The sequence below is a fragment of the Hesperophylax consimilis genome, chromosome 7 (genome assembly GCF_061612785.1).
Source record: "Hesperophylax consimilis isolate HC1 chromosome 7, BYU_Hcon_1.0, whole genome shotgun sequence".
Taxonomy (NCBI): Eukaryota; Metazoa; Arthropoda; class Insecta; order Trichoptera; family Limnephilidae; genus Hesperophylax; species Hesperophylax consimilis.
In genome coordinates this window covers 34801192-34873280 of record NC_142842.1, presented here as the reverse complement: position 1 = coordinate 34873280, position 72089 = coordinate 34801192, and the positions used below count along the sequence as shown (strand labels likewise).

The window sequence follows — 72089 nt, the reverse complement described above, 5'->3', positions numbered from 1 at the left end:
AAGTGATGCACATACCTTGTTACAAATCTCATATGTGACAATTTGAAACAGAAAATTTAAAAAAAAGATAAGTTCGCATTTATTACATGAACCCAGGTTCTTCGCCTTCACAGTATATATATTTTTATTTTTCAAATTTTCGTTTAAAATCGCTATTATCATCTTCAATAATGAAATATTACCTAATATTTTAATCCGTAGATAGGTATCTCATATCTTCAGAATACTTGGGTATTGCTCAGTTCCCTCTCACCTTTCTAAAATCCACGTGATGGTCTCCCCAGATTGTACTTTCTGTGATCCAGAATTCTAGAAGTGGAAACTTTTGGTTGACACCTCTAAACAAATATCCTGTCTTCTATCAAGCCTTATCTAAAATTCCCTCTTCTCCGTTCAACATCTCATCTCTTCTAAGTCGGAACTATACTCTTACTTCCACATAATTATGAAGTTCGTCCAATAAAATAAAATTAATAAATTTACCTCTCGTCTCTCCGTGAATTGAAATAACAGCCTGCACGAAAAAAAATAGTATTGTGGATTTATTAAAAAAACTATTCTCTTACCAGCTTTCACCATTAAAAATGTTCTAGACCCACACGGAGAAAACTTACTGATATTAAATATTTTATAATTAATTAAGAATCGCTTCAAATTATTCATAATCCGGTTAAAAACGGGACTGGAGACTCTCACCGAATGAAATGATAGGTTTCCTGATAAACATTTGGTAAAAGAGGAATATATTATCACGATGTTGGAACACGTGTTCATAAAAATCATAATATTTTCGCATTTCGTCACTATATATTATCAAGGCACGGAGTGGGTGCATGAACACGTATTCCGATATATTAGGAATGTACTCAAATTTAAACAGGAAACGGACTGCAATCCCGTTTTTAACCAGATTACGAATAATTTGACCAGATTTTCAAATAAAATATTTTAGATCAGTAAGTTTTCTCGGATCATTACAGAAGTAAAATTTGTTGATTTTTTTAAAAATAGGTCACGTGTAAAAGCAATCATTGATATTTATTTATGAAATATGTTATTATAGCCTTCTTGTAACTAAATTGTGTGCAGTTGAATACTTCTACCATTTCTGAGAAAGTATTGCCATGCTGCATGCAATCTAGGTATAAGCGGGTATCTAAATGACTCAGTCGTGATATTATTGAAGCAATTAAATAGAATTTTTGGCATGTTAGTTCATATTTAGAGTTTTTTGTGCATATTATTTGTATGCATATTTCGTCGTTTTGATTTAATAATATAGAGAATATTATCCTATGTCTACTCATAATTGACAGAGTTTGACGCAGGGTAAAAGTTAGGGTTCAAGCAGTGGAACGGTTATAAAATAACGATAATGAGATAGTTGGGAAATGCTGGAATGCAACAAGTAGGTAGGTACCTACCTACTTATTCAAGTGGCCGTGGTAGTTCCAGCCAGTTCCAGTTCCAGTTGCAGCCACATGGAGCACATGCCCATCAGGTCGGGAGATCGTGATGACTTCCACCAGGACCGGGGAAACCCGATACTCCAGCTCTGCGCAACCAAAACAACATCACCAGTACAATCATACCTACGCTAATGCCCATAGCGCCTCACGTAATTAATACCTACCTATCTAGTATACATGGTGTTCGGAAACTAGCGAAACTCGATGAATCTCCATCATATTTGGAGTTGATTTTGTAGTATAACTTTATTTGATTTAAGCTTTCGTTTCCGTGTAAATCGTACCCGAAGTTGAAATTTTTGAAATCAAATTTCAAAAAGTCTGTTGCTACGGGCTTATTGTCTTAAAATATGTCGAAGCATTGACAATCCAAAAGATTTTTCGAGGTTCTCTATAAATAATAATAATAATATTTGGATGATTTGTATAGCGCCATTTTTGTGTAAAATCACCTCAAGGGCGACCTCAAGGGTCTATTTATATTTTATCTAAGGGTCATTATGTCATACCAAATGCCAAAAAGGTAAAAAAATAATGCTTATGAATATTATACAGATTTGAAATCGCGAATTTTTTATTGTTATCATTAAGAATCGCAATATTGTAATAACCAAAAATTTGAAAAATCGTATATTATATTATCACTACCAAGCAGATTTTTTTTCGCTCACTTAGAGTAGTGAACACATGGTTTAATATTATTTTTTAATATTTTCTAAATGCCTTAAACTGTTATGTTAGGCAGGTTAGGTTAAATAGATGTGGGCAAGTATAACGCGAATGTGAATGGAAGAAGTCGGAGACGCCTGAAAAAGACAAGGCACGATCAATTGCACTAAATAAGGTTGTTAGAATATAATTCAATAGTGTGGTCTCCGTACTGTCAAATTCATATAAGAAATTTCGAATTGTTCACATCCCTATTCAACACATAAACTACACATACTTACTTAAAACGCTTAAGGCGATGCACTACGTAGTAACGCAAAATCATGTGTTTTTGGTTTGAAAATTTGGTCGCCTAATGTTTCAGATGCCTTTATTAAATACTGCGAGTAGAATACTTCTTGGCCTTTGAAATAATCGAGTATTTTTTACATAAGTCTTTTTATAAGCTCAGAAAAAATAATGTCTAAGGCCTATGGAAACTACTTTAAAGTTCAAAATCTCCTACTTACGAACCCATTTTCGGTTATGATTTTATTGTATAATGTGGCAAGTTAAGTTATTTATAAAATGATCGGAAAAAAATTAAATATTTATGCCTGAACATCCACAAAATAAAATAAATGTCACTTTTTGGCCATGTTTTTTTCTTGCATAAATCAAAACAGGCGGATGGTGTTGAGCGGGAATTTAAACCTTATCGCCATCTATGTAAGGGATTTTATTGATAACGGCTCGATTTAAAATATTACACGACGTAGTGCATCGCCTTAACATACATATCATTCATTATTCATTCCAAACTGTTGTGAACTCCTGTATCTCATCAACTTTAGTACCAAACTGAGCAACCAGGCAAATTATGTTATTCTACAATAATAATTCCGGGTCTAACTACCGCATACGCGCACCTATATCTCGCCTTCATACACTTCAATATAAATTCACCTCCAATATCGACATATTTAATATATGTTTATCATTATATAAGACATACCTGAATCATGTTTTTATGTAGCATTATTATTTGGGTGTATCGCGTAGAAGTGATTAGATTTTTTTCATTTACTTGTTATTGTAAATTACGTATACTAAACCTGTTCTATAAATTTACACTATTTTTTTGTCATCTGCACTTTTAAAACTAGTCTATTTATTTTTTTGTCTTTTCTTATATTATGGTCATCTAAATAAAAAAATATATGTAAAATGTTCATTTTTTTAAATTTTTGGTTATTTATTTTGTTATTGTTGTTTTAAAAATAAAAGCCATCTGCTGTTACTGTATTATGCAAGTATATCATGAAAAATATTTATCATGTAAAAACCTATCAGGACGTTTAAATTAATAAATAAATAAATTCTTGAGTCGGGCCATGTCAAGAGTCGGAATATGAAGGTACACGAAGAAAAATAGGTACGACCATTTCCTAATAAACTATTAGTCATTCAGAATATATCTGAACACGCGTTCAACGCAGGTGGCCTTGTCCGAATAAATGTAATAGACGAGATGCGAAGATATAATTACTTTGAAGAACACGTGTTCCGAATTTCTCATAACATATTCGTGCTTTTCCGATGTTTGTTACGAAATTTCTCAAATCATTCGTTATTGGCAGTCCCGTTTTTAACAGGAAAACGAAAAAAATTTACCAGTTTTTTTAATAAGGTAACAATGTAGTTGGTAGTTTTCTCCGTGTATGTATTAGACGATGAATGAAACAGGGAGTCTGTGCTAAGATCAAGTTGGTCCATCCTCTCTGCCTACCCCTGCAGAGGAACGGCTTGATGGGTAGCTTATTAGTTAGTTAGACATTATAAAATAAGTTAGAAGTAACAGACGCGGGGCTTGTTTTCTACGAAATTTCGTCTTCACAACAGATATTTTTATAAAAGGTTAGGCAGTACCTATTAAATCTAATGATGATAATGCGTTTACTTCCAATGTTTTTAATTCAAATTAATTTAAAATCCAATTGAGGTATGTACTGGGGTATGAGGCAGAAGGTAGTGGGGAGGAGAAGGAGATGGGGAAGAAGAAGGTGGAGGATTACCTGGCTATTCAGAGATGGTCACTAAACACGGCTAAATCCATTTCAAGCAACGTTTCAATTCTGAATAAAAATAAAGTAATAAAATAAAGTAAAGTAAATAAATAAAATAAATAAATCAAATAAAGTCTTGCACCAGGACGATACTGAGAGTATATTCCACTCTAAACATGCCGCAAGTATACAATGTATGTATTATTTCAAATAAATAAATTCATCAAATAAAATTTACTTGCGCATGCCGAGATTTGAACCGTTTGAATTACCAAGGCGCTGATAATACCTAACACCTAACACATCGCCCTTGAGATTATTTTTCATAAAAACGGCCCTGCACAAACATACAAATCATCCGAATATTATTGACTAGGCGTCTATTGGTTTTGACAAGGGGCGCAAAAACGTTTACTAGCGCCAGTTGCCGATTGGCTCAGGGCCGGCCCTGTATATAGGTACCATGTCCCAGAAAAGAAGAAGAAAAGCAGTCTTAACTATTTAAGTAAAAATATGAACTCTGAACTATCGTCCTTGTTAGATAAAGTACAACGAATTCGTTCAAAGTATCAATCACATTTATAATAAATTATCTTGCTACTTGAATCTTTACATCAATAATAAGAAAATAATTACTAAAATAATAGCTAGCAGGCTTCCAAAAATGATAAATACAATCGTAACACCTTTCATATTTAAAAAAATCAGTCATTTTAAATACATGTAGGATTACGAAAGATTTTTTTAAATATTTATATTGAGGGATCAGTAGGATTTATAGGTCCAATTAGGAGTTCTACCAAGCCGAACCCTCTGATATGAAAATATCTGGAGTCGGTGAATTATTTTAACATTTGATCTCTGGTGATTTGACGTGTTGTTTTGTATTATTTTGTATTTATTATGCTTATATAATGAACTTGCGTAATGTGGATTTTTTTTAAAGCTAGGCACATGCCCGTGTTATGGTGGTCGATTTTCTATACATTAACATAAAGAATGTGAGAGAATATAAAAGAATATGAAATAACATATTATTAAAGAATATTCAAGAACATAACATAATGTAAATGACCATATAGTAATAAAAGGAAGTATGGAAGAATACAGTAGAATATTAAAATAGTGTGAAAGTATAGAACATAAATAACGTGAAAATAGTATGAAAGTATAGAACATAAATAACGTGAAAATAGTATGAAAGTATAGAACATAAATAACGTGAAAATAGTATGAAAGTATAGAACATAAATAACGTGAAAATAGTATGAAAGTAGAACATAAAAAAATTTAAATGACTATATAGTAATATAAGGAAGTATGGAAGAATACAGTAGAATATAAAAATAGTATGAAAGTATAGAACATTAATAACGTTTGTTATAATAGCATAATATTTTTTAGTTGTTGTAAGTAAAGTGTTTACATTTTTAGATACATAATACAATAGTATATTGAGGAAATCTGTAATTGGTTTCTCAGTTAGGTAAATTGACTAGATGATCATTTGTAGAAAAGTGTGTGGAAGGGTTTATTTTTCCCTGTGGGGAAGATTTAACCCGGACATAAAGTCGGAAAATTTAAAATTTACTTTACACAATAATGTAGTTAAACACAAACTAACGCTTCTATGGAAGAGTAATATTCAAATCTCTTAATATGTAAATACAATTTTATTTGTAATAACTTTATTTCTTCAATAAAAATTCAGCATAATTCATAAAAATAATAATTTCCATGTAAAACTTCGAACGAAATAAATAAAACGAGAAAATTGATTAATTGAAATCAGTCACTTGTGACGCCATGAGCCAAATGCTGACTGATACTTGTTAACTGTGCGGGAAGTCCTAATGTTTTTTACTGAGAACTGACCGATATCTAATCTGGTGCAATTCCTGGCTAATGCGGCGTGAAGGGAAAATTGCAACCAAATGCGAGATGCAGCACGGGCAAGTAGCTACAGCGCTCTATATTATGTGTGCATTGTATGCTATATTGTCCAGCGTCACGTGCGACCACATGTGCTATTGATGAAGCTTTGCATGCCAACATTACTGTATTAGTTAACACTAGATTGGCCGAAGAACTTAACGTTTTTTAAACATGCTGCTTCCGTTTTTGATGGGGGTAAGAAATGCCGGTAGAGGAACCATTGATGGCAGATTATCATGATAATAATTTATTTTAGAACTAGTGGACCCCGCAATGCGTGGCTATTGCTAATGTGTTCCTCGGGCGTCCCCGATTTCTACCACCATTCACTACTGTACACCACAATGTTACTGTTAAAAAACTACATTACATTCGACTCCGTATCTCATTATATATATAGTATTCCTCGGGCGTTCCCGACTTCTACCACCATTCACTACTGTACACCACAATGTTACTGTTAAAAAACTACATTACATTCGACTCCGTATCTCATTATATATATAGTATTCCTCGGGCGTCCCCGATTTCTACCACCATTCACTACTGTACACCACAATGTTACTGTTAAAAAACTACATTACATTCGACTCCGTATCTCATTATATATATAGTATTCCTCGGGCGTTCCCGACTTCTACCACCATTCACTACTGTACACCACAATGTTACTGTTAAAAAACTACATTACATTCGACTCCGTATCTCATTATATATATAGTATTCCTCGGGCGTCCCCGATTTCTACCACCATTCACTACTGTACACCACAATGTTACTGTTAAAAAACTACATTACATTCGACTCCGTATCTCATTATATATATAGTATTCCTCGGGCGTTCCCGACTTCTACCACCATTCACTACTGTACACCACAATGTTACTGTTAAAAAACTACATTACATTCGACTCCGTATCTCATTATATATATAGTATTCCTCGGGCGTTCCCGACTTCTACCACCATTCACTACTGTACACCACAATGTTACTGTTAAAAAACTACATTACATTCGACTCCGTATCTCATTATATATATAGTATTCCTCGGGCGTTCCCGACTTCTTCTAATATTTAAGTCACTCTCTAAACACTCCTGGCACTAATAAGAACATACTTTGAAATTACTGCTTTTCGAATTTTGCGAGCACAAACATAAGCAGGCTTAGGGTTGCCATATTCGGTCAGGGTCTCGTCGGGACGTTTCAGGATGGAGCAAATAAAAATTTCGTAAAACTTAAACAATTTCTTTATTTTATAATAAGTAAGTAAATATGTTTGTTTTATAGGTTACTTTAATTGGTACTAGCAGAAGTACTTGGCTGGCCATACTTTTCAGAAGATTTCGCTTTTCTCAACAATTCTGGGTACCTCTTAACATAATTGTAGAACTCTGTACAAGTCATGTTATAATTGACTTGACACTGTAAAATCGACTCCACAGTCTCTGTGAGCAGGCGATTTCGTTCATGAGTCCACTGGGCCGACATTAATGAAAAAACTCTTTCTACTGTGGCGTTGTGAGCAGGAATAGAAAATAAATACTCGCATAATTTCTAAAGAAGGCATTTTCTTTCCGGATTTTCAGTTTCTTTGAAAAAGTAAAGCCACTTCTCTGCAACCGAATCGATCGAATTCCATTCTTCCGAACCAAGCTTAGCCTCTAGAAAGCTCTTAAGATAATTATGTTGCTCAAAGAGATTATCGCTGAAAGTCTTTACACCATTACTATTCAGGTATAAAATAGTGTTTTCGATTTTCCCCATTCTGGGATTTCAGATAGTGTCATCCAATCGAACACTTCATATTTATAAAACGAAACAGACCACTTTTTCAGATACTCGGAAGCTGTATTATAAAATGCTACAGCTTCCTCTTCAAATCTTGGAATCAAAACTGTTGTTTCATTGCATTGCGTAATTTCAATCGGGACATTTAAGGCTTTTGTCGGGACGTCGGGACAGATTTTTTTTTTTTTTTTTTATTATTTTTTTAGTTAGTTACATTTTTTATATTATAATTTTACTGGTCTTCCATTAAAAGCCTTAGCTTGTGGATGGAAGAAGAGTTAACATTTCACATATTATGTACAAATAAAGTCACGTGTACAGTTAATACAATGCAGTACAGTTAATACATTTCATATAATTATAATTACTATTTACTATAATCATGTATTTCAATATATATGTATGTGTAGGTAATATAGAAACATGGCAATCAGACCCGTTAACTAAAATATGTAAACATATATGTATTCAGTAAGAAGAAAAACAAGTAAGATTTTTAGTGTGACATTCTCTAAAATACTTTTTGATGGAGTTCAACAATTGAATTTTGTTCCTAATGCTTCTGATTTCTATTGGTAGGTTATTGAAAAAGAATTTTCCTTGGTGAGTATAATGGTGTTGTGCAAAAGAAGTGTTTAATTTGGGGCACACAAATACATGTTTAAGTCTAGTACGATTTTCAGTTATAAATGCGTATTTATCTTTTTCTTTTATAATTTGTATAATTGAATTTTTTATAAATAAGTTTTTAAATGTTGGAACTTTGAATTCTTCGAATATGCTGTCAGTTGGGAAGTCTGGAGGTTTTTTTGGTATAATTTTTATTATTAGTTTTTGAACAATTTCTATGGGGGTCAGATTAGTTTTGTAAGCTGCTCCCCAACTGATAATGGCATACTGAAGAATAGACTGTACTAATGCGTAGTATATTGAGTATAGGTTTTTCGTTGATAAAAAGTTTCGTATCCGTAAGAATATATGAATTAACTTCCTAACTCTTTTTATTGTATGGTCGATGTGATCTTTCCATTTTAGGTTTTTATCTATGATTATTCCAAGATATGTAATTTTATCCGCTATTTTCAGAAGTGAACATTTTTGTTGGCAGTGATTAGTATCGTGTTGTGCGAGAGAATAATTATGTAAGAATATTTGAAGATTTGGAGGTACAATGTTAGTGTTAATTTCGAAAGGAATGACATATGTTTTATCACTATTTAACGACAAGAGGTTATTGTCAAACCATATTTTTAGATTATTTATGTCTTCTGTAGCTTTTAGATTAATTTTTTCCCAAGTTTTTTCTTTTATTATAAGGACTGTATCATCAGCGTAAGAGATAATTTGGCCATGCAATGGTTGAATAAATATGTCGTTTACATACAAAATGAACAATATTGGTCCAAGCACGGTGCCCTGTGGGATACCAAAATTTGATGTTTCTCGGTCGCTAGTTTGGTCATTTATTTTAACAAATTGTGCACGATTGTTCAAATAACTTTCTATCCATTGGACGGCTTTATCATTGATGTTATTTAATTTCAGTTTAGATAGCTCAATAAAGGTGACAGTCCCGATATATCGGGACGGATGGCAACCCTAAGCAGGCTGCATTTTAATATACTAAGAAGAAAAACATGATATAGGGGGAAGCGAAGAGTCGTTCAGGAATGAGACGCACAATTGAGCTAACTCTTTTTGGTGAGCCGTATTCGTACGACTCCCGGTAAAACGTACCACGGCTCAATTAAACGGTTACTGTTATTACACTTATTATATACTCATAGTCGTGAACGGCCTCTGACAGTCCGACATCTGGACTTGGGCATATGTACAAGGCGGCGTACCGATATCAAGAGTCGTGCGATCATTCAGACGCTTGCGCTGGGAGCCGCATCGGGCGGCGTATTTCCTTATCCGTATATAGGAGGCTGTACTAGAGATTAGAAAGAGAATTAGCGTAACAAACCCGTGCGTGTTACAAGGCAGTACTACCGTGCTGCCTCCTATTGCACACGGAAAGGGGAATACGCTATCGGGCGAGGGCAGTATTCTCACTGCTCTTATGTGCTGAGCTCACGGTTCCCTTTTAATTGAACTGTCGTTCAATTGAGTCGACTCTTTGAGCTGTACAAAAATATTGAGCTGGTACCGTAAATCCCACTCATAATAAAATGAGTCGTGACCTATCGGTACACAGAAGAGTCTTCCTACCAAAAGGCTGTAGTACGTATGAATTGAGACAAGCATTCCCAAGAACTCTTCCTACTCCCATCGTTTTTGTATAAATGCCGACTTAGCTAGCAAAGGATTAAATCTACGACATTTTAGTACGAACCTCACGCTTTGAACCGTAAGTCATCCTGCAAGCAGTAGTACCAGTCGTTGAAGTTGCCGAATCCAGCTGAACGCAAACATAATATCACAACAAGAAACAACTAATTAGTTCGGGGAGATGGTAAAAACTGCATTAAAGTTCATTTTTTCTCAATCAATGTGAAATTAGAAGGTAATACGGGTAAATTATTTAAATAATCCTAACTAAGAAACCCATTTTTTCCATGTCCATGACTTTTGCGTGCGCCCAGCGGAATTCGAAAGGTTTTCAGTCCTCTGGATTTGAAGCCATAAGGAAATATGTGTTGAATGATTCTTGTAAACATTTGTGTCATTGCACAAAAATCCAGTAAGTTAATGAATTCTCCTAATTAAAATGTAGTAATATTCTGCATATCCAATGCTTGGCGATCAAAGGTTGCGGTAGATAAATCAGCTTGGCACACATGCATGAAGATTGATTGCAGCTGGGATGACGGACGGTCTGCCGATGCGCTGGGCGGGTCAGCCGTCACAGCCGTCAGCCACCAGCCATCAGCCATCGGCAATCAGCCATCGGACTTTAGACAAGTACTAATACAGGCCCGTAATACAACTGGGGGTTTTATAACACAGGGCTCTGAAATTCGGAGGTGTCCCGATGTTCAAAATAATGAAAATCAAAAACGTTGTGAATTTGAAGATTGTCTCGAATGGTTGAAAAATAAGGTGCACTCAAATATTTACAAACTTCCTATAACTGCAACAATTTGTTGTGGCTGAATGTGTTTTTCTGACGTGATTATTGTAAACTTCGTTAAAAGACGAACACAAGAAATGAGGTGTGAGTACGCTTCGTGATCCAAAGGTCTGACCTACAGAACTGTATATCATCATCATTATCGCTCTGGTGTAAGACCACCATTCAGAATTGAAACGTTGCTCCAAATGGCTTTAGCCGTGTTTAGTGACTAGATCTGAATAGCCAGGTACTTCCCCACCTTCCTCTTTCCCTTCCCCACTTACCTTCAGCCTCACAACATCCCCCAATTGGGGATGCCATAGTCTCACTGGCTCCAGACGGGAGCAGTTGGGACTCTTGTGAGGTATTCACTATAAAAAAAAATTCAAATTATTGGTAATCCAGTTAAAAATGGGATAGCAATATATGATGTGAAAATAAGTATTTCCATATTTGTATTAGGAATTTACTTTTAAGTTTATCTGGAAACGGCCTGCAATCCCATTTTTAACCGGATTACCAATAATTTGAAGATATTCTTAACAAATGAGCAAAACTCATTTTTATCCGTGCAGAATGTGAATAACTCGTTAAATTTAAAAGTTAATATTCAAGTCCTGTGAAAGCTTTTTTCATGTTCTGTTACTATCCAAGTGTTGTGGATCATTGATAAAATAATAACGGTACTTGAATAAAACTATCACAAAACATTAATTTGATGAATGTCCTAAGAGATACATTAAGCGTGCTAAATGGGCTAGCACCAAAGGTTATGCGACATGGGTTTCCATTCAAATCTACATGGAATGCATTTCTAGTGTACGTTATCTAATCAGTGGTAAAAATATAGTTCCTGAACAACATTTGCTCATTTCTAAGCTAACGAAAAACCACTTAATCACAATCAATTGAGTCTAAAATAAATAAAAAATTATAACTCGTTTATACTTTTTTTATACAATTTTTTATTATGTTTATTTTTTTGTAACATACTGGGTTACGAATAAAATTAGAATATTTAAACTCTCCCATTCACCAAACCAGTTAGCCCACAAGAAGAAAAATGACCATTGCTGATTTATTAAAATCCCTTTAAAAACTGGATTGCAGGCCGTTTCCTATACTTTTAGTACCATCCTAATAACATCGGAACACGCGTTTATACACCGCATTTGTCCTGATAATATATGATGACGAAATGTCAAAATATTAGAATTTTTATGAATACGTGTTCCGACATCGCGATAACACGTTTGTGTTTTACTAAAAGTTTATTAGGAAACCTATCAATTCATTCGTTAAAGGTCTGCAATCCCGTTTTTAACCGGATGTCGAAAAATTTTAAGATATGTTTTCTCCGTGCACCAACGAGGGTTATCTCAGTGCTCCTTATTTTTTTTTTGCTAAATGCGGCCCTGGACATCGACCACTGACGAGAACTTAGTCATTTCGCTGCGAACAATGAAGAGATACGCCAATAGAAGTGTATTTTGAGCGTGTCAGTGTGACCATTAGGGTATTTTTTTCTCATCTGGTGAATTTGATCAAACATTTACTTACTGAATTGAAAATCAATAGCATTGGCCTTCGCCTAGGTGTTGAAAGGTCTTATGTAAATTGGCAACATCCGTTTTCTTTCAAATCTTTATATACCACACTTCTGGGGATTTTCTGCTCAGTGCCTGCGGTCATGGCTAAAGGACCGCCGCTAACTTGACTCAATAGATAAATTAATGTTTTTAAGATAAGGTTTTTTATGCTTAGCACAAAGGATAGCAAAATATTATAAGAAATAATTAGTCGACTGAAATATCCATAAAAATTTCCCGTCGGCGGCATTTATTTTTACTCGGGAAATATTTTCAATTTGAATGGATATTTCAGGCGTCTAATTATTGCTTATAATAATAATATTTGTGTTATTTTTTTTTCATGAGCATTCAACATTTTGACTTTCCACGGCCACGCTGAGTACACGGAGAAAAATTAGTATTATTAATTTATTAAGAATCTCTTCAAATTATTGGTAATCCGGTTAAAAACGGGATTTCAGGCCATTTCCTGATTAACTTATACCGGAACACGTGCTCATGCACCTGCATTTGCCTTTATAGTATATAATGACGAAATGCGAAAAAATTACGTTTTTTATGAACACGTGTTTCGAAATCGTGGTAATATATTGTATTTTACTAAAAGTTTATTAGGAAACCGATTAATTCATTCGTGAAGAATCTGCAATCCCGTTTTTAACCGGATTACTAATATTTTGAAAGATTCTTAATAAATTAGAAACACTCATTTGTCTCCATGTTGAGAATAAATATTATTATTTATGTAATAATACAGTTTTCGTAATAATTGTGACATTAAAAAATAAATATATTTTTCATTCTCTTTGGGATCAGTTGAGAAAGACACTAAAAATAATTGAAATGGCGTAATAATTTTATTAAAAAATATTTTTTTATTTGCACAACATAACGCAATATAAACAATTCTTACACTATTATTTACATTCGTTGGTAATTATATACAAACTAACATAAATACGAATACATTTAACTGATGAGGATTAGAAAAAAACTATCAACTAATTTTCTTACGAACAAAATAATTCTTATTTATAACATTTTTGTATGTTGGTTTGCTTGGGTCTAATATTAAAAATAGCACTGAAGTTTTCAACTATTTTAAAATATATTTTAATAGTCAATTTTTACGTCACGTAAGATTACAATTCATATTCTATCACACCCCGATGAACGAGGTGAGGGACATGTTTTTTCAGATCTAGTCACATTCACAGTCACAGAAAATTCCTTGTCTACATAAATACTTATCTGCGCTGACATTGATTTTTGACAGTAAAAAAATAAAACTACTGTAATATTTAAGGCCCAATGTGTTTACTCCTAAATTCAGGTAGGTCATTATTGTATTTTTTAATTCTACGTACTAACATCTTGTTTATCTATAATACACAATACTTACAATAATACACAATGCTAAAATGTCTTATTAGCTGTTTATTGTTTTGTTTTTTAGATTAGTTATTAAATATTTTTATTTATTATTTCATGTTTTGGATGACCTTAACCATGTGGGTAAGTTCAATATTTGTTAATACTAATTTTATAAATGTGGTTCATTCAAAAACTTTTCTGACAAGACAACGCAGATAATATTCATTTGGTGCTTGCTATGATTGTGAAGAATATTGATTTATTAAATAATATATCTATTTGAATTTCACTTTTGCTTCCTTTAATGAATTAATTCAAATCTTGGAAATTGAAATTAACCCACTCCCCGGCATCCGATCAAGCTGAAACTCGGCAAATGTACTCGTTGTCGATGACATTGAATTCTGTCAACTTTTGGTAGCAATCATGTTCACACACGTGGACAGATACGCATTTACGCATACGCTGAACTCGGATGACATTACAGCAGTTAATATACGAAATAAATGTAAAACCGCTAATTTGATTAAAAAAATAGCCGCTTACTGTATGTTTAGTACGTTCCAATTGAAGGTTTGCAGGTATTGAACACTACCATAAAACTTAATTTTATTAAGTAAATATTTCTCACTAGTTAATTAATACTTTGTAAATTGTTAAGTTCTGTAGGAATTCCATTGACATAACAATGAAACCCAATACTTATTTACACTGAAGAGAAAAAAAACTATGGAAATGTGTGTACAGTAATATTGAAAAATGGCTTACGTCACACATCTACCGGTTATCTTTTCATAGTTTAGTAAGTAAACTATATAGTTACAATAATTTCTAATACTTTGGTAATATTATGAAAAGCGATAAATACAAAATTACTAAATTGAAGATAAGAGAGATATGTTGATGGAAAGCGTAGCAGACTACGAACTGCCTGGTACCTGTACCGGTACCAGTGCAGTTCCGCAGCCTACACGCAGAAACATGAATATTGCTAATTTATTAAGAAAATCTTCAAATTATTGGTACTCCGGTTAAAAACGGGATTGCAGGCCCTTAAAGAATGAATCAATGAGTTTCTTTTAGTACGAAAATTTTAGTAGTAAATTACGAATATATTATAACGATGCCGGAACACGCATTTCGTCATTATATATTATTATTACTAAGGCAAATGCAGGAGCATGAACAAACTAAAAATTTACTAAAAGTTTATCAGAAAAGTGCCTGCAATCCTGCTTTTAACCGCAATGCCAATAATTTGGAGAGATTTTCAATAAATTAGCAATTTACTCATATTCTCCGTGAATATGAAGTACCTACGTTGATTTGAAATTAGCCACATCCGTTTGAATGTAACCCGAAAATCTTTATTATTTTAATTTCCTAAAATAACTACATCTATTTAGAATAAAATTCTTTTAATTTTTAACATTCGTATTTTATTTAAGGAGCGTAATCTAAAACTCAGCGCAATTACTTCAGTCTGAAAAATGTATTATAAATTTTGTGAAAAATATCATAAATATTGTGTCTTGGCCAAATTGCTGACAACGAATGATTTATGTAAATGACAGTTGACAAATTATTTTTTTCTGGCAGAAACTTCAATCTGTTTGACGAATCACCAAGAAACCGCTTTCTAGAGAAAACATACAGCAGATATACTTTTGTTTGAGACAACCGTAATATTTAGATTTGCAGGTGACCAGACAGTTAACATAACCTAACCAACTATTTTTCGTGAACCTAAAAAGCGCTGCATCGGGAATAATTTGAAAACATCCTTAATTTTTTTAATGGCGTATGAATTTCCTTGTTTCATCAATTTCCCAAAATATTGTAAACCGTTGTAACTGCAAACAACACAAAAATAAAATAATAATACTTCATTTTTTCAATCTGTATACAGAGCTTTTCAAAAGTTTGTCATACAAGATGGCTGCCAGGCGATTTCCTATCACCCTAGATTTGGTTTCAATGCCATTCATACAAAATCAAAGTAATGCTCTGTCCAGTGTATCGATTTATTAATCCAGGCCGCTCGAAATCGACGTCGAATGTACATACATTGGTCGACGTTCTTATTTTTGAGACTCGTCGAAGATACATACTTACATACACCAAATGTCAAAAGTCATTCCACTCGAACAAGTGGGTCGAACCACTCGTTGTTCGAGTGGAATGACTTCGTCGAGAAACCAGGCCCTGGGCTTTTTAGTTCCAAAACTATTTTTACCTCCAGAAGATATGTTTGTATCCAAAATATCTAGTTAGAGGCGTGACGCCCGCATCTGTTTGACAATGTGGAGCTACATATAAAGGGAATCCAAAAAAGTATTCACATTGATTTATTTTAAATTCGATAATTATCATTAGATTAGGTTTTAACAATGAATTTAGATATTTTTTCTATAGTGCCTACCTACAAATTATTATTTGTAAATAAAATTTAACTGTAAATTAATAATTAACTGACTATAAAATGAAATATAAAGTCATATTTAGTCGTGTCCGTTATTTGAAGGTATTTTACGATAACCCCAAGGCGAAATAATTAATAGCTGTCATACTTCCAATAACGACACCTTTAATGAAAGACATCGCAATGTGTTTTAATAATATTGTTTCCAAAAAATATTTACTCTGAGTTCAATAAAACACAACAAGACAATAAATACAATATTCTAATGAATTGGTTTGGAGTTCAGAATCATGATTAGATGAACAGCCCCTAACAATGTTTTCCTTACAGATTAAAACTCAAAGACTAATTCTAAATGAATACAGTATTGCGGGGCTTTGCAACAATTATACATATCCTTGCCACGGAGACGAGGAGGACGGCGTCTGAGACTGCAGACACTGGTAGGCGGGCAGACACTGAGGAAGGCATTGCGGTAGGGGAGGAAACCAAATGCCGGTGGGCGGCTGCAGGTCGTGGTACCTGTTTCCGTCGTCTCCTTCTGCCGCCCTGGCCCTCTCGCCCAGCCAGCCCTGGTGGTAGTCCTCCCCACCCACCCCGGCCCCCTGTTGGTACTTGTATAGGTAGTTTTGATGGTGCTGATGCGGGTAGTGCGGTACTTGGTGCTCCACGGAAAGATACTGGTCTAACTCTTGATCATCCACACAGTCAATGGAAGGTTCCATTGACTGTGTGGCGTCAATTCGAGAAAAGTCTATGTTGCTATTTTGGTGCTGTTGTTGAGGGTGAGAGTGGTGGTGGTCTTGCAGGTTGACTGGGGGTGTGGGGGTGTCCAGAGAGGATCTGGGAGGGCTTGATAATGGCGAAGAAGCCCCGCAGCTGCGAGAGTCCTCAGTCTTCAAACCCTGCTCCTCCAGCTTAGGGTGGCGTGGGTGGGACGGGCTGCCGCCCACGCGGGGTTGTTTGCGGCGGCGGGGCTGGTATTTGTAGTCTGGGTGCTCCCGCTTGTGGATCACGCGGAGCCTCTCGGCCTCCTCGATGAAGGGGCGCTTGTCGTTCTCGCTGAGTTCTCTGAAACAAAATATGTCTGTAAGTTTCATGTTTTGTACCATGCGCCCTCTGCTGACAAACAACACAAGTTATACCATATCTGCCAAAAGCACTCCTGTCCCGATGCGACCTGTACACCAGGGGCACAGATTTATTAGAACACATGAAGATATTATGCATAGAGAAATCATTCAAATTCTAACCTAAAGGAATTAAATAATAACATATGCATACATATCGGACAGTCACGGAAGATAGAACGAAAATACCAAAATTCCAAATTATTTTATATCCTGGCAGCTAAGATCCTGTTTGGTACATTTTATTAAAATTTAATACTCTCTACTTATACTTTATACTTTCCATGAACAAAATAGAAATCCTTTAAAAGCGCGTTTATAGTTACTACGACAATGGCGAGGCATCACCGCAAAAAATTATGAGTTTTCGTAGTAATTATAAAAGCGCCCCTTTCATGTCTAGAGTAACCTTGTCAACCTTATGTGTGTTTTGAGAGAAAATTACTACCTACTCCAAATGTATTTCATTGAGTAATAATTCTAATACGGAATAATATCAGTTAAGATTGCTAGTATATAAATTTATTAGTTAGATGTTGCAGGTAAGTAACGTGTAAATAATGTATCTATATGATATAGGTTCAGCTGTGTTATCGAGACCTATTGTTAAGATTAGAGCACGTGTTCATGCTACATTAGGGAGACGTTCTCCCCTAAGAAAGACTAGGATAAAATGAGGATTCCTGAAATGTTCCCAAACTTTTTTTTTTTTTAAATGGCATTTTTCGTGTAGGTACTTGAATCTACCTAGCACCGAATAATACAGTTATTAAAGTCTTTTTTTTTAAACAATTGATAGAGGCCCGAGCTCCCTAACATGGTCAACAATTTATGGTTTATTGAATACCAAAATGTGTTTTGATTATTATTCAATCATTCAATATTATCTAAGTTGTAGCCATTAGAAAATATATTTTGCAGCAAAATGTTAGCAAGCTTTTTGGTACCTTCTCTCCGAAATACGAAAAGTATTATTATTACATAGGTTATAAAATATGTTATTATATGTAAATAGCAACAAGAAATAAATATGTAGTAACCTAATCGTACTTATTTATTTAAGGCAGATGAATGCGTTTTTTATGAAATATCTTATGCTATATAGGCAATAATTATTAGGCTGAAACACAAATATTAATTGAAATATCTTCCGGGAAAAATATTTTTTCTCCAATAGATGATGATATAACATATGTAGACGCCATCTAGTGAGAAATTAAATATTTAACAATAACTTTCCTACAAACATAAAGTTGGTTGTTTTCAGGAGGGAATAAAAATAAAGGAAAAAAGATAAACAAATCAAGAAAGCAATAATAGTTGAATGAAATACTAGTATTTATCGAATTATTTGGCCGACGTAGCACAGTGGTCCCGTGCACCTGACCGGCAATCAGAAGGAACGGGTTCAATTCCCGTCGGCAGCATTTTTTTTCACGGAAGGTTTTTTCAATTAATATTTGTGTTACAGGCGAATAATTATTGCTTACATTAATTTGTTATCCTTTGTGCCTTGCACAAAACCTTGTCATGTAAAACATAAATATTAATGAAATAAAACAATATTTTTTGTTTAAAACCACGAATTTTTTTATTAATTTATAACCGACCGGTTTCGCTTCACTCGAGCATGTCAGGGTACAAAATTAAACTGATGTGCTCGAGTGAAGCGAAACCGGTCGGTCTTAAAATTAATAAAAAAATTCGTGGTTTTAAACAAAAAATATTGTTTTATTTCATTAAAATGTTAAACCACAAAGTGATTGCTTTCTACGAAAACATAAATATTAATCTTCTGCAACAATCCAATCAAAAATAAATCGTGTCCCCAGAATTAACTGAATGTGTTAATTATTTTTATTAAATGTTAGGTTATTTGTTTATTTTAAATATTATATAGACAACAGACAGAGGGTTAACAATAAAAAACAATACAAAGAAATAGCAAAAAAATGAATCCGTAAAAAATAAAGTATTTTTTACATATACATATACAATATTTTTAATAGATGTATTTAAAGATATATACACACTACACATATATATTTTTTGGTTTGACTGAGGATTGAACCTTTCTCCCCAGGAACTGACTAAAATGAGTTAACTGCGCTATCAAGTTTTTACACATTTAATTAATTTATTTGATTAATTAATTTATTTTTATTAAAATACGCTTTTTTCAACGTATTGCTTTACAATATTAAGACAAATTATTTGTTTGTGCCCGTACATACGCAATATGAATATGAATAAACAGTTTTGTCCGTAAAAAACTCAATTCTTTCAACTTATACCGATGATTCAATAGAATATTGGATTGAATCATCGGTACAATATTGTATTTGTAAGCCTTATTCGAAAGAATTGAGTTTTTAAACAAACAAAACTATTTATTCATATTCATATTGCCTATGCACTGGCGCAAACAAATAATTTGTCTTAATATTGTAAAGTAATACATTGGGAAAGGCGTATTTTAACAAAAATAAATTAATTAACGCCATCTATGAACGCGTAGAATATAACGATTGTCGCTTTTAACATTAAACCAAATCCTAATTGTACTGAGATTTATTTCGTATATTAACTGCTGTAAATTATAATATCATCAAATTTCAGAGAAATCCGTGTGTGGGTGAGGTAAAATCTAGTCAAATTTTTGTTTTCCTATTAAAAACGGGACTGCAGGCCTTAAACGAATGAATTGGCAGATTTCCTCACAAAATATCAGTTAAACGCGAATGTGTGGTACGTATACTTTTGCGGACCGAAACACGAACCGAGCCAAGAATTACTAGAAAGGAACGAAGCAACTGCAAGTGGCGTTTCGCTCCATTTGCAATAGCTTCGTTCCTTTTCCATAAGTTGAGGTTCAGTTCAAGTTAATATTGTAGAATTTCATCTTATATGTATTATAAAAAGAACACCTGCATGAATACGTGTTCCGATATATTCTGAATAAACTCATATTTTATTATGAAATGGATTACATCACGTTTTCTTTGGGATTTCAATAAATCAGCAATATTTTTTTTTTCCGTGTATACAAGAAAAGTTTGGGGAACTTCTTATGTCAGTGATCTGCAATTGATAAGTGACAAATAGGATAGTTTATCTTCCACAAGAGCTCCCTTGTACCCAGGTGCCAGGATTTCCTCAAACTACGTATTTCAGGAAATCTAGATACCATTGAGGCATATTAGGTACATAGCAAAGAGATAATAGGTAGTTAGGGGCATATTAGGTACATAGCAAAGAGATAATAAGTAGATAGACACATTATCGGAATCTTCCGTGTGAGACTAAATTATTTTAAACAAAAAGAAATGCTTTAAAATATGTCAAGTATTCCAAAAATATAGCATTTTGAAAAAAACGTCACCGTAGCGCCAGTATCCGTTTTCCTTGTTTCAAAGACCCAATCCTGTCTGATTACGTCTAAAGGGGATCTAAATGATAATCTAGTCTCCTTCAACGGAAGCAATCTTCCGAACAGGCCTTCCATTGATATGCTTGGTATGACTATAAGTGACCAGCTCAGGTATGGGGGCTCCATCGAAGCCAGAGTAAAGCTGGCCTCTCAGAAGCTGGGCGTACTGTACAGGGCCCGCAGATACTTTAATAGTACACAACTGCTGACCCTGTACAAATCGCAAGTGCACCCTACTGTCGAATTTGGCAGCCATCTCTGGTCCGGAGCCCATAAATACCTGAAAAAACCCTTGACTCTGTGCAAAAACGGGCGGTCCGTTTGATAGATTCCCCAATCTTAACAAACGGACTGCAATCTTTAGAGCACAGGCGTCAGGTAGGTATGCTGTCCTTGTTCTATCGGTATTAAAATGGATGATGCTCTGAGGAACTAGCGTCATTGATCCCTTCGGCACCGGTGCGTAGTCGGGATACACGCCAAACGCGCGCCCAACATTTGTATACGGTTGACATTTGTCACATGAGAACGGGTCGCTTCTACGATTCGTTCTTAAGTTCAACAGCTCGGCTGTGGAACGAACTGCCGGCCTCTGTGTTTCCTCCCTCCTACAACATGGGACTCTTCAAGACCCATGTTCACTCCTTCCTCTCCACAAAAAGACCCTCCACACAGCATCCCCAAAGATGACATAGGCCCTGAGGGAAATTATTTTCTTCAGGGTCTCCTGTGTGGAGTTAATATTAAAAAAAGGTGTGCTTCTAATACATAGTTATGATTATAATAAATATTTAGTGGGTACCCAATCGTTTACATATGAAAAAATGTTTGCATGAAGGCAAGTAATAATTATAGCCCTGGCATAGCTAAATTATTTATTAAAATGTGGTTGGTTTACATTTTATGGGATTCTAGGCTGATCAGTATGGGATAGCCACCATCTACAAGACATAAACCAAATCCTAATTAGACGGTACCGAGATTTATTTCGTATTAACCACTGTATTTTTTTTCTTAGAAATGCTTGTGCGTCACGAGCGCCACCAAAAGTTTACAGAATGCATTTTCATTGACAACGAGTCTATCTGCGGGGTTCAGGTCGTTCGGAAGTCGGGAAGTGGGTAATTTCCCCTTCCGAGATTCATACATTTATTCATACAATCAAGAAAACAAAATCGAGATTCAAATACATGTAATGTAAGATTGAAGAATAAGATAATACTAATAATTCTAAAAGAAACATGAAACAGAATAAGACACAGAAATAAAAAGATAACGTTACTACTAGGAATCAAACCCAAGATGTATTTAAATATTTATATTTATCGAGCAACATTTACTTGCACAAATTTCATATATTGCTGATGTCAGTTTTTACAAACCTTTTTAATTTAAATTTACAAAAATATATATATATATTCTGTGCATGAGAGAAACGGCTTTGTGGCATTTGTCATATTAAGTTATTGAGTAAATTATTATGTATTTATAATACTAAGACCGGTCGGTGGCCGAGTTGACATCGCGCATGGGTCCCACCCAGACGTAGTGTGTTCAATTCCTCGACTGGCTTAGTCCTCCATCACAACACAAGCAACATTTTCAGCTTACTGTGGTGGTAGTAGGAGATTTTCAAATATTGTCAGGTTATTCGTAACCCAGGAATGTTTGTCTTTCTTTAAAAAAAAAAAAATTTAAGTAACGTTTCAAGTGTTTTATTGCAAACAAATAAATATGGATTTTTTATTCTTACAATCAAACTGATAGCTCAGTTTTGTAAGATTTGAGTAAAATATAATTTCGTACATAAAACCACCGACAAACATATTAAAAAAAACACAATACTTAAATTTGGATTTGAAGCCATAATACTTAACCAAATTGAATAAGATTTTTTTAAATCAAAAGGAAAATATCTAGAACGGACATTTAATGTTTTATTTCTAAAATGTTTAATTTTTTTATGTAATCAAAGATTCCGATTTTTCATGATTTTAGCGGCAACTTTCGCATTTTTTGTGAGTTAATAGTAAACACTAAAAAATGAACTTGCCTTTTATGTAAATACAATAAAATATAAAATAAAAAAAATATATGTTTCATTTATGTACTACAAATTAAAATTAATCATTTGAAATTTAAATTTAAGCCCATTAAATTGTTTTTTGTTTTTGTTTAAATCATATTTTGTTTGTATTTTAAATTTCATTATATAGACAAAGCAGGAAAGTAAAAATTTTATTTTTAATAATTAAGTATCCTTAACTTACAAATAGTTGCCAAAGAAGCCTCTGAAATAATAAAAAAACTTTAGAAGCCTATATAGCATACGTATATATCCGATCAAAAAAAATTATTCAAATTTATCCACAATACTGTTGACAACGACTACCTTCTGGAAAAATGTTCATTTCTACTGTCCAATTCGAAACACTCGGCCGAACAAACTATTCCACATTCAAAAACAAACTACACACAACATTCATTTTTCAGAAGGACATGCACAAAATCCAATAATATATTTTCAAGCGCCGATATTTTCCATTTGTCCTTATTTCAGTTTACTAAATGCATATTGGAGAAATTTAAATCAAATTGTTGATTACGTACCCTCTCCCCCTGGTGTGTGTAAATTTATAAGATTTCTCTGTTATTTTCACTAAGATGTTTTTATGTTTTTCTGTTTATTTTTTTTTTTTTTCTGTATGTAACATGAAATTTATGTGGAAACTTCTCTAGTTAATGCAACATGTAAAATATAATTGTTTATATAAAATGGAATAAACTGTTTATTTCCTTAATAAACTAAAATAAAATAGCACTAAAACAATTATTCAGTGTGGTTGGGTATTTTGACCACAAATCCAAATTTAAGTTTTGTATGAAAAAAGACGCGTACCCTTCCATCTAATTACTTTTAATTCATTATTTAAAAAAATCAAAATAAGTACCAATATGATTAAGAGAATACTCAAACGATATCAAATTTCATTCCAGAGCGGATGGACAAAGAAAGGATTGCGAAGAGAAAATATTATAATACAACTAAAAATTATATCGAAATATTTTCGCTGCTTATTTATACGAAATGAGTGAGTTAAAAAATATTCAAATAATGAATCATATGTTATTATAAAAACGTTGTAGTAAATTAATATTTTGAGTTCACAAGTAGCGTAATAATGACATAAAGATAAAACTAAATTCCTCGTAAATAAGATATTATTGTGAATGGGTCACTTCGTCTTCCGGTTAACAGTGCGATTTTATCTCTGGTCTGATTAATTATTGAAGCATTTTATTAATAATAAAATTGCTAGGAATATATTTTTCAGAAAAAAACAATATTCAACTGTCTTATTAATTTCTGAGGAGATGTTTGAATTGATAAATTATTTATGATATTTTTTTATTGAAAATGCACAATGGAAAGCTTTGAATATTTAAGAAACAAGTTGAAAGGTCAACATATTGATGAGTGACCACCATGAATTACTCGTTTCTTGATGATAACAGTGATGGCATAATTATTAAAAGTTATTTTTTTTAGCATTGAAATCGGTTTGATTACATTGTGAAATTTGCCGGCAAACTATTGAATATTATAATTTTATATAGTGTCTTGCGGAGTAAACAATACAGGATATTATTTTTCTGCTCGTCTTTTGCTTTTATTTATCATATGGTTTCGTGTACTTCATAATATAATATATATGTGTGTATACCCACACTAAAAATATACTGTAATGGATCTTGTGCTAGATCACAACAAGATGTAGATCGCATTTCGAATTTTAAAATAAATTAAGAAGAAGCTACAAGCCAAAAATGTGTATATTCTTAGCATACCTAATACTGTAGGTAATAGGCATTAAAATCGCTTGACACACGGAGTCTAGTAACGTTCTATTTCAAGCACAAAACTGCTTTTTATTTATTTTGTAAATAATTTTATAAGAAAGCAAAAGAGTTAATCAAGTGAAACTGTCACAGATAATCTTAGCTATAATACTATATTTTTTAAAAGTTGTTTCCTTTAACAGAAAGAGAAAAAAAAATAGTAGTGTACATTTATATTGTTTATTAAGTCATTTATTTTTTATTTGTATTCTACTCAAGCGAAACGATAGAAAAACCTTCAATTTATCTAAAGAATTTTTTTTGGTATTCATAATGTACACCAATTCATTATAAAGATTAATCAACATAGTTTTTTGGCATAGCTTCGCCTTAAAGCCCTGGCGACCGATTTTTAAACATAATTTTCAACTTCGGTCTCGATTTACATGAAAACAAAAGCTCAAATCATTATAGGTACCTTAAAATTGATTGATGTAGTAGATTAGTAGATTCACCTGATTACTACGAGTTTCTAAAATGTATATGTATGTATGTTTGAACTGTAAACATACTTACTAACCTTTTTATTGCGGTAGGTTCTACATTTTAGTGTTGCATAAAAAATCAACAAAGTTATTTTATTCACTTTTATATTAAAAATCGCAAAAAAGTCCCAACTGCTCCCAACCCTCAGGAGCTAGTGAGACTAAGGCATATCCAATTGTGGGGTATGTCGTGAGGTTGAAGGTAATGGGGAGGAGAAGGAGATGGGAAGAGGAAGGTGGGGAAGTCACCAAACACGGCCAAAGCTAATACTGAGAGTATCTTCCACTGTAGAACCTGCCGCAAATATACTATATATTGGTTTTAAAGGAGTAAATGAAGAAATAACACAAATTAACCAAATCAAATTTATTTGCGTAAGCTGGGATTTGAACCCGCAACCTCTAGTTTGCTAGCCGAGAATCTTACCCCTCGACCAACTGAACTGTTTTTAAATGTCTTTTCAAAATCTTTAATCTTTTTTGTTATGACTGAATATTAAACCTTCCTACCCAGGAACTGGAGTCGATATGTCTATCAACCTCGCCATATGCCGATTGGGTTAGAATCGACATATATTTCGTATATTAACTGCTGTAAAGTCATCCGATTTCAGAGAAATGCTCTTATGTCCGCGTCAGTGTATGTGATTGCCAAAAAAAGTGGATAGTACGCATTGTCATCGACAGCGAGTCAATCTGCTGAGTTTAGATAGATATATTTAAAAATAAAACAGAATGGGTTAATATGCAAATCGTATATTTTAGCAAAGATAATAAGATGAGGTTCAGTTCGGCAATTCGGTTCGCGTATGCATACGTTGAATTAAGAATAAATTGAAAGAGTTCCTTACAATGTATCATTCGAAAGCGAATGTTTTATGGGGACGGCAGAAAACGTGTTCATACAAATACTGATATTGATATTGACATACTGATATTGTCGCATAGCTTCAATATATGAATTGGGAAAAGAACACGTGTTCCAGATATATCCTGAATAATATTTTATCAGGAAATTGGCATGCTGTCACTTTTTTAACAGATTCATATTTTTCCGTGTACCTACCTACAAATCGGTGGCGTATGAAAGTCTATCCACTGGATTGCTTTTGGTAATATAAATGCGCCAATTTAAATACCTCCGATTGCTTTATTGAAAAAAATGCAAATTATCTCGTGATCTCAAAGCCTGCAAAAATGAAACAAACGGTAAAATACAGGTTAACTCATTGGCTATATAGCATCATAACAAGTTTGTATGACTCCATGTAAAAATTCTATGTTATGTTTTTTTAATGTTGGCGAAAAATTTAAAAAATGATCGTCTGGATATCTCGAGCAATCGAGGCAAAATTATGTATTTCGCGTGGTCGCTCCAGTGGCTAAGCAAGTAATCTCAATTACAATTATTGATAGTAATAAATAATATTTGCCACAATATTCCTTGTGTGGTATTTGGTATTTATCAAATTAAATATTTATCTTGTTCCGATCTCACCAAAGTATGAATACCGCGGCAGTTCACCGGGTCAATAGTATTTAGATAAAGACGAAGTCGGTGAAAGTCATTGATGATAGAAACAGCGTGATTTGGTTATTTTATCAATTCCGAAATTAAATACGCGCAGTAAGAATAAACTGGTTGACAAGCTGACGATTGTTAACCGATAATTTTTTTGTTGTCTTTTTTATTTATTAAATTACAAAGGGCTTCGCAAAATTAATTAAACTAATAAATCTAGCTAGAAATCTAGAGTAACAAAAAATCTGTTCGTATGTCCCGCTAAAAACTCTACTCTGTTGTTATTATAGGCAGTTATTACGGCTCGTTATTTTTGGGTGTAGGTAGGTACTAGAGTGCTGATATTACAAAAAATGGCATTACTGATGTTGTTGCAGCTGAAAACAATTTTTTTTTCGAAATTCTTATATTATTTTTTTGATTATTTTCAGGAAATTTCAGTTTGGCCGTGCACCGCACGGATTTCCTGAAATTCTTCATTCAAAAAACGGAATTTAAAAAAAATATATTAAAAATTGTTTTCAACTACAACAACATCAATAATGTAATTTTTGTAATATTGGCACTCTAGTACACCCAAAAGTCACGAGCCGCCACTGATTATAGGCATTTATTTTTGGGGTATTATGTGTTGCTTTACTTCCTTCATTTAACAAACGTTTCGGCCAGCATTACAGTGTTCATCATCAGGGCAGATATTTAAAGCTTGTGATGAAGTGACTGCTTGTGTAATGTATGTAGATGTAATGCTGTATTGCCAACTCCAATCCTCTAAGAGCTGGCATTACAGTATAATTTAAAATTGTTTTCTGCGTTTAGTTTTAATGTAGCCGTCAATTTCTGGTTACCATGAACTACTGAGTTTAGTCCCGTCGTATTTATTAATATTAATGGGATTTTTATGATAAAAATAAAATAAAAATAAAAATAAAATATGTTACCATAATACTTTTAGCCGTGAAAATCACATCTTTTTTATTGTTAATTAAATTAAAAATTATTTAATTATTTGTAATTAAATCAAATTTCATAGTATTATTATTAAACGTTGCTAGTATTTTTTTTAACTATTGTGATAGCTGTTTCGTCATTCAAAACTTGGTTGGTCAGATTTCCCGTCATTGTATTTATTTCAATGTTCCTTACCGGCCCATGGGGGAGCAGATTAGTAGGATTACATGAAATTTAACCTCCAATTTGATTTGAAAGTGTTTGAGCAAATAAATGTCTGCAGGGGTTGAATATTTGAACAAGATTTGAGTCCACTCACCCTAATCACACCGCGAGAACCTAATGAAGATAAGTAGAGTCAACACCAGCTCTTGTATGTGGGAATTTTCAGTTTGTGTTCTTCGCAGCAAGGATACAGGATACAAATAAACACATCCCCTCGTTTTTCACGTTTATTATTATCTTTAAAATACCATAATCTAAGGCTCTTCCGGATGTTTGAAAAATATTATTACATAAATTTAATCGTTTTATGGTGAATTCCATTGAAAACTATTATATTTGATTCGTACTTCATATTTCAGTGATAACGAACAATTCTTTTTATTATTTACTTATTGATAACAATGTTTGTTAGTAGGGGAAGTGTGCAGTTTAGCAATTTTTTTGAGGTGTCTAGTATGTTACTATTTTTTCATGAATTCCACAAACGTGTTTTTTTGACCATTCAATGTATGATTAATAGAATAAACCTTTACCGCAAATTTATTATTATCACCAATCGGCTTCGCTTCAGTCAAGCTTCGTCAAGGGTAGTAGAATTTAAAAAAATTCCAAAACTCTAATACGTAAAATTGTCTAAAATCGAAATGCTCTACTATCCTAACGCAAATACATTCAATTTTTCATCAATTTTCACACATAAATTCAAAGTTTTAATTCGCTTAATACCTAGTAGCTTTATAAACCCTTTCAGCACTGCGCTTTTGTTTCCACATATAGACCATATTTTATGCTTGATAACAATTTTAATAATTAGTTGAAAATATTTTGTTTTGGTTTTAGCTTACTTATTCAGATTTTTATTTTGTTATTTTTAAACCTCAAAGGGTTGTTTTATATTGGTATAAAAATAGAAGACACTAGGAATATACTTCACACAGGGCCAACCCTAAGCCCATAATTCGTGGATCGGCTCGCGGAAATTATTTCCATTTATACGGACCCTTAGGTGTTATGTTTTTATCAGCGCCTTGGTTTCCTTGGCAAGAGCTGCTCCAATTGCTCTTACACAGGACCGGCAATAAGCAAAATACGGGACTGTTTGTTTAACAAAATCAAGAGATATTAATTTTTTCTTCATGTTCCTGAGGAAGAACACTGGTATTGAAAGGGTTAAAAGCTTAGCTGACTAAATTAGATAGGCACCATGATGAAATTTTTGTGTGTTCCAAATCCTTTTTTTATTTAAATAATTCTTATGCAAGATTAATTAATTTGCCAACCCTAAATGCGTGCGACCGGAATAGCCGATGTTTTCCGGTCCCGTCGAGATGCCGCTCTCTGCTCTCATCTGATAAGATCCTCCGCTCTCCCATCTCTCTCTCCCCCTCCCCCCACCTGCCCCGGCGGAGACAGATCTTATAATACCGATCACGCAGAACCCCGCCTTGTTCCTGTGGGGCCGACACTGCTAATTTTCGCAAATACGCAGCTTAAAAGCACAAAAAGGGTCAAAGTTACCCTTTAGATTAGCAATTATTATTTATACAGTAGAATTCGGTTATAACGGTCGTGGCAATTACGATATCACCGCTGTAACGAGCTAAAATTCCACAATATGTATAGAGGATGTTTAGAGACATACTTGCCTTACTTTTGACATTATTTGGAGTAAAAAGAGCAAATTAAATTTTGGTCTCCGGTGACTTTTTTGACATTTTTCTTGAATAATATTTTTTCAAAATCAAACAACAAAAAACTCATCCACATTCAGTAACTCAATCGAGTAACCGCCCAATCCCTCACCCCGACCCTAGCAACAATCCAACCCTTACTCTTTTAAGGGATGTTTTTAGTTGAAAACAAAAATTTCACAGGAGACATTTTTTTAGGAATTTAATTTAAATTTTTTACTACAAATAATGTCAGAAATCACTGGTTAAAGTAAGTCAAGTGCGTCCCTTAACACTATGTATATATTAAAATAAATAAATTATTTGACACCTCCCTAGAGCGCCCGTGTCTAATATAGCATGTAAATATTTACCTAACCGCCGCACTTTTAATAGACACAGGTTATGGGAAAGACACTTCGTTTCAACTTAAGAGGAAGCTACAAGCCAAAAATGTGTATATTCTTGGTATACCTTATATCGTAGGTAATAGGCATTAAAATCACTTGACAAACGGAGTCTAGAAACGTTCGATTTCAAGCAAAAAAACGGTTTTTATTTATTTAGTAAATAATTTTATAAGAAAGCAAAAAAGTTAATCAAGTGAAACTGTCACAGATAATCTTAGCTATAATACTGTATTTTTTACGTTGTTTCCTTTATGGGTTCGTACATTTCTATCGATAAAAAATATTTATTGGTAGTTTGCAAGTAATTTAATTTTGTATTTATATTCTACTCAAGCGAAGCGATAGGAAAACATTCAATTTAACTAAAGCATATTTTTGGTGTTCACAATGTACCTACACCAATTCGTTATAAAGAATAATTGAAATAGTGATCTGGCATTAAGCTTCGCCTTAATTACTACAAGAAACAACTATTTACGTCGGAGAGAAAATAAAATTCCATTTTATTTATCAGTTAATGTCGTCAAAGTGGCGCAGTGGGAGCACACTGATAGAACAACTCATTTTTCTGTGCAGTAGAGATAGCAATTTGTCGATCTAAGGCAAATTTCGCAGATTTTATGACAAATTTACATTGTGCCCGATGGATAGCAAATGGTTAACATGGCCGACAATCTTACACAGGTAGTGCCAAATATGAATCCGTCCCTAACGGGGTAGGATATTCCCGCCCCTTTGTTTGTATAAATAATATAATTTTTGAATAATTTCTACTAACTGCTTTTCAGACCCAGCGACCCATTCACGTATTCAGAAATTGTGATGACAAATTTATTTAGTATATCAGGGAATCGACCTCGTTATAACAGTCAACAATTATATGTAGATAAGGTTGAACTAAAATATGGTTGTGTAATCGCTCATTATAACCGTGAACTCGCTATTGCCGTGATCGTTATAACCAATTTCAACTGTATATAAAAATTACACATATTTAGAAAGATGATCAGAAGCTGAAAAAATATTTTTACGGTATTTATAGTTTGTGAAAATATTCCATTAAGCGAAACAAGGTTTTGTCAGGACCAAATTCTGTTTTAACCTTAAACTTTTTAAAACAAATTTTAGAATTTATCACGTTCAAATATTAAGGAAAGCCTAATGAGATTTAGTTTAATTTGCTACTGTGTCATTTCACCAAGTCTGAATTCCGAGACTAGTCATCTAGTCTGGTGATCTGGAGAATTCTCCGTCATCAGGTCTGGGCGGCTGTCGGCTCGCGGCATCTCCCCGCGGTGTCGGTGTTTGGTTGGGGCTACAAAGGGACATTACTACAAGTCACCGCGGCTAATGATCGGATGATTCCGATTGATTTCAAATCATCGATATCGTTGGTGGGCCAACTTTCAATACTCTCCGTTAGGGGACTTGGCTTGCATCGCTTCCAGACGTTGTCAACTCATGATGATACCTGAAACCTATCTCTAAAACTTTTACCTTTGACATTAAACTTCATTATAGAACACGGAATAAATACGATTGAAAAAAAATGTTAAATTGTAAACTATATGTTTTTCAAGTGTTAAAAAAAATTGACTTATTGTTATAAGTTATAAAGCTTTTACGCAACGTTGTAATATTTAATAATTGAAGACGAATACAATATTAAAAAAAATATCAGTGAAAGATGTAACCAAAAAGCAGATAATAACAAGATAAAGGTCGCAACCAGGAATTGAACCAAGATCTGTCTTGCCAGTGGCAGCTAGTGACTTTTGAGTGTGATAGGGTGCTATGTTTGACAAATTCAAAACAGGCGTTCATGGACCAACGTTTGTCTTATAATGCAGAAATGCGTAAATGGTAGGATTTTTATGAATAGGTACGTGTTCCGACATTGAGCCAGTACATTGGGATTTTCCTAAAAGTTTATCAGGAAACCTATCAATTCATTCGTTAAGGGCCTGCAAACCCATTTTTAACATGATTCCAAATAATTTGAAGAGATTCTTAATAAATTAGCAATATTTTGCTTTCAGTTATTTTTCTCCGTGTACCAGATCTCATATTTCAATTTAAGAATAACTAGTAATTCTTCTTCAGTGTTCATAAAAAAATATTATACAGACTTATATTGCGTTACCATTTTTTGATTTTTCAAACTTAGACCAAACGGTTGAAGTTTATGTACAGTGTCTTGTGCTTTGCTTGTGCCTGATTGTGTACCTGTCGAAGCAGTTATTTTATATTAGGCTTTACATTTGGAATTTACTGCATTATTTCTTACTAAACGAAATAGTTCCTGATTTTAAATTTCCGGTAACAGCGATTACCTTTTCATCTGGTATTTCTGAAATTAATGTATCATTTAATGGTTATTATCATTTATATGTTTTAAATATATTAAGGCCCAGTAGTAAGCGTTCAAATATGGTTTGAAAGGGAGATATGTAAATACGAATGTTAGAGGGAACGCGCTAATATTAAAAAACGATAAAAATTAAAAAAAGCGAACATGTTGAAAATATTTAATATAACCCGACTCGTTTGAAATAGTTCAAAAATTTCTCGTCAAATGCGTTAGTTGCATATAAAGACACAATGTGAATTTTTTCATGCCTATGAGATATTAAATAACAGAACCAAAAGTGTTTTTAATAATTCTCGGATCTTACTTTACGTTTTTCTTTCCATTGTGGGAATTTCATATAATTATCGTTTGGGCATAACAAATGCTAAGATCAAAAATAACTTCTTTTTTAAACTTAAAAACTTAAGGAGTTGACGAGAAACTTCGGTCGGTAGAAATTGTGTATGCGAGGGCTTAAGCAATCCATTGAGTATATATAACTAGGGATAAACAACAAATTAATATTTGGGAACAATGAGATAAATTTGGGCCCCAAATACAGATTGTTTTGATTGAGAATCCATGTATTTCATGATTCAACGTCCAGTCATTAATCATTAAATCACTGGGCATTTACAATTAATATTTGATCTGTATTTATTAATCACCACCTATTAAAAAAATAATACCACAAAATTTTCCCATTCCAATGTTCACAAATTTACTTCTGCAATAAAAATATTATACCTCACCAAAATAAAATAATTCATTTCGCGAAATAGGCTCCACAATAGTAATATTAAATTTAACGTCGTCATAATACTATTAATTCGGAGTTTGTTTAGTCCGGGCCGGTAGACATGTTATTTATTTGGGTTATGGTGTATTTGGCGCCAGGTCAGATTCGGACCTCGCCTTAATTACATTGGCGACATCTGACACCGTAATATTTTTATAGTAATGTTGATGCACCTTTACTTTTAATTTTTTAACTTTCTGCGCACGGTGAGAATAGAATGCACTTTTGTGGACGCCAGATAAGAGAACACGATAAAATCTACTAAAGCGGTCAATTCATAATTCATCTAGAAAGTACATAATATATTATAGGACGTATATAAAACCATTTAATGAATTATATTGCGAACTTCATCGGTGGGGAAAAGAAAGGTTATTAATCATATCAATATTGCTAAGTTCACCAGCGGGAAAAAAGATTATTAATCAAATCAATATTGCGAAGTTCATCAGCGGGGAAAATAAAGGTTATTAATGATATCAATATTGCGAAGTTCATCAGCGGGGAAAAGAAATGTTATTAATATATTTTTCTATTTATTTTTTGTAAGAGAGCAAACTCTGCGATTGTGTGATATAAAATTAATTACACAAGCTTTTTAAATACCTGTTTTTGATATAATGATGTCGACTGATTTGAAGCTTCATCGAAATTCAGTGTTGACATTTAAATGTAATGCTTCATTTCAGGTAGTTGCTTCTCGCACTAATTTTATGTATAATTCTTGCTTCCAGAGATTGCATTGTGTGGGGGATGAGATTTGTTACGTCGACATATTTAATTTTAATAACATTGTATCTTTTGGTAAATATACATGCGTACATATGCAATTATCCTTAACTGCACATATTTATTGTTGTGATTATGGGATATATCCTTTACATTTATTTTTAAATTTATATACTTATGTAAGAGCCCGATTAGCTTCTTAATAAATATAAATAAATAAATTACTAATCAGTTAAAAGTTTTTTCATGGCGTCCTGCTGAAAATGTTAAAAAAATTCCCGTGTTTTATTTAGTCTAAACTATAAACCACTAATGCCCTGTTCATTATAATATCTGTTCCCGGTTTCCTTTTTAGTAAACGACTGCACAAACTAGTTTAGCAGACTCGAAAAATATGATTTAGAAACCTACTTACCTACGGAGAAAGCGATGTGCGATTTACAACAATTACAGAGGTTATCTTTAATTTAATCTTTACCATTTCTTAAGGGCGATGCACTACGTCGTGTAATATTTTAAATCAAGCCGTTATCAATAAAACCCCTTACGTGGATGGCGATAAGGTTTAAATTCCCGCTTAACACCATCCGCCTGTTTTGATTTATGCAAGAAAAAAACACAGCCAGAAAGTGCCTTTTATTTTGTGGATGTTCAGGCGTAAGTATTTTTTTTTTCCTTTCATTTTATAAATAACATAATTTGCCACATTATAAAATAAAATCATAACCGAAAATAGGTTCGTAAGTAGGAGATTTTGAACTTTAAAGCAGTTTTCATAGGCCTTTGCATTATTTTTTTCTGGGCTTATAAAAAGACTTATCTAAAAAATACTCGATTATTTCAAAGGCCAAGATGTATTCTACTCGCAGTATTTAATTAAAGCATTTGAAACATTTCAACACCAAATTTTCAAATCAAAAACACTTGATTTTGCATTACTGCGTATGGTATCGCCTTAACATATTTAACTGACCTTTTTATGGGAATACTTCACAAAAGTCCCAACTGTGAGACTGTGGCAATTGGGTATATTATGAGTCTAAAACGAGTGGGGAATAGGAGGGTGGAGAAGTGCTCTTCACCACATGATGGAAACCATTTCAAGAAACCTTCCGATTATAAATAATGATTTTTTTTTTTTTTATTTTTTTTTTTTTATATATTCAATAATATTGTAATTGGATTTATAAAAACAGTTTATTTTTAAACAAGTTCTGCTGTGTAATTATTACTACGCGTGACAGCTGTTTCGCCCTCTGAAGGCATTATCAAACTTAAATCATATAAAAATATTATTGAATATATAAAAAATAAAAAAATAAAATGTAGTTCTATAAATTAAACTTGATAACAATAAATAAATAATGATCTTTTACTAGGACAACACTGAGAGTTTCTTTCACTCTGGACTGTGTAGAATTAAATTTAAGAAAGGATGGAAAGGCTTGAGAACTTGAAAGAAATGAAATAGTTGGGGACCAGAGCAAATGGAGAAAAATGAGTACCTGATGGTGATTTATTTAAAACCACTTCAAACGGGACAGTAAGCCGCTGCCTGATCAAGAAATTTTCAAAGTCCCACTCTCCGATGTACTACATGGCACATATAATAGAATACGCATAGAAGAACATTTGATTAGGGACTTACTTCCATATCTTGCCCAGAGTCTTGCTGAGCTCGGCATTGTGCAACTGTGGGTACTGGTCCGCCAACTTGCGGCGAGCTGCCTGGGCCCAAACCATGAATGCGTTCATGGGCCGCTTCACGTGCAGTCGCCGCTTGTCGGATGAGGATCTGAAACAAATCAAAATAAAGGCATTAGTTGGAAATGAGTTCTAAATTTGGTCTCAATTTGGGAGGCGAGTATAAGTACCGCCGCCCAGGGATCCATTTATTGTATAACCAATACCTCTGCCATAGGTCACCTGACGGTGGATGCGTCTACCCTCCTGGAGAGGCGTGTTGATGGAGACTCTTTAACCTATCCAGCCAAACTCTCTGGACACATTGTCTTACGCCGCGGTGGAAGGGTTTTTTTTTTATTTATTTATCAATATAAAGTTTTTTTACATAAATTTTTCGACATCTGTCTCATTAGGGTACACCTGTGTCGAGACAGACGTATTCAGTTACTTAAAGATTACTTTCAAAGAGGCTATCATAATATTATTGAATCTATTATTTTATTTTGTACCTATGTGAATTGTTGTTACTGTTTATGTGTAATTTGGTTTACATATGTTTGTGATAGTGGGACGCCCAATACTTGTTATCCATTTCTTTATTTCATGTTTCAATTTGGTCATTGACTCTGTTTGTCTAATAGTGGCTGGTAGTATATTGTATAGTTTGCAAGCTATGTATTTAAAATGACTTTGCCCAAAGGTGGTTTTAGCAAAAGGAGTTTGGAGAAGTTCTTTGTTTTTGGCTCGGGTATTTTGTATCATATCACGTATCACATATTGTGGTATTGTATGGTTGGATTCACATGCCCGTCACTCTTGGACACGGACCCCCAGATTCCTACCTCACAAGAGTGTCCCTGCCTGTGCAGTGTACAGACAGGGGAACTATGTCACCACCCGGTTGGGCGGCGTTGTGAGGCGAAATAAGGTAGAGGCTGTAGGAAGGGATTTGTTAATGCGGGCCTTGAAGAGGCTCGGATTATAGGAGGGAGGAAAAACAGATGCCGGTAGCTCGTTCCACATACGAGCCGACTTACACAAAAACGAGTCGTAAAAACGGCCCGTTCTCATGAAGCCAACGTCAACCGTGAACGGGTGTTCCGTTCGTGTCCGTCGAGTTTCGCGCACGTGCACCGGTGCATCAGGAATCAATGCTGCTAGCTCTTTGGAGCAGGCTCCATTGAAATACCTGTAGAACAGACACAGCATGCCTACATTGCGTCTATGCATTAGAGAAGGCAATCAGTCTGTTAACAACGGATTGTCAATCAGACGGATCGCTCTCCTTTGCACAGATTCAAGCAGGTTTATTAAGTATTTTGGGGCACCAGCCCAAAGGTGGCTCCCAAATTCAATAGTTGGGCGGACTTGAGACTTGTACAGGGTCAGCAGCTGGTCACTGTTGAATAATCTCCTAGCCCTGTACAAGACGCCCAACTTTTTGGAGGCCTTTGGAGAGAAGACAGGGCATCTATAAAGATCACATAGGTCCTGAGGGATATAATAATGCGTGAAGTAAATATAAAAATAACTAATTTTTTTTTATTTTTTATTATTTATTCAGTGAATTTTATGAATTACAATTTTAGTTTTTATGAATTACAATTTTAACTATGTTTTGCTTTTCATCTTTTGATATAGAAATTACCGCACAAGAGTCGCAACTCCAATGGGGGTGATATCCCGTATTGGGCTATGTAGTTAGGCTTAAGGCAATAGATAGGTGAAGGTTGCTAGTTACCTGGATATTACATTAAAAATACCGTGCAATATGTGCATTGTTTCGAAGGTGTGACTGGTTTCCGAATGAATTCTCAGTCTAGCGAGTGTATACTAACAGGCAATGTAGTCACAATTTTATTTATAAAAAGAGTTTATTTTAAAGCATTTGTATTCATCGTGAATTTCGTGAGAACCTCATTCGGTTTCTGTCCTCACAAACAAACCTGCAAAAGAAATAATTCGGAATTATTGGAATTCATTAGGTCTAACAAGTCATGAAGCTATTTTCCGCAAGGATGGACAGAGAGGATATTCCACCTGTATTAATTACTGGCTATTGGCACACACATCTTTCTACGTTCACTTTCAGAAATTGTGTCATACATATCCTTCTGTTAGGTATATCTATTCACGACTGAAATCAAGAACCTACCCATTTGATTCGCTTGATCATGGCGTATGAAATTCACACATAAAGGGCATACTATTTTTACAAAAATAGCTTTTCATAACTTTATGATATTTTCACGATATTAATTGAAATAATTCAATTAAGAGTGCCCATCAGAAAAACAAACAAAACCACACAGAAAACAAATCTCAATACAACACTAACTCAAAACTAAACGCATTTATTCACCGAATTTTTAACATTTTTCGTACAGTAAATTCGACTTATTTAACATCTAAAATGAATAAATAACATTCACACAATACATATTACTATACACACACTACATAACTCCCACTATCCCATCCCCTCAGGCTATTGTAACTCTTTTATATTCATTAAAATTAAGATACATCAGTGATATTTACAACAATTATACATATTTTACAATTCATTTTAAAATATTAAAACTGTTGGTTTTAATAAAATAAAACATAATAAAAAAATAACATATGTATAACATCCTCGGCGTCTTTGACTTCTTCATTCATTCATTTTCGGGAGTGAGATTGGTGTCAATTGTCCACCATAACTGCCGTATGCTAAAAGATGTATACTCTTAATCTTTTGTTCATTTTTAGAAAAACATCAATCGTGATTCAATCTTCCAAAAACCAGAAAACATCAATTTTCCGCCCAAATATTTACAACTCGAACGAATAATCATCAACTCAAAAGATCGGTATTAATTCTCTCGACGTGCACCCTTTGATTCCGAAACGTTTTGTAAGAAGTCAAGAATGTCGCGTATGCGTGAAATATAAATAATGGCTGTGATGACTCTTTCTCGAGCAATCACACACGCAATTCGTCAAGCACTCAACGGCACCGAGCGGCACCGGGTACACATCGTGTCGCATCGACTGAATCGGCTCAGAGGTGATCACCAGAGCGCATTTAATGAGCCCCGCCACATGTGAACACATAAAAAGTCGTTCCGCTTCACTTTTTTAGAGTCGAGGGAAAAAAAAAACAAAAGTGAAATCGTCGCCATTTGTACCTCATTCCTTATGTCCCGAGTAATGGCTTGAGTTCTAATCGTTTGCCATCATCAGAATTTAAAGTAAATATTAGGAAACCCTTTATTACCACCTCTCGACAGTTAAGGGTTCTTTTTTACTACCTTTCGACAGTCAAGAGTTGGTGAGTTGTTATGGTTAAAAAATGGTATTTTTCACTTTTTTTTTAACTTAAAATCAATAATATAAGAACTTAATATAATTAAATTAAATTAATTATAAGAAAAAAATAAGTAAATATAAATGAACGTAGAACTCCATTTAATTTACTTTAATTTAATTTAATTAAAATCAAATTTAATAATATAATTATTGTATAATATTATATTATTACATTTGATTTTAATTAAATTAAAAAATATATTAAATGGAGTTCTACGAATTAAACACAAAAACAATAAATAAATAGGTATTTTCTGTTTTATGTTCACTACTTTACACAGGAGGTCCTTGAGGGAAATAATTTTTTCGGGGCCTATGTCGTCTTTGGGGATGCTGCGAAGAGTATTTTTGAGGTGAGCAAGGAGTGAGCATGGATCTCAAAAAGACCCATGTTGTAGGAGGTTTGTTGAGTCAGTCGAGCTGTTGAAATCAAGAACGAGTAGTAGAGCCCCATTCTCTTCTGACAAATGTCAACCGTATACAAATGTAGAGCGCGCGTTTGGCTGGCTATGCACCGGTACCGAAGGGATCAATGACGCTAGTTCCTCGGAGCAACTTCCATTGAAATACCGGTAGAACAAGGACAGCATTCCCACCTGACACCTGTACCCTAAAGATTGTACCTAATCCGTTTGTCAAGGTAGGGGATTCTATCAAACGGACCGCTCATTTCTACACAGAATCAAAGATTTTATCAAGTAAAATTGAGCTCCAGAAAAGAGGTGGCTGCCGAATTCAACAGTGGGCGCACTTGTCAAAAACTTTCCTTGTTATACGAAAATTTCCTTGAAAACAATTCCGGGGTATTAGGGGCCTAGTACGCGGCCAAGTTTGGACGGGTTGTTTCGGAGAATTTGAACAATTCTTCAAATTTAAAAGTTAATTTTCTGTGAAAGATTTTTTCAAGTTCTGTTAGTATTTCAGTTCTGTCAAGCAACTAGCCTATAATGATATAATAATAAAACTTGACTAGGACTTTTACAGAACCCGAAAATGTTCAATTGTTCAAATTCTCCGAAACAACCCGTCCTAAGATTGTATGAGAATATTTAAACAAGTTTAAAGTCACTTGTACCTAACTTGTTATTTAATTTCTAAAATGTGTGGAAACGCTATTATGCCATGTCATGTCGATACTAGTTCCTAGCTAGGCAGCTTGCCTGTTCTAAGGAACCAAATGCTCGCTATGAAAAATACTTTATTAAAGCTATCTAGTTTTTACTAAGTGCGTCAATATTGATAACTTTAGGTGATATTATTTAAGAGAATCAGTTCTGACTCTCCTGTACTCAAGCAAATCAACCATTTAGTTATTAATGGAATGGAATATGTCTGGATAATTTCAAGTGACTTAAAAAAAATATAATGATCAGATTCCTTTCTACCTGAGCCAATCAACCATTTAACTGAAGGAATACATACGTATTTAAAATTTGTGATAATATGTAGTTATATTGTTAATATTTCGGCCATTCGATATAATGATACACCCTACACATTGGTTTATTACATTCAACACACGGAAGTTGTAAATGTAAAGGATTGCAGTCAAATTGAAAAAAGCAGTATTTCTTAGACCCCCCAAACACAAAATGCATTATTTACAACGAAGATCAGATCTCCTTCATGTTAAGAGATTGCAATTTTGTTTATACATAGTTTAACGACATGAGCTTTTGAGTGCAGAGGGTAATCTGGATGCGTCGAGTCTATGATGCTAATGCTATTTCGTATGGGTGGTGTGCTATATAATATATTGTGTGCCTACTTGTTTAGTTGTTATTGACTCACGGAAACCAAACATTTCCAATTTAATGTCTGACTGTTAAAGTTGATTTATGCTTGTGGCGACACAGAAACATAATATTCCCTCCATTTTATGATTACTCTGCATTTGAAGCTAGAATTGAGAAAAGTTGTATAAAATTCTACCACGAGAACTCAGCTCAAATGACGTGAAATATAAATTATGTTAGAGTGGAGTATCTAAAATGTTTTTGTTTATATTTTAAAGAGCCCTCGTGAATCAAACACAATTCAAAGGTTGACAGTGCTTTTAAAATTTAAAAAAAAGTCTAAATTCGTATGAATTATAATCCCAGCAGAGATGTGTAGTTGTGTAGGCATATGATTACAATTACAATTACAACTATTACATTCTTTGAATTTTCACAATTCTTGAGTCAACGTTTTAGACATTCTTGCGGCGCAAAGAGATGAATTCACAGCTTAGAACTGACTAAATCAATTTTTTTTCCTCCGCTACGTATCTCACTAGGGAATTCCTGTGTGGAGATAAGAAGTTTTACAATTATATTCAATCAAATAAGTACATCACATAACACATACACAGATAAATCACATCGAATATTGTATTTCTTTCAAAAAATTTTATCTTCATTCATGAGGTACTAATTTAGTTTTTTGCTTGGTTGTTCGTCCTCGTGGATTTTGGTTAAATTAACTCGATAATTTTCAAAATTCGAACTGATTGAATGAAGAATAATTCAGACAAGCGATAATGTTCGAACCTACCTATAACATTATTAAATTTATTATTTTATTTTAATTAATTATTATTTAAATCACTTTATTTTATTTAATAATTATTCATATTATTTATTTTTTATTAAAAAATACAAACATAAAAATATGTTCTTTAATAATTAATTTTTTTTTTAAATTATTATTCGATATTTTTTGAAAGGTGTATTTATTTTGATTAAATTTCCTACAGATTCCGTGATTTTTCAAGTTTACTAAAGGTGTTCATTCGAAAGGTAAATTTCTGATCGTCCCTCTAATTAATATAAATATATTATCAAAGTGAATTTTTATTTTTGAAATGATCCTGAGGGCGCCAAATAGCCTTGTCGGATGATCTATATAAATAAAAATTAATTTCTCTTTGTTTGTGCCTTATATACTCAAAAACTACTGAACCGATTTCTTTGAATATTTCAAAGTTTGTTCTTATTAGTTCCAGGAGTGTTTAGAGAGCAGTTTGAATGGCAGAAGAAGTCGGTGACGCCCGAGGAAGGCATGGTGTTATATATAAATATAACACAGATTTTTAACTTTGTTTATAATCAGAAAATCAAAAACTACGGGACCTATAACAAGATTTTAATGTTGCATTATTTTGAATATGAGCATTCAAGCACTGTATTACAAGTAATTAATAAAGTCTACATTATTTGTTTCCTTGTCAACATGCGATGGATAGGAGCGACTAATTGAAGTGACGGGTGGTGGTACAGAGCCAGCTGCCTGTTGCTGAAGTCACAGATCCCAGACACACACTACTGCTCTGGCTAGAGATGAAACTCAAACACTTATGACGCTAATATGACATAAAGCTGCCAGCTCGTGTTTACAACTCCGCTGATGTATCTCTCATTAAATGTTCGAGAGCTTTCGTCCGTCCGGTGCCTACAACTTACAATTTACGTATTTTATAATTTTTTTCTTCTCGCTACTTCTCAGAGCTCGGAAATTCAGGGAATGTTTCGCGGTAAGCAATTACTGACAGCATTATATAAATTGCTAGTAAAGATGGTTATTTAATATACCATCCAGAAAGCTTATATATTTAAGATTATGTAGATATACATATACATTTTGAAAGCTTTCGGTAACATTGCAGAGCATCAAAATATTAAAGAAATTTTACACCATTTTCCATATGGGATGTCTTTTCATGGATTTGATTACTGTACAGTTTAAGATGGCGGACGTAACTTAGAAATTCTGGGACTAACTACCATATGTATTCTTCTTTGCCCAGAATACTAATGGAGGGAAACAATTATACCAAGTCAGTGGACATCTTCAATTTATCTTTAAACAAATATGAAATGTTGTTAATGAAGCAATTCAGTTATGTACAATAAATAATATATATTTCTTAATATTCTCATATATGAGCCCCGAATAAGGGCGTTAATAAATAAATAAATAAATAAGTAACTATGTATATTGTGTAGACATGTTGCATTATTGTTTCGTTTTGTATTAGAAAAATGTAAAACATGTTTATTACTGATTGTCAACGAGTATGACTGTTCGCCGTTCGGAATTTCGCGTGCATTTTGACTGAGGATCGAACTGTCCTCCCCTGGGACTGGATTCAACCACGTTAACAACTGAGCCAAATCCCGATTGGGTAGGACCGTTATCTATTTCGTATATTAACTGCTGTAATGTCACCCAATTTCAGATAAGTTCGCGTGTATATGCGTGATTGCTAGAATCGCCAAAAGTTGATTGAATGCATTGTCATCTACATCAAGTCTATCCGCCGAGTTTCAAAGCGATCGGATGTTTTACTTCCAAGTTTCGTTTCACTCATGCTTTCATTAAAGAAATCGAACTTTGTCAAAAGCTTTGGAAAAACAGTGAAGGTATTTCAAATCCACCTGATGAGGCAAGGGATACAATTATATAATTTTTATAAATGATTAAGGCGATGCACTACGTCATGTAGTATTTTAAATTGAGCTGCTATCAATAACAACCCTTACGTAGATGGCGATAAGGTTTAAATTCCCGCTTAACACCATCCGCCTGTTTTGATTTATGCAAGAAAAAAACATGGCCAAAAAGTGCCTTTTATTTTATTTTGTGGATGTCCAGGCATAAATATTTAATTTTTTTTTGATCATTTTATAAATTACTTAATTTTCCACATTATACAATAAAATTATAACCGAAAATCGGTTCGAAAGTATGAGATTTTGAACATTAAAACAGTTTTCATACGATTTACACATTATTTTTTTAAGGGCTTTTAAAAAGACTTATTTAAAAAATACTCGATTATTTCAAAGGTCAAGATGTATTCTACTCGCAATATTTAATTAAAGCATCTGAAACATTTCTAGGCGACCAAATGTTCAAACCAAAAACACATGATTTTGCATTACTACGTAAGGCATCGCCTTAAGTTACCTACATAGAGTAGATCTACCTTTCTACCTGTGATAAAGTCAGGCTGAATGTGTGCAAATATATCACTGATTTGTATTATAATGACTCTTGGGACTAACGAGTCTAAGAGTTTGGGAGTAACGTACAATATACAATACATAATGGTCTGCAGTTTGATACATCGCTTTTATCTCCCTATTTGTGGATAGGTGTTCTGGAAAACACCCTGATGACAGCGACTTGTTAAATAGTATAAATAATGGGTAAGCCACGCTCAATATATCGGAGAAAAACCATAATTTAATGTATACATAATTTTACCATTATAACTGTATCTACATACATTGAATGCCATAGAAATGAGATCCCCGAGCTGTGTGTGTGGTAAAAACATGTATGATTGTGAGACAAATGTGGAGATTCGCAAGGCTGATGTAAGCGTAGTGAGTAAGATTAAGAAAGGGAGGCTTTGACGATTTGGGCGTATAAACCGAATGAGCGAAAAAAGGAGTGTAAGGAAAATATATGACGCACAAGGAAGACATGGCACGATCAAGTGAATCAGACACTTGAGTCGGGCCATGTCAAGAGTCAGAATAATAGAAGATTATGTATGAGGCGATGTATGAATGTGTGTGTGCCAAGACCGAGTTGTTTGGCGGTCCGTCCTCTCTGCATACCTCTGCGGGGAGAAGAAGAAAAGCAATTAGTCGCAATATCCAGCTGAAGGCGAGGCTTAATGCTAAATCACTATTTTGACTAATCTTTATAACGAATTGGTGAACATTATGAATACCAAAAAATATGCTTTAGATAAATTGAAGGTTTTCCTATCGCTTCGCTTGAGTAGAATACAAATAAAAAAATAAATTACTCAATAAAAAATATAATTGTAAACTATTAAAAAAAAAATCAATAGAAATGTATGAAGGCATAAAGGAAACAACTTTTAAAAATACAGTATTAAAGCTAAGATCATCTGTGACAGTTTCACTTGATCAACTTTTTTGCTTTCTTATAAAATTATTTACAAAATATCGAACGTTTCTAGACTTCGTTTGTCAAGCGATTTCAATGCCTATTACCTACGATATAAGGTATACCAAGAATATACACATTTTTGGCTTGTAGCTTCCTCTGAATGCGGAGAGCGGAAGTAGATTATAATCTTAGCTGTAGAAAGAGGAAGACACCTTATTTCTACTTCCTGTATCAGTTTGACGACAGCGGATTTAGTTTAGTGGGACATTAATGTTATGTCTCACGGATATAGAATCAAAGAAACGCACCAACTGCAAGTACTTGATCAACGTACATCTGGTCATCGCGATATATTTGCATCGCAGTAGTTGCAAATATTTAGTAGTCGTCTGAGAAAATAATAAGTTTGAATTTATTAATTACGTTTGGATTAATAACGTTGTTGTCTCGTCAACCGCTAAAAACGTGCACGGAGAAAAATGAGTATTCCTAATTTATTAAAAATCTCTAAAAATTATTGGTTATCCGGTTTAAAACCGGATTGCAGGCTATTTCCTAATAAGCTTTTAGTATATTTATAACGATTCCATGATAACTCAACACAGTGACAATTCAACACACTTTTAAAAAGTGATCTAAAGTCATTAGAAGCGATGAAAAAAATATTTTTTTAACCTAACCCAACCTAACCTAACTTACTTAACCCAGTTAATAAAGTTTGTGATTCATAGCTTTCCATGACTTTATATAACTTTTTAGAGATGTAATGAATTATCATTGTGTTGTCTTTGTCTTTGTCTTTGTTTTTATTTTCTGTTTTTGTTTATGTATTTTGTTACAGATGACACTCATAAACTTCACTTTGACTTTGGTTCAAGATTTTGCTTATGATAGCCTGCGATAAGCGAGCCCTAAGGGTCTGAGACAGAGGTGTGAAATCGTCGGATCACGACAATAGAAAGAATGTATTGGAGCCAGGAAGGAGTCTGAAAGGGTCGAGAGGATGCACTAGGTGGCATGAAAGGCTGGGAGGTGACTGGAGAGACTAAGGTAAACTAGGATGAGGTGATTTTGCACAGCGGTGCTGCCAAGGTCTGTTATCTATGTGAGGATATTGTGTCGGCGCTCTTTATTGGCAGCAGACACATGTCAGCGCTATATTAGCGGCGGACACATGCCTGAACGGATGACGAGCCTCGTGCTGGCACAGTTGGTGGACGGGGTAGTCTCTCTCCCTGCAGCAGCTGGTACAGTTCCTTCGCTACCTAGGACTCTTGCAGCAGAGTCTCCATCTTCTGTCTTCGTCGAGCGTCACAGCGGTGCTGCCAAGGTTTGTTGTCTATGTGAGGATGTTGTGTCAGCGCTCTTTATTGGCAGCAGATACATGTCAGCGCTATATTAGCGGCGGACACATGCCTGAACGGATGACGAGCCTCGTGCTGGCACAGTTGGTGGACGGGGTAGTCTCTCTCCCTGCAGCAGCTGGTACAGTTCCTTCGCTACCTAGGACTCTTGCAGCAGAGTCTCCATCTTCTGTCTTCGTCGAGCGTCACAGCGGTGCTGCCAAGGTTTGTTGTCTATGTGAGGATGTTGTGTCAGCGCTCTTTATTGGCAGCAGATACATGTCAGCGCTATATTGGCGGCAGACACATGCCTGAACGGATGACGAACCTCGTGCTGGCACAGTTGGTCTAAATAACAAATGTAGATCCTAGGAAATAAATTGTACAGCGCCCTTGAGGTGATTTTTCACAAAAACGGCGCTATACAAATTATCCAATTATTATTATTATTATTATTATTATAATTTATCCGGTCACCATTTCTAACATATCGTTCGCACGCTAATGTAGAAGGCTTACAAACATATGCAAAAAGTTTTGCTTCGGAATACTGGCAAATAGAATTCTTAAATAATATTCTAGTTATAACTCTTATAGTGATTTTTTTGGGGGTTTTATGCCGTGTTGCGCTACCTCCTTCTTTAGGGAACGTTTTGGACAGTATGCAGTGTCCATCAGGGCAGATGTGTAATCCATGATTTTGTCCATCACTGCAATGTTGTCCGAAACGTTGGCTAAAGAAGGAGGTAGCGCAACACGGTATAATACCCCAAAACAACTCACGATAATAATTTAAAATCTCAAATCATACCTAGTTATAAGGGGCCGTTCAAGTATTATGTAAGCACTATATGGGTGCAGGGGGGGTCTTTGCTTTGCTTATTTTTGATGACATGGGGGGGTGGGGGGGGTCGAGATAGTGATTACGTCAGCACTGCTCTGCAGTAGTTTTTTATTTTTACACATTGGCAACCCACACATTGTCTATGTTTGAAAACCGAATACATATTCGGGGATTCCCACAAATAATTAATACGTTTAGGTACTCGCTTAGAAGCGAATGGGGGAATTACCGCGCGATACTCACTTGTTAAAATTTCTTCCATCAATCTATTGTTTCGTTTCAGTACGATTGACGATTTGACGTGTTGTAAGCAAATCAAAGCAAGTTAATATTTGTGTTACCGTTGATCCTCTTTCGCCAAAGTTGAATTGTTTATAAAACAGAATACATTAACAGAAAAATGCATATAGGTACCAATTTTTACGTAAGCATGGGAGGGGGGGGGGGTAAGATCTTTGCTTACTTTTGGTGACAAGGGGGAAGAGGGGGTAAATAATTGTAATAAATTTGCTTACGTAATACTTGAACGGCCCCTAATACTTCTTTATAGAAACGGTTTGGTTTTAGTAAGTCCTTACGAGAAATACGAAGGCTACAAGACCGGCATTACCAGTTGCTGTCAGTTGATTTCTCCGGTGTTGATATAACCCCTAACATTATTTTGCGCATTAGCATTTGCTCACTAATGGCAATAGCGTCTATGTGTTTGGTTAGCAGCACAGAGTTGCCGAGAGCGTGTGAACTTCAGAATACTGAACTATAAATTAGAATCTAAATCATATAAATAACAAAAACAGCACCGTTAATCGTAAAAATCCAATTGTGCCTACGTACCACTAAAAACTATCGATCGGTGAGTTCTGTCATCATGAAATTTCTACTGATGTTCTGTCAGTAATGTAATTACTACCTAATTATGCCAACGCAACTATTTAATTACATTCATTACTACAACCATATATTTACTCCGTAACTTTTAGTATTGTTCATTAAGAAAACATAAGCAAATATTTCAAAAGTGCACACATTTACAAATTATTGCAAAATTGCCATCAATTTTGTCAAAATTTTAATGTTTAAAATTTGGCGATCGATGGCAGCTACAAAATAAAAATAAAACATTATATTAGTATTTTTTCATTCAATGAATGTCATGCAAAAGATCGTAAAGTTAATCGTTTGTGTAATATTTCATAAAATATGTAATTAAGTAGATACATATTTATAAACGAAGGTTTTAACATTCCTTTTTTTTACTTAAAATAATATGTACATAATATTTGTACCAGGTTTGTAAATTTATTTATTAATTTGAGGACAGCACAAGAGTCCTAACTGCTCCCTACCTTCTGGAGCCAGTGAGACTATGGCACCCCTTATTGGGGTATGTTGTGAGACGAAGGTATTCAGATCTGATCTCCAAACATGTCTAAAGCCATTTCAAGCAACATTTCAATTTTGTGTGGTTGATATACACCAAGGCGATACTGACAGTATCTTCCACTCTGGAACATGCAGCAAATATAAAATATAATTTTAAATTAATAATTTGTGAAACAACACGAATTAATAAGATAACGCAAGCCGGTATTTGAGCTCGCGACCTCCGGCTTGCTAGTCGAGAGCATTTTCCCTGGAAGACGTCAGAAACGGAAAACAGATTAGGACTTAACTTCCCCAATTGGGTATGTTATAAGGCTGAAAGTATTGGGAGGGTAAGAAGATTGGAAAAAGAAAGATGAAGAAGTATCTGGCTGCTCGGATCTGGTCACCAAACACGGCTAAAGCCATTTCAATCAGGGTTTTGATTCTGAATCATTGTCTTTCAGCAGAGCGATACTGACAGCATCTCCCGCTTTACATATGATATTCTAATATTTAATAAAATAACATAATTATAGTTACAAACTGTTGTGTTTAAAATTCAAAATAAAACTTACGAAAATTGAATACTGTACGATAGTTATATCGGAGACTGGATAGTTCTAAATTCCAGTTTAAATTTATTTTCTTATTCACAAGATAACTGATCTCCTAATTGTAAAAAATAAACGCTAGTAAATAATGGCATTTTATGTGACAGAAAGTGATCGACTTCTGCTGCATGAATAAACTAACTAAACCAAGTTAAATAAACAAGATATGGTAATGTTGATAATCTATTCCTAGGACGCGGTGAGTCAATGAAGCCCTTTTCGTGATTTTGATTTTCAGAACATGAAAAGATTCTGCCTTACTCGCTCACGGAGATGATAGTTTTTTTGCAAATTTATTAAGAATCAGTTCAAATTATTAGTAATCCGTTTAAAAACGGGATTTCAGAAACTTAACGAATGAAATGATAGGTTTCCTGAGAAACTATACTAAAATTCCAATAAATTGTCACGATGCCGGAACTTCATAAAAATCCTAGAATTTTCTCATTATATATTATTAAGAAAAACGTAGGTGCACGAAAACGTGTTCCGATATTATTATGAATTTACTAAAAGTTTATCACTAAGCGGCCTGCAGTCCCGTTTTAAACCGGATTACAAATAATTTGAAAAGTATTTTTATTAAATCAGCATTATCACTTTTCTACGTGCAAGCGTAGAATGTGGGTAGAACGTAAACGAAACATACGTATTGCATATTATTTTTCTGGTACCCTCGCATATCAAATATTGGCTATCATCAGCTCCGCTGAACTGCCCAACACAGCTTCCTCTTACTCCATTCTCCATTCCCCTAACTTCCATCTAACTCCTACATCTTCCATCAATCTTCCCTGTATTTTGAATTACGAAATTTTGTATTTAACATTCCCCATAGTATGACCAACATGTCGGAGATATCCACCGTTGTTTTAAATATCTGTTGTTTACCGATCATTATTTACGAGCAAGTTTGTATCATTATTTACGATATTACAGTGTTTTTTTCTTCATTATTGATTAACAATTGTAAGTTCACTTCCTGAAATCATTTCACTAGCTTTTTATACTGATAACAAAAATATATAAAATAACGAGGATAAGGATGACCTTTTAAAATAAATCGTTGGTCAAGTTTTAATTTATACCTGAAAAATTACCTCAAGTGCGCTGGTGACCGGATAACTCATGTAAATGAAAATTCAACACACCTATAAAAAGTGCTATAAAGTTATGAAAAGTAGTTTTTGTTTCATCACTTTTCATAACTTTATAGCACTTTTTGTAGCTGTGTTGAATAGTCATTGAGATGAGTTATCCGGTCACCTGATTTTACATATACTATTTTACCCTCCAATTCTATTGATGTTACATTTTTGGGGAGATTAGTATCAAAAGTAGAGGTAATATTTTTTTTAAAAGTCTAGAGAATTTAAGAATCTTTAAAAAGCTGACAAATTCTTACTTGTTAATATTTTTTTAAATAATTAGTTATTTGAACTGTCCCGGACTATGAAGATGAAGACTGTGAACCTTTATGGATATGATTGTCTAAAAAGATGAGTTTTAATATATAGCTCTGAATTCTGTAGAGTCTGTGATCATTCTTAAGAGGAAGCTACAAGCCAAAAATGTGTATATTTTGGTATGCCTTATGATGTCACGAATGTAGGTAATAGGCATTAAAATCGCTTGACAAACGGAGTCTAGAAGGGTTCGATTTCAAGCACAAAAGTGGTTTTTATTTATTTTGTAAATTATTTTATAAGAAAGCAAAAAAGTCATTTCCTTTACGCATTCAAACATTTCTATTGAAAAAGCATTCTTGTTGGTAGTTTACATTTATATTTTTTATTGAGTAATTTATTTTTTATTTGTATTCTACTCAAGGGAAACGATAGGAAAACCTTCAATTTATTTAAAGCATATTTTTTGGTATTCATAATGTAAACCAATTCGTTATAAAGATTAATTTTATTTTATTTATTTATTTCATTTTATTAACGCCTAGAAGGCTTTTACATATACATGTTATGGGTTTTGTTGTTCAGTAGCATTATAAAATATTTTAATTACATAGCATAATAAATTGAGTATGAACTTACATAACAATGTGTAGGGTTATTGTTATGGTGTTATTATTTTATAAACATAAGCAAGCAAAGTTTATTGTACAAAGTACGTCGGTTGAATATTTTACAGAACATAGGTTAAACTAATACATAAACTTGAGAAAAATATAACAGATATAGGTAGGTAGTTAAGTAGATACAATTCAAGTATATAGTTACGGTGTTATTGGAATTTGGACAATGAGTTCGATAAGTTTATATAAATATAGTGTAGTTACAAGAGTACAATAATGTAAGTAGGTAATACACACAAGACAAGTAAGTTTGTTATTATTATTATAAAGATAAACACTACAGTTTGTTGTAAACCATCTTTGTAATCATTAATCATCAATCTTTATTTTGCCCGATTGGGAATTTTACAAAACAAAGCTTAGTTAATGAAACAATAAAATATGCGTTTGAAAAAAAAAAATTATGAATCTGTTACAAACATTCTAGTATACTGTATTTTAGTTTGTATACTGATTGGTGATGATAAACATCAATTGAGCTATACTTATTACCGAGTATGTGAAGTCTTTGAATAGGTGAGTTTTGAAAATAATTGTTAGCAGATATGGGAACATTATATAGAGCGGTCTGTCGAGTGTCGCGCGTAGGTACACGGAGCGATATAAGACTCGTCAAATCAATGGCGTCCAGTCTGCCATTCGAAATTTTGAAAAGAGATACTAAGTCACACACTGTGCGTCTCAATGATAAATTGGTTAAATTTAGTAAGTTCATGAGGAAAGTGTAATTAAGATATTCGTTTGGAATTCCTAATTTATAATTAATAAATCGCAGAAATTTATGTTGCACTCTTTCAATTTTTAATTGGTGAATCTTATAAAATGGAGACCAGATTGTTGAGTTATACTCTAGATTACTTCTAACTAAACCAGTGAATAGCAGTTTGAAGGAATTTATTAATTTAAAATCTTTCGTTGTCCTTAATATAAAACCCAAACATTTCATGGCCTTGTTGGTTATTTCGTTTATATGAGGAACAAATGTTAGTTGCCTGTCAAAAATAATACCAAGATCCTTAATATTCTCAACTCTTTTTAGGAAAATGTTGTTGATGCTATATTGATGCGTAATGGGATTTTTGATTCGGGAAAAAGTTATCGTTTGACATTTATCAATATTGAGAAATAGTTCATTGTGGGTGCACCACTCTTGTAGCCTCACAAGATTAAATTGTAGTACGTAACAGTCATGAATATTTGTAATGGTTTTATAAATTTTGAGATCATCTGCAAATAAGAGAATCATGACTCCATCAAAAACCGTAGTTATATCATTGATAAACAATAAAAATAGTACTGGTCCTAAATGAGACCCCTGTGGGACGCCGGTAAAGACTTCGAACTGGTGTGAATAGTGTGAGTTGAGTTTAACACATATTTTTCTTTTATGCAGATAACTCTCAAACCATCTCAAAATATTCCCTGTTATACCAAGGGCACTAAGTTTATGTATGAGAATTTTATGTGAGACTTTGTCGAATGCCTTACTAAAGTCAGTATACACTACGTCTGTTTGAAGACGCTTTTGCATTGTATTAAATAGGTATTCCTGATAGATCATCAAGTTTGTAAAAGTAGATCTTTTTGCCATGAAACCATGTTGACGATGTGAAATAACTTTGTTAATCTCAGGCGAGAGTTTAGAAAGCAGAGCAGATTCAAATAGTTTAGGGATTGACGATTGGATACATATAGGTCTATAGTTAGAGATATCTGATCTATTTCCTTTCTTAAAGATTGGAAATAGAAAACTGGTTTTCCATTTTTGTGGAAAGGTACCAATTTTTAGAGACAAGTTAAAAAGTTTAGTTAGAGGTAATGTTAAAACTGATAAGCATTTTGATAAGAAAATTGGAGGAATGTTATCGGGACCAGCCGATTTATTAATATCAAGGGATTTTAATTTAGTTCTAATATCGCTTTCTTTGAATATACATTGGCTAAAATCGATCTTGTTGTCATTGTTAGCTGTAGTTGTATCGAATAATGGAGAGTTGTTTGCAGTATCATAGACTTTGCTGAAAAATTCAGCAAACAGATTGACGACTTCTTGGGGGGTATCGGCCATTTTATTATCTAAATACATGTTTGACGGAATACTAGAGTCATTATTATTGAGCATGTTCGCAAATTTATAAATATTCTGAGGATTAGCTGCTGCCAATTCTTCGCAGTTTTCGATACACCTTTTGTAACATAACTTGGACATATTTTTAGTTGTCTTTCTTAGTTCACAAAATTTTACATAATCTTTAGGATCACGTGACGATTTATAAACTTTATGAGCAATTTTTTTGTCTCTAATTATTTTAATAAGGTCGTTGCTAAACCATTTTGGGTAGTTGTGCACAGTGATTTTAGTGACGGGTACAAACAATTCAATTGCATTATTTAAAATTAAGTAAAATTTGTCTACCATTACATTTAGGTTTTCTTCAAAGTCAAGAAAGTTCCAGTCAGTAGACAATAGAAGATTTGTGATTTGCTTAAAATCAGCTTTGAAAAAGTTTAATTTTGTTGATGGAGATGGATTTTTTTCTATTTTTGAACTGTAGCATTCGATCGTTAAAGGAGGGTGATACTTGTCGATTGGGAGAATATCTTCAGCAGATGCGGATACTTTTACAGAAGAAGAATTGGAAAACACTAGATCGAGAAGACGAGCGTTAACATTGTAGACATAGTTTAACTGCCGGAGACTTAAAAAATTTGACATCTCGATTATATCATGGGAACCATGATTGATGTTGTCCGTGCATGAAGTTTTATTGTTTTCTGTGTCCCACGTTACATTAGGTAGATTGTAGTCTCCTGTTAATATCAAAGTGGCATCTGGAAATTTTCTTCGTATTGTTTCAGCTTCGAGGTAGTGGTCTTTGTATAATTGAGCATCAGAAGAAGGGGGTATATATAAGCAGCCAACAATAATTTTTTCCTTATTGGTAGACACCATGATGAATAGTTGTTCCAGATGAGTGTAGATGCATTTGAGTTTTCTTGAGTTGAATTTCTTATTTACGGATATTAACACACCACCTCCTCTAGTTTTATTGCTATTGCTTCTATCTTGTCTGTACACTGTGTGTTCAAAGAAACCCAATTCCGTAGTATCAATGTTTTTGTTCAGCCATGTCTCAGTGAAAGCGTAAGAATCGTAATCCAGAGTAGGTAAGGTTGATTTCAGGTCCTGTAATTTTGTTCTTAGTCCACGTACGTTTTGATAAAATATTTTTATTTTAGAATTTAGTTTTTTGGGTTCGATTTGACTATCGACGGATTATTATTTATGTATTTTATCGTGATATCCGTTTCACCAGAAGATTTTCTATTTTCCAATTCTTTTCTTAGGTCACTCAATTGTTTCCGCTGCATAAATGACTGATCTTGGTAAATACGTATATTATTTTTTAATGCGTGTTTCTTGCTTAATAGTATTTTCGGCCATTTAGCTTCCGGAAACTCGATTTTAATTCCTCTTGGTTTATCGGCACGCCTTTGACCCAATCTGTAGATTTTCAAGTCAAGATTTAATGTTGACATATCTAAATCTGAAATTATTTTTTTCACTGACACTATGTCGCTATTTATTGATTCAGTCTGAGATAACGATGTATTCTCCGGAATATTATGAATAATCAAATTTTTATCTCTGTAACTTTGTTCTTTGATTTCGGCGAGGATATCACAGACACTCTGAGTTTGTGAAACTGAGGGGGATTAATCAAAATAGTGATTTAGCATTAAGCTTCTTAACCTTAAATCATGTGGCAGACCATTCTAGGCTTTAGGTCCTGACACTTCAAAAGTATGCTCACCGTATCTGGTGTGCACTTTGGTTCCTACAACCTTCTGATAGCTATGACGCTGCTGACCTAAGGGTTGACTGTCGTTAAACCTAATTTAACTTAAGGGAGTAATAGTTAACATGCCAGTGGTTGATAACTATATTACATTAAAAATATATTTGCATTAGTGTTAAAATTTAGAGAGGAAATAGGTAGATACGTTTGTATGTACGGAGAAAACTTACTGATATGAAATACTGTTAATTTGTTAAAAATCTGGTTAAATTATTCGTTTTCCTGTTAAAAATGGGACTGCAGGCCTTAGACGAATGAATTGACAGAGTTCGTAACAAAGTATCAGTTAAAAGCGAATATTTTATGAGGACGGCGGAACACGTGTTCGTACAAATATTGATTTTTTTTTTTTATTCTAGAAAAAAGAAAATTACATTTTTCACTTATTTAACTAGAAATAACAAATACATTACACATAAATATATTATACAACGATAACAACTTTCATTGTTTTGTTGATTGAGCATAAAACTGAACAATTTTTTTTTTAAATGTAGTTACCTACAGTTTTTTTCATTTTTAATTTCGTCTCGGAGGCAATTATATATGTTGCTCCCCTCGTGACCAATGGATTGCTTGCCATAATGAATATGTATGGTGTTTAAATGTATTTTATCGTGTTGCCATGTAAAGTGTGTGTGTACTTGGGTTTAATGAGTTCTGTATTTGTATGTATGAGTTTATTATTTATTTTGTAAATAAGGAGAAATGTATTATATTCACACAATTTTCTTAATTTTAATAATTTTGTTTCCATGCATAATTTTTTTGGTGATGTTCTAGGTTTGAAATGAAATAGCTTTTTGATTACTTTGTTTTGTATTACCTGTAGTTCATTTATATATGTTTCACATGCATTTCCCCAGATTTCAATCAAGTAGTTTATACGAGGCTATAATATAGACCTTTTTTAATTTTATTTGGTAACAGATATGATATCCGGCTAAATACGCTAATTAAGGGGGTGATTTTGTCTTTAATATCTTGAATATGCTGTTTAAAAGTTAGGTGTTTATCAATGCACAGCCCAAGATATTTCTCCTGTATCAGGATTTGCAGGTTGTTATATTAATTTTTTAAGGGTAAATGAGGAGGAATTATTTTACGAGTTGAGCTTAAAATCATGTATCCTGTTTTTTTAACATTCATTGTTAGGATATTTGATTGGAGCCAACTGTTAATTTTTTCTAAGTCACTCTGTGCATTTTCTAGTAAACCCTGTAGAAAATTGCAGTATCATCTGCATATAAAAAAATATCACCGTTTAAATCTAATTGGGAGATATCATTTATATAAATTTGGAACAGAAGTGTTGAATTTAAGAAGTATTGATCAAATGTACTCCGTATTAAGTTTTTACAACATAATAATTACTCATCTCTTTCTGTTACATGCGTACTTTGATAATAAGAGGGAGATGTCACTATACAGTTTTGAATTGTGCAGTTAGGTAAGTTGATCTCCGTTTATGGGATAATTTGTGTTTGTGTTTTTAGTTTATCGATTTTTTTAACTTACATCGTAGTATCTCCTGACATTTTATAAAGTTTTGTTAACCGTGAAATAAACTCTAAAAAAATAACAGTATTTATATTTCAATCGTGAGTTTCAATTTAAGATAAATATGTGTTGCAGATTTCAGTATAATAAATATAACTAATACGCTAGGCTCTGACTCCTTCTCCCTACTACTAGTGTTGTAAATTCCATGTGACTCATTTTAAAAAGGCTCCAATGGTAACTGTTCCAAGCGCTAATTAACGCACACTTCGGCCCGTTTCTGACTCTCCACATATTCACAGTTCCAGCGGCGTTTTCCTTTGAACTCCTTCTTGATCTGCTTTTGTTTGACCGAATAATTCTCCTCGCGCTAATTGGTCGACAGTGGAGACTGGAGATGTGTTTACCTGCATGCTGTATTTTGACTTTTCCCACTTTAATTTTTAATACGTGTACCGTCAAAATTAAAACAATGAGATCACAACTGCGAAGTGTTTGGATTATGAAAACGGTTTAGTCATTGATACTTTGTAGAATTTTGGAACGCACTTACCTTGAGCTTAAGTGCTAAAGGACCGAGTTGTACCCATTTCTCTATATACCCCACGCAGACTATTTATGATTGGTAGTACCTATTTACTAATTTTTCACATGATAGTTTCGAAAAACTCGAAATAATTCAGACGATTGTCTATGTCAAAATTTTAGGAAATTAATTAATCAGTATTATTGTTGCATGCGAAACAGTTTCCGAATTACAGCTTCAGATGCATAATGAACTGTAAATTAATTTAAAACGAAACGAAATGAATGATGTTTGTTGGAATTGGGTGATGAAAATATTTTTAATGATTTTGTCCATGATTTAAACCATGATTGAAAAATTTCATCCTGTTTGGCGTCATATAGCCAGAAAAAATCCCTTTTAAAGTTCGAACCCAAGTCTTCAGAAAGGATCCGTAAGAATTATGATTCTGTCAGAAAAGCAAATTTTCGAAAATGTTTTTACTGATTTTTCTCAAATTCATGATTTAAACCATGATTCCAAAATTTCAGCCATAAAGCCTGAAAAAATGGCTTTTAATGTTCGAACCCAAGTCTAGCAATAGTTCCCGTAAGAATTATGATTTTTCTAGAAATGCAACTTTTGGGTGAATTGATGAATACCTACACGTATAGGTATGAAATAAGGTATGAAGGAAGGAATAAAGGGAGATCCACGAACCGATACCACGGAGTAGCACACAACACAATATATATAGTTAGTTCAAGCACAACACATTCATATAATTGTGGCCACAACATAATGAATGTTTAAGCACTCAATATAGTTTAATTCCTTATATTTAAAGATTATAAACACGATAAAAATTAACGACTTGCTTCCAATAGTTCAATTCTTTCTGGTCTTTTCCAAACAAATGCACTCAAAATTTGCAAAGCGTTCTTGTCATTGTTCTAAATTTCAAATCCTTTTCCAGCAAGGAGTAAGGTGGGAATTGTATAAATGACAATCCGGTAAGAACTATGCATATTGTCATTTCAAAACCAAATAATTAAGGCGATACACTACGTCGTGTAACATTTTGAATCGAGCCGCTATCAATAACACACCTTACGTAGATGGTTATAAAGCTTAAATTCCCGCTTAACACCTGTCACCTTTATTGATTTATGCAAGAAAAAACATGGCCAAAAAGTGCCTTTTATTTTAATTTGTGGATGTTCAGGCACAAATATTTCAATGTTTTTCGATCATTTTATAAATAACTTAATTTTCCATATTATACAATAAAACTATAACCGAAAATGGGTTCGTAAGTAGGAGATTTTGAACTTTTTAGCAGTTTTCATAGGCCTATACATTATTTTTTTATAGGCTTATAAAAAGACTTATCTAAAAAAATACTCGAGTGTTTCAAAGGCCATGATGTATTCTACTCGCAGTATTTAATTAAAGCATCTGAAACATTTCTAGGCGACCAAATTTTCAAACCAAAACACGTGATTTTGCATTACTACGTAGTGCATCGCCTTAACGTAATTTATTTTAGGTGTATCGTGATTTGTGTTGCGTTACCTCCTACTTTAGCCACATTTGCCTGTTGATGGACACTATAACGCTCACCGAAACGTTGGCTAAGGAAGGAGGTAACGCAACAAGGCATAATACTTTGGCCGTGAAAATCTTAAAACATATCGAATCTTTTTAGTCATCAAAATCTAAAATTTCCGAACCCCTGTTTGTTTTTATCTTCTGGCAGTCTCTCTAAAGCGACACGGAAATTGCTGGTTGTCTGCATTTGAAAGGCAAAATCATTATTACAGAAAACTATGACTAAATTTTGAATTACCTCAGGCTTAGCTTTTTCAATTGATTGAGAAATTATAATCTAATTGCTATTTTAGGCAGTACAGCACACAAATGGTAACGTGCAGTAGCGTGTGGCAAATCAATTACGGATGACGATCAACAGACCTCGTATATACATCACAGCAGTAGGTACTGGCAGTACTTGCATGAGATGTAATATCACCACTCGAAATAATAAATAATCCCACGGTGACTACCGCACTTGAGTTAGTCCCAGAGCAAGTACAACAGTGCTACCAGCCTACCAAGTAGCACCACCTTCTGCTCCCCGTGTTCATATCACACTTTTAAACGTTGCCTGGACCCTACACCAAGTGCATTAGCCCACAGAACCTGATTCCCGATATGTTCATACATTGATATTGATTTTTCAATTTTCATAAGATTTTCGATTAAGGATATAAGTCTTTACAATTGTACCCTTTAAACCAGAGGTTCCCAAAGTGGTCTATATAGACCCCCAGGGGTCGATATCTGCTTGCTTGGGGTCTATATCAGCGAGAAAAAAATTTGGGGGTCCACAAGATTCAAATGGGGGTACATACGAGCGGACCCCCATTTACCTTAAGTCAACGTTTAAGAGTTCCGTAGATGACACAATACACCTAACACAAATAACACAGTTTACGTAATACTAATAATAGACTGAGAAATTACTTATTTGATATTTGTATTTTTATATTTCGTAAAGTTGTTTATTGAGGTATATAAATAAAATTATACGTTCCTTTTCTCGTCAGTATTAATATATTTAAGCAAAACATTGCACATCGGAAGCCGCGAATATTCCTAGATTCCCAACTTATTTTTGAAAAATTTCCAGGGTAATAATGACGTTCAACATTTAAATGTACTTCATACAGACATCAAAATTAAGTTTGAGGAAATTTTGACTGTGGAAGTGGAATTTTGAAGAATCGGATATCATATGACAAGAAGAACTGATCGGAATAAGCGCTAATACAGAACTTAAGGGGCAGTTCAGTAGAGCCAGCTACAGAAAGAAATTCCCGTTGCTTATCCTGCTCCATTTTCATTTGGTGTAATACCTCACAAGGGCGCCCCTGTCTGCACAATGTAAAAACAGAGGAACTATACCGTCACCCGGTTGTTGGACAGGTAAGGGAAGGGAATCTTCTTACGAAAAAGAGAAATGATTATCACATGGGACGTTAATAGTTTTAGGAAAATTCTATGGGGGGTCTATGGAAAAAATATATTTGGCAAGTGGTCTACGGGGCAAAAAAGTTTGGGAACCTCTGCTTTAAACGGTATATTTGCAATGACAAAAACCTTATAAATGGGATATGAAAAAAAATCCACTGCATTTAGGAAATACGTGGCTCTCCCTAAAAGTGAGTTTATAAATAAATTTGTGCGGCTAGCTCTACATTACTAAAGGAGGTGATGTATTTATTTATTGTTTACTAGCTGTACCAAGCCACGCGTTGCTGTGGCTGAGTCTGTCTGTGCGGATAGAGAAACAATAGAGCGTTACTTTTACGTCCAACACATGGAGCTGTTTTTCAACGAAAGCATGTTTGTCCAACAGATAGCGCTGTTTTTTCTAAAAAGCATGTTTTTACCTGTCGAAGGTGACATCTATAAAATAAATGTATATAAAAACACACACAATGAATGAAACGTTGTATAAAAATTTCAAAGCAATCGGTGAAGAGATATTTAAGATTTTGAACAAACAAGTGATTTCAATAACATTTACAATAATTAACACACATACATAAGAGCACATAAATCAATTACATACATTAATTATATCAGTTGCGATGCAGCCTCGTGTTAAAAAAATGTACTTATTCTAATCTTGAATTCACTGAGGTTTGATTGAAAAATGCCTCAGAAGATCGTTTAAAAGCGTAGTTATTCTCTCAGAGGCATTATCATTGGTAGGTTGGTCCGACCTCTTGGAAAAATATAAAGCCTGTGCTGCCTAGCTCTGGTGAAGTTATCGGGGACATAAAACCTAATACGTTCAAGAACCTCAGGACTGCAAATGTTATGGTGACGTACTCAAGATTAGGATTCTAGTATAAAGATGGATAAATATGAAAACGTTTTCAGAATTAAAAAAATATATAATTTTGTAATCGAGGGAAAGATAAACGAGGTTTTTTTTATTTATTTATTTCAGTGATTTAACGATTGTATTGGTTAGAATAGACTTAAACTAAAGCAACGAATAAGCTTCTAACACCAATTCAAAGAGCCATACAATCAAACCCGCTTTAAAATATTCAATTTTTAATGTGTAGGAAGTTAAAAAGCCTTGCAATTTTTCAAGGTATTGTCTGATGTATAAAATAATGCTCATTTTATAACCAAATGAAATAACATTTTAAATAGCATGGTTTCGTTGATAGGATAATTTCGATGTTTTTTACTGTCGAAAAAATTACGTTAATGATGGCATTTTAAAATTATTTTTATGTTAATGAATAAAAATTTTATGTCCATTTATGATATTTTTGTTTTTGTTAGTGAATATGGCGTTGTTGACGTCAATGTTTGTGGCAGTCGTCTAACCATCCAGTACTTTTTTTACTTGATAATGACGGGGTAGATAGTAGGAACCGTTTCGGAATATGCAGTTTAAGATCGTTTTTAAAATCAATAATTATGATTTTAAATATTAAAATTGCACGTTTTTAACAGAAACACAAACTTTAAATCTAACAGACATATTTATTATTATATACGGACATTATTCATTTTTTGTGAAAATAATTCATACCCAGAACTTAAAAAAACCACCCCTATTCGGATGAAAAAGTTTACATTGCTCCGTTCCTTCTCACCTTTTTAATATTCAACTGGATGGGTAAATAATACACTTCCCGCAGAATAGATAAATACTACGAGAGTTTAGATTTTTTTATTATGAATACCTTATTTTCTAGATAACTATCTTTACCTACAATTGCCTTCTCCTCTTTCAATATAACTTATCGTATAAAACGTAAAAACATTCTCTAAACATAAAACTTTAAATACATCTTTTTCAATTTCTCTTTTATTTTCTTGAATGAATGCAAACCTTGGAAGTGGCAAATAACCCACTTCCCGACATCCGATCGAGCTGAAATTCGGCAGATAGACTCGTTGTCCATAACAATGCATTCTATTAATAGTGGCACTCACGCACACACACACGGACATACAAATTTTTCTGAAATTCTGTGATATTACAATTAATATATGTGTAGTGGTACGCCACTACTTGAGTCGGACGTCATTCTAGAAGTTTCGGCCGTTGCCAACAAGCTGGATTTTCTTTTATTTTTTTAATATTTGTTACTGTAGCAAATGGAATGTTTGAGAACGTTTTATTTTTCACCTATATAAGCGACAGCGGGAAGGAAATCTATAGTACAGGACCAGCAACCTTGACATCGAGATCGAATTATTTGCCTACATGACGCGCTTGGAAAACATTCTCGAACCTTCCTTTCGTAAAACATTCTGTTGTATTTTCTACGTTTATTTATTTTTCGTTATGTGTTATAGTAAACCGCTTCAGCCAAATACAGTAATTATTTATTAATACTTAGAATACGAAATATATAACTACAGTGGTGACCCGACGAACACACGCAACATCGTCTTCATCATATATAAATGTCGATCTTATCGGTATTTGGCTCGATTGGTAGAGTTCCTACCCGGGAACTGGAGTAGATGGTTCAATCCTCAGTCAAACTATTATTTTTTTACTTTTAAAAGATACTGGTAGCTCTGTAAACATTAGACCTCGCGTCCAAAAAAGTATGCTTAAAATTTTCTCTTATTTCATAAATTTAATCATAAATTCACCTGAAATCATAAGATGTGTAAGTAAGTACTTAGATAAATAATAAGCACGATGAAAAAATAATATTTACTGAACCATTGAAACAGCCACCATCTTTGATCGGAACCGAAACGTTACAAACAAATTTACAGAAAGTCGAAATGCAAAACGCCCGAGTAGGTCAAGTAGTCCAAGTTAAAAAAGGACAACAATAATATTATATTGCAAAATTAATCACTTTTTAAATAATTTTGTCGTCAACACTTATTTTGTGACACGTTATTTCTCACGAAAACGGCGCTATATAAATTAGCCAAATATTATTTTTCTCCAAATTTCATTATTATTTAATTTAAAGTGCACAACCTTCGGGAGGTGATTCTACACAATATTATAAGTAAAAAAGATGCGTGACTTTTTTCCGAAATTCAGGTATTGTTTGTATGGAGAAAATAATGTTCTTCAATGGAAAAGTATTTTAATGTGGAAAAAAGCAAAGGAATTTCTAAAAAAGTTATTTTTCTTTTTTACTTCTCCGATCATGTAGAATCATCTCCCGAAGTTTGTCCGCTTTACCCCCGGATATCCTGTATACGCCCAAGCTTTTACATATTTTAATTTAATAATGCTTCAAGAACTCCTGTTACAAGGAGTAAACTGATTTCTTATCTTTTAGGAAATTTCACAGATGCGCTATATAATACGGTTATTGCCCTACTGGCACAATAACTGATAACACGTCTCTGTGGAGGTGATTGGTGATGTACGGATGTTAGGTTAGTCAATAAAATAACCCTCTTTATTGCGAACTTAAAGGAAATATGAAATAAATAAAACAATAATAATAGTTATTCGATGCGAATATAAGCCCGAATTGGGCCTATATTTCCACGCAAAACTGTGTTTCACCATGATGTCAATGGGATAGCGATATATAATTTCAGGCAAGTGTAATGCCTCTTGTACATGTTGGCCTAATACATTGTACCAAAGTTAGCGCCGAGATCCTTTGATGTGTGCACGAAAACCGACAATAATCTGGTTTGCCAACGTTGACGGCCAACGCCTTCAACCAAAACCCCCCAGATCACAAGCAGCCTTACTTGTATGGGATTTTATAAAAAATTTCGTTTTAATTTTTAATTTTTTGGTAAATTTAAAAAAATAAAAAAATAACATTTTTTGGAGGTTCCCATACAGGTTAGGAGGCTAATTTGATTCAGTTTCCTGGCCTTGTGATCTAGGAGGTTTTGCTTCAACGGCCAATATACGCAAAGTGGTCCTGTACACGTTGGGCCTGCACATTTGCCCAATGAACTGGGCCAACGTGTACTAGCGGCTTAAAAGCGACGGAGCGCGTGGTAAATGGTCAAGAACCAAAATGCAGTCAGTGGCACATTTGTTTCCATTAAAATTTGTATTAAAGGCACTTCTGACTATCTTTTTTATTCTAAGCTTCGAAAGAAGTTAATAATATATATATAAATAATGTAGATATCCCCTATTTTTTGTTTCTTCTCAGGGAATGTTTTGCCTAAAATCTAAACCAAATAGCAATGAAGGTATGTCAGAAGTCAGTGAGAAAGTCTTATGATTTTTGTTTCTAATATGTATAAAATTCTCTGTGATCTTTATGTGGATTTGCACGGAGTGTATTAACAATATACCTATGTAATATTCAATAATAGACACATTTATCAAATTATAGACATAATAATGACGTCCTCCGTAGATGAGTGGATACGAAACCGGAGGTAGCAGATAACTCTGTATTGCATTACATCGATGTATTGTAGGCACTACGGTGTACATGTACAATGTGTCAAAATAATCTAAATTTTAATAATATGGAACTAAAAATTTGAAATAATTAGAGAAACACCGATTTTAGAACAAATTTTATTTTTGATTCAAATGTGAGGTTATGTTTTACTTCCGATTTTATCTACTAGTATCTTGACGTATTAAATATACAGATAAAACATACTGATATAAAATGTTGAAAATTTATTTAAAATCTGGTCAAATTATGTCTTATTTCTGTTAAAAACGGAACTGCAGGGCTTTAACCAATGATTTGACAGATTTCCTAACAAACTATCAGTAAAACACAAATGTCGGAACACGTGTTGATAAAAATTCTAATCTTGTCGCATTTCGTCATCATATTTATCAGGAAGAGCGCAGCTGCGTGTTCCGATGCATTCTAAATGGATTAATATTTTATTTCCTTTTTATTAATATTTCATTTTTCTTCGTTTCAAGCATACAAAATTCTTTATTTATTTATTTTGTACAGGCAGATAATATACAGTACCATACTTACCTGGTAGGTCACTTGAGATTAACACTGTTTATTGTTTATTAGAGAAATTTATATACGGTTCGCACGCAGATGGCATAATTGGACTTTCCGGTGGGTAGGGTGAATGTCCCAAAGGTCAGCCTCTTAAGATTTTTACTTGATTTATTACAGTTTAAAAAGTAGTAAATAGCGTTTAAGTTTCTAACAATTACACCTTATTATAGTTCAAAGAACAGACTATTCACTTATCATTATTGGAAATGTATTTGTTTCAATGAAAATGATTTAAAGGCCTTTCAAAAATTAAATGCCAAAATCACCCAAAGTCAGCCACCATGTGCCTATCTCCAGCCTTTCGAGTTCCTAAAGTCAGCCTAGTCGACGGCTGAGGGTTTTAAATTATTACATATGACGTGAAATTAAAAAATAGGTATTCAATAGTAGCAATTTTATTTATATCTACATAGTAAGCAGACAAATATGGCAAGTAAATTGTTTAGAAGCAACTTCCGCATAAGGTGTTTTTGGGTACACTTGAGGTGATACCATCTTGGACAGATGTCACAACCAACATTTTTCAGATCATCGTCTTCTACGATTAATTCTTCTTCACATCCAGTGCATGAAATTTTAGATTTTTTCAGATCATCATCTACTACATCACTGTGTAATTCTTCTTCACATCCAGTGCTTGAAATTTTAGATTGAGTAGATGTTACATTTAATTTCTTATTGGTTTCTCCAGTCTTTCGTCCTAGGTTCTTGTATTTGTCAGTGTTTGCTTTTCGTTTCATTTGTTCTTCCCTTCTTTTCGTTCGTTCTTCTATTTTTGTAGCCTGTTCTTCTTTTCTTTTTTTTATTGCTTCTTGCCTTTCAATCCTCTTTTTTACTAGTGCCTGTTTTATATCTTCTTTTTTGGCCATGTAATTCTTCCAAGCATCAGACGAAATTGCCATCGGCATCGGTTCTCCTGGTTTCAATTTTCTTTTTCCAAATTGCAAACATTTTGGAGTGAACAAGTGATTGCTGAAGGAGGGAGATATTCCGATTTTAATTTTGTTGGTTACGCACGACAAAGGTGTTGTTGCAGGCACCGGCGGTGGTGTATTTACAGACTTAGTAATAATTGAGGTAGGGCTTGAGTGGAGAGAGAAATTGGAATGATTTGTCATGTCCAGTGATTCAAAATCATCATCAGGAATAGACAAAAATAAATTATTTTGAGCATCTTCTTGGTCGCAATTTACTATGCAATCACTAATTTGTAATTCATTTGCTTCATAGCCTGAAGTTGAGGGTTGAGGGTCAGCATCTGGTTCCAGAACACCTTTGGAATTTAAAACGTAGTTTCCAATAGTGACAACACGATTGTCTGCTTCAGTAAAAGAAGATTCGATAATTTCGATAACACGGAGTGCATCTATGTTCTCATCCTCTAATTGTTTTTTATGCTTTTGATGACGTTTTGTGCTGTTATTATTTCTTGTCTGTTAAAAGTAACCGCATCTTTTGGAGTGGTTAATTGTTCAATTCTGTTGGTATTTTCCGCACGCTCTAATGTATTTTGAATACACTTAGTGTAGTCAACGGCATCCGGGTTAAAAGGGAACAGCCCACATTTTCTAAACCCATTCTTAATAATATCTGTCATATCTTTTTGTAGCACTTTGTTCAGTAATGGACAAAAGGTGCTCTTAGACAAGACTGAATTATAATTTTCCGAATTCCCTTGCCATTCTCTAATAGTTTTTCGCCATTCGACTTTAAGAGGCCGGAAAATGCTGACGTCAGCTGGTTGCATCAAGTGAGTCGTGTTTGGGGGTAATGAATAGAGAATTATTTGATTATCATTGCAGAATTTGCTCAGCTCAAGAGTAAGGTGGGACTTATGCCCATCTACTAACAAGAGTACTGGTTTTGGAACAGAGTTTTTCTCCAACCAAGAATTCACTGCATTGGCTACGTATTCAAAGAATATTTCACTCCTCATCCAACCAGTCTCCGAACGACCAAGAAACCACTCATCGGGCATACTTTGTATTACATCTCGCGGTGGTCGAACATATGGAAAGACGACCATCGGTTGTAAGGTGTCACCTGCAGCTGTGAAAACTAACAATACCGTTATAGTTTCTTTTTCATTCCCGGCTTGAATTTCGTATACATTTTTCCAGCCTTTTGGTGCGATAACTTTTCCAGTTTTAGGGCAAACACTAAAACTGGTTTCATCGCCATTAAGTATTCTTCTCGGGTCTTCCAAAAGATCTATAGCATTGATGTCACTTAAATACTTTTTGAGATCATTAAACCATTTGCGTATGTACTCTTCAGTAACAACCGCTCTACCCTTACTTATACCTTCCGGGACACGCTCATTCAAGATTGGATGTCTCTTAATAAATAGGTCGTACCATTTTCTTCCCGGTCTATCATTTGTGAAGGGGTTTGGGCGTTTGTCATCCTTCATAATTTTTTGAACTGTGTTTAAAAGATCATCCTTCTTTCTTGAAAATCCACATTTGGCCAATTCGGATAACCATTGCACCAAAGACTCTTCTTCCTCTTTAGTTAATGTGGTATCTCTACCCATATTTGTTTTATCAGGAACTCTGCCGTGGAGACGATCTTGTAGAGTTCCCCTGGGAACTCCATATTTTCTGCTGGCTTCTCTGATGCTAATTTGATCTCCCCTTATTGCTCGGAGAGCATCTTCAATTTTGCTTCGGTCGTATTGTAGAAGGGGTTTTTTATATCCCTTTGGTTTGACGATCTTCTCTTTCGGCATGTTGAATTTCGTTTTTATGAATACCTACCTAGAATTCAAATACAACATTAAATCATTCACCATGCCATAAAGTGTATTAGCACGTTGATGGCTGACATTTGGATCATTAAGTTCCTAAAGTCAGCCACGTCTACCCCAAAACAAAATGAGGCGGCTGACCTTTGGTGTTTTTATTTTAATGCATTTATTTGTGTATGTAAGATCACATTGTAAAGATAGAGAACACTACTGCACACTTAGATTCCATATTTGAAATAACCTACACATGGCCTAAGGACAGCCCCCCCGGCTGACTTTAGGATGCTCTAACAAAATTTGTTCCTAAAGTCAACCACCACAACATTGCAAAAATCAAACATCATAAACATAATTTGAATGCTTGAAAACAAGGCAAAATAATCACAGAAACATAAAATAACACTTAACTCAACAATATTAGTAAAATTCAGGGTTTTTAAACTTACTTTGAAACCGTGGTCAACTGCAAATTTATTATGGCGCGCGGGAGAATGTCTGACAGGTCTTCACTTGTTTGAAAACAACGGTCGAATATAGGGACAGAAAATAAGTTAGAGCCGCCATTTCGAAACCATGTTTGGTTCATTAGTTACTAGTGCGTGAACATTCTCATAGATGGTGATAGAGTGCACATTTTTCTTATTATTTCACGAAATTATGAAAGAGGCTGACAATAGGCACAGGCTGACTATAGGAGCGTTCACCCTATATATTTTAATAATACGAGTATGTATTTATGTTTTTTAATGTTTAGGAAAGGAAAAGCAAATGTTATGCTGGGCGGTACTACAGTACAAGGTTTTGATCAGAATTCATCTTCCTAAACGTGATTCGTCCTCGTGAGAGCTTAAAGAGGTTGGTTTTTAGTTTAGACCTCAATTCTGTTGGACTTGTTATGCATCTTAGTTCCGGGGGAAGTTTATTCCAAACCTTCCCAGATGCTCCGAAAGCGCGATCACCAAACTTAGTATTTGGCTTTCTCTTAGGTTCCATCAGTCTGCCTACAGCTGATGATGTTACTGATCTAAGATTTGACAGCTTCAGACCAGTGTTTTCCGGGACGCATAGTTCGGGTGGGGCCATTTCATTGATGGATTTAAATACCATCCATAACAATTTGTAGAGGATTCTTTCAGGACACTTGGCCTGTGAAGGTTACGAAGGTGTTCTGAAATGTGCGAATATTTAGAGACCCGGGTAATGAGCCGTGCTGCTGCATTAAACACTGATTGAAGTTTGTCAAATTGATATTTTTTAAGGTTGGCATAAATGCCGTTCCAGTTATTACCACTAATATCTGAGCACCGTTTAATATTGATGTGAAAAAACATTCACTTGAAACCATTTTTTTCCCCTTCTAATAGTGTTGCCATTTAAACGCATGCAGTGCCTTCCATTTTTGAATACTTTATTTGGAAATATTTTGAAGTACCTCAATGACAGACATGTAGGCATTAAGAAAAGTATTTCCAACATAAATAATCTCCTTTTACGAAGTACCTATATTGTGTAGGGTACTTTGTCGAGGGGATCTAATGTTTGTTTTTCGTTGTGGGAACGATATTTTATTATATAGGGTGATCGCTATCACTATTATATATAATATAAGCCATGTAAAGCTGAAGAAGTTAATTCCTTTGCACTTCACAGGCTGAATTATTTTGGAGTAATGATAATAGGAGGGTAGCTATATTTATAGCTAGGTAGTTGCTACATGGCTTCAGCTAATCAAATAAAACATAACTACCTAAGTAAGTCGGTATCCGTGTGAAAATTAGTCGAAAAATTGGTGCAGATGGACATAGATATCTTTTCAGTCGTTGGCTACGCAATCATACATGAAAATTAATAAAAATACAGTAACAATCATTTGTTTTCATGGGTAGGTAATTATTTTCTGACAACACAACCAGAGGAAGGTAGAGGAGGGGGGGGTATAACTCCGATCGAAAATTGGAAACGAAATATTATGATTGCCTAACTATACTTATCCACCAATGAAAAACTCTGAAAGTCTATGGAATAAACTTTCCGAGTTTTTCATTGGTGGATAGTATAATAAGAAGGCTCCGAATGAGAAGTTTACTTATAGGTATATGAGCATACCAAGATATCGATCTAGTGAGTGGTTTATTTATGAACACAACTCTACCAGCAGCTTGACTAAAGAGTGAGGTTTCATAAAAATACCTTGATAAACTGAATTATTTATTTTATTATATTATTATTATTATTATTTTTTATTTGTTTTATTATTTTTTAACCTGACTGTATACCTGTAGGTAGATAGGGGTTTTTTCGTTATTATTTTGGTTATAAATTATAATACAATATAGAAAGATTTAAATTTTTAATGAATTTTGATGCCTATTTCGGCCATATTTTGTGTCAATGATATTATGGAAATATGATGAAATATTAATAAAAAAATAGGAAAAAAACCCTTTATTGGATCGAAATTGAAATGAAAAACAACAAATTGAAATGACAAACCACAAATTGAAACGACAAACAACAAATTGAAATGAGAAACAAAAAAAAAAGATAAGGCTTAAAATTAATAATCCGCTCTGGGAAAAAATAAGTTCGCAAAACTAATAGAGGTAGGTAATAGGTAGGTAGAACCACTGTACTAGAAAAATAATGATTCTATAGTGTTTTTATCATTGAGTGGATTAGAAACTTGATCTAACAATCGAAAGCTCCAATGGTATAAAACAGTTCTTACTTGGATGCGACGGGTACGAAGTTCCAGTCATATCCTTGCAAGACCTTAGTGACCGCTGCATTTATCTCCGTATGCTCCGAGTTCTGCATAGCCGGCCTCCAGCGCGGGCCGCCCAGCGCCAGGGGCAGCTCGGCCCGCCCTTCTCTCCCATCCCGCCCTTCCCGCAGGAGGGCGTCGTGAAACCTCCTGGAATTCTCCGCCAGGCTGGACATCTCTCCCGGAGACTCCCGAGGGTTGGGAGACTCCCTCTGGCTCAACGAGTCTCTCTGACTCATTGACTCTCTCTGGGTCATTATCTCTCTTAGAATCATCGGCTCCCTTTGATGCATCGGCTCCCGGTGGTTCATCGAATCTCTCTGATTGAAGGGTTCCTTCTGATGAAGCAAGGTCTGTCTCTGATTGGCTATGTGATCTTCCTCCGCGTATAGACGATGCTGCTCTTTATTTATCTTGTACGCGTGCATATGCAACTGATTCTGAAACGTAACCTCCTTTTCTTTCATATCCAGCAGATTTTTAGCATCCATGTTTGAAGACACTGACGGCAGCATGATTCGTGTAAATCCCAGCAATTTGCTGGATTGTCTTCAGTCAAACTCTCTATTCGAAACACTTTTCAAACACAATGTATTTAAAACGATGTAATTATGAAGAAAACAACAATATATTAGATATTAAATGTCCACTACTCTGATATTATAATCGTGTTGTTTTCGTAAACAAACAAGTATTTCTTTATATGTTCACTGAGTGATAGCATACCTTAAAACAGATGTCCAATCATCGAGTGACAAAATAGTTTTTAATTAATCGAGGCACAGTTAATTAAAGTGACATTTGGCATTGAGGAGATAATAAATGAAGAATTTCAAGTCTCCAGGGCGGGGAACGGTGGAAAGTGAGAGGTAGCTCTGTGTAGAGTACGGGCAACAAGACGACCCTTGTCTCGATATTAATTCATCTCATTCACGGCTCGCAGATTGACGGGGTCTTAAAAATAGTACACAGTCTTGTCTTTCTGTAGGCCGAATTGTTCGCCGTTCGCACACGGACACCTCTCCAAGAGGAGATTCTATTATACCAAATCACTTCTGTTGCGATCTTTTCACAGTAAATATAGTAACGTGAATGCCACCGCACTGTTCGGTCAACTATCAAAGAGTGCCTTATTCTCCGTGGCTCCTAGATATACTTTACAAAACTTCATTTTTCATCTCGTACGATGACGTACCGCGCTTTCGAGATGAACATTCGAATCACTAAAAACTAAAAGTGCACTTCAACAAAAAATCCACTTAAAACATGATTCAGTATGCGCAACTGTTTAGCCTTTTTACTTAACAGCACAAATTACTTTCAATCTCTTATCTTTTTGCTGTAGTATTCTAGTGCGCACCGAAGATTCAGAATCAAGTGTTTCAGTCCCGCTTCCGATAATTCAGTGGGAGTGAGTGAGACCGCTAATAAAATATTAAAAGCTTTGTGAAAAACTTATTTGTTTGCTCGTTTCATCTTGGCATGTCTGCTACGCGACAAACAAGGACGGGTATACTGAG

General features: G+C 34.0%; 1 protein-coding gene across 1 annotated transcript; it reads right to left on the bottom strand.

The window, feature by feature from the left end:
* Window positions 1-13477: 13477 nt before the first annotated feature.
* Window positions 13478-71676, bottom strand: LOC149422679 (uncharacterized). The gene is made up of 3 exons (XM_089633906.1): window positions 70534-71676; window positions 35605-35751; window positions 13478-17426 (listed from the first exon to the last, which is right to left on the bottom strand). The coding sequence occupies exons 1-3, from the start codon at window positions 71082-71084 to the stop codon at window positions 16742-16744; spliced, it is 1383 nt and encodes a 460-aa protein (XP_089490032.1). The 5' UTR covers window positions 71085-71676; the 3' UTR covers window positions 13478-16741.
* Between the last annotated feature and the right edge of the window lie 413 nt (window positions 71677-72089).

What these genes read in the sequence shown, in the direction of transcription:
- LOC149422679 (XM_089633906.1), bottom strand. Translation starts at nt 71,084, where the DNA reads ATGCTGCCGTCAGTGTCTTCAAACATGGATGCTAAAAATCTGCTGGAT. An exon ending in TTCGTACCCGTCGCATCCAA is followed by an intron (nt 35,752 to 70,533) that starts GTAAGAACTGTT and finishes GATTTGTTTCAG; the next exon opens with ATCCTCATCCGACAAGCGGC. An exon ending in ACTCTGGGCAAGATATGGAA is followed by an intron (nt 17,427 to 35,604) that starts GTAAGTCCCTAA and finishes ATTTTGTTTCAG; the next exon opens with AGAACTCAGCGAGAACGACA.